Genomic DNA, 60,619 nt, shown 5'->3' with positions numbered 1-60,619 from the left:
GATCTGAACCGTTCATCTTCTTCTCCATATTAATATCTGCTTGGTGACCAAATTTTACAATTTTCTGAATTTTTTTACTATTTATTAAGCCACTTTGAAAATCGCTAATCCAACGGTTTTACTGTTTTATGCAGCCACCGTTGGATCAACAATTTTGTAAAATACTTAATAAATAGTAAAAAAATTTAGAAAAATGTAAAATTTGGTCTCCAAGCAGATATTAATATGGAGAAGAAGATGAACGGTTCGGATTGACCGTTTGGATTTTGAAATTTCAAATTTAGACCGTGTGTATTTCGGCCCATATGCTACCAAAAGCATATTAGCCTATCTCTCTATATATATAGAGATATATATATATATATATATATATATATAGAGAGAGAGATGGACTTGGGTGAGACGCGGAGTATACGCGTTTGGTGCTCCATGGTACAGTTTAGCTATTTTGAAAATTCAAACAACCGATCCGAACCGCTCAACGCGATCTCCATATTGAAATGTGCTTGGAGACCAAATTTTACATTTTTTGAAATTTTTTTACTATTTATTAAGCCACTTTGAAAATCGCTGATCCGGTGGTTCAGAAATTTTTACTATTTTTTACTGTTCACCCGGATTTTCAGACTTTCAAAAATGCTTAATAAATAGTAAAAAATTTCCAAAAAATATAAAATTTAGTTTCCAAGCTCATTTCAATATGGATTAAACATCTAACGGTTCGGATCGGTCGTTTGGACTTTCAAAATGAAAATACGGCGTGAAGTATAAACGCGTATACACCGCGTCTCACCCAAGTCCATTTCTCTCTCTCTCTCTCTCTCTATATATATATATATATATATATATATATATGAGTTAGGCTAGGGTGCTATGGATAGCATAGAGGCCTCTATGCTACGGCTCAATATTCGAGTTTTCAAAATTCAAACGGTCGATCCGAACCGTTCATCTTATTCTCCATATTAATATCTGCTTGGAGACCAAATTTTACATTTTTCTGAATTTTTTTACTATTTATTAAGTATTTTACAAAATTGTTGATCCAACGGTGGCTGCACAAAACAGTAAAACCGTTGGATTAGCTATTTTCAAAGTGGCTTAATAAATAGTAAAAAAATTCAGAAAATTATAAAATTTGGTCTCCAAGCAGATATTAATATGGAGAATAAGATGAACGGTTCGGATCGACCGTTTGGATTTTGAAAACTTGAATATTGAGCCGTAGCACGGGAGGCCACTATGCTATCCATAGCACCCCAGCCTAACTCTATATATATATCCTCTATATATATCCTCTATATATATACATAGAAGGGATCGGATGACACCCTTTTTTGGTGACATCGAATAACATCGTGCATTTTCAAAGTTTTCTAAGTCCAAAAAGTCTATCCAAACCGTTCAACATAATAGATATGTTAAAATGTGCTTGCAGGTCAAATTTTATATTTTTTGGAATTTTTTTACCATTTATTAAGTATTTAACAAAATCGCTATATTCAGACCATTGAATTATTGTACCCATCTTAATAAATAGTAAAAAAATTCAGAAAAATGTAAAATTTGATCTGCAAGCACATTTTAACATATCCATCAAGTTGAATGGTTTGGATCGACTGTTTGGACTTTGAAAATGCACGGTGTCATCCGATGTCACCAAAAAATGGTGTCATCCGATCCCTCCTCATATATATATATATATATATAGGGTCCGGCTAATTTGCTGCTGGCAGCATTTTAGCCGGAGGTGCTGCCGCCCTTTTTTATTTTTGTGATGTCCAAACAACAAATCCAAACCATTAGATATTTAATCTATATTATAATCTACTTGGAGACCAAATTTTATATTTTTTGGAATTTTTTTACTATTTATTAAGCTGGCTTGAAAACTGTTGATTTCAGTAAATTTCTGCAGCATTGAAATCAGCGGTTTTCAAACAAGCTTAATAAATAGTAAAAAAAATTCAAAAAAATGTAAAATTTGGTCTCCAAGTAGATTATAGTATAGATTAAACATCTAACGGTTTGGATTTGTTGTTTGGACATCACAAAATAAATAAAAAAGTGGCAGCACTGCCGGCAGAAATGTTGCCGACAGCAAATTAGCCAAAACCTATATATATATAGAGAGAGATGGGCTATGGTGCATTGCAATGCATGGAGGGGTTTGTGCATTGGACCATAAATCTAAAATTCAAAATCCAAATGGCCGATCCAAACCATTCATCTTGTTCTCCATATTAATATGTGCTTGGAGACCAAATTTTACATTTTTATGAATTTTTTTACTGTTTATTAAGTATTTTACAAAATTGTTGATCCAACAGTGGCTTAACAAAACAGTAAAATCAGCAGCTACCGTTGGATCAATAATTTTGTAAAATACTTAATAAATAGTAAAAAAAATTCATAAAAATGTAAAATTTGGTCTCCAAACACATATTAATATGGAGAACAAGATGAACGGTTTTGGATCGGCTATTTGGATTTTGAATTTTAGATTTATGGTCCAATGCACAAACCCCTCCATGCATTGCAATGCACCATAGCCCATCTCTCTCTCTCTCTATATATATATATACATACATACATACGTACATACGTACATACATACATACATACATACATACATACATACATACATACATACATACATACATACATACATACATACATACATACATACATACATACATACATACATACATACATACATACATACATACATACATACATACATACATACATACATACATACATACATACATACATACATACATACATACATACATATATATATAGGGATGGACTATGGTACATTGCAATGCATATGTATTTTTGTGCATTGGACCATAAATCACCGATTCAAAGTCCAAATGATCGATTCAAACTGTTCATCTTGTTTTCCATATTAATATGTACTTGGAGACAAATTTTACATTTTTTGAATTTTTTTTACTATTTATTAAGCTACTTTGAAAATCGCTGATCCAATGGTAACAGTAAAATCAAAAGGCACCATTGGATCAGCGATTTTCAAAGTGGCTTAATAAATAGTAAAACAAATTTCAAAAAATGTAAAATTTGGTCTCCAAGCACATATTAGTATGGAGAACAAGATGAACGGTTTGGATCGGTCATTTAGACTTTGAATTGAGTGATTTATGGTCCAATGCAAATCCCCCACAGACTCCCCCACGATTCCTCTCTCACCTGCTGAGGCGTGGGTCCCTTTCTCTTGCAAATCCTCACCCATGTTCTACTACTAGGGGTGAAAACGGGTCGGATATTATCCGACCGAATTCGGATTCGTATTCGAATTTTTCGAATTCGGATTCGTATTCGAATTTTTCGGATAGTCGGATACGGATAATTTGCGGATACGAATACGGATACGGATAATTTGCGGATACGAATACGGATACGGATATGATTTATCCGGATACGGATACGAATTTGGTTTTAATTTTGGAAGCGAATACGGATTCGGATAATTATCCGAATCCGGATACGTTGATTTTTCGGATATCCGAATTTTTCATTTTTCGGATATCCGAATTTTTCATTTTTCGGATAATCGGATAATTTTTCGGATATTCGGATACAGGTGGGGTTCGCCTGTAATAAAAATAGAGAGAGGAGAATTAAGAGGTGGGATCTATGTGGCCATCCGTGAGTGTGAAGTCCTGCCATGAGACCCCGTCGTCATTCAAACAACATCTTGAATTTTTATTTATCTCATTAAGTTAAATCTTAGGTTTAAAAATCCATAATAAATTTTCAAAAATACTAATAATTATTTTTTTAATTATTTTCTCATTTAATTAATTGAGTTTTGATGTAATTTATTGTTTATGATGGGTCATTTTATTTTTATTAAATAACACATTAGTTAATTAGTTTTGTTCTGATTTCAAATGTGGATACTTGTTGTTTTACAATTAAAAATTTTAATTCACTCCACTGATGTTATACAATCTTGTTGTAATATATATATATCCGAATTAGAAATTTGATTTATATCCGTATTCGTATTTGTATTCGACTAATATTCGATTCGTATTCGTATTCGATTTAAATCCGATCCGTATTCGTATCCGATTCGTATCCGTATCCGGAAAATCAAAACAGATACGAATATGGTTTTATCACTATCCGATCCGTATTCGATCCGTTCTCACCCCTATCTACTACCTCCTCCCTCTCATCTCATTCCGCGGCCTCCCTTTCTCTCTGCCTCTCTCTCATCCAGGAGTCCAGATCGCTATCTGGAGGTATTTCTCTCATCTCCGACACAGTAAGCCTTTTACCTAAATTTTTCTCAATACAGAGTAGTTGTTGATCTAGCTATTTTTTTCTTCAAAATTCTTATATACTGAAAACTAAGTGATAGGGGCATTTTTTATGCGGATATAGCTGATGTTGTCCCTGTTTAGGTGTTGTTAATTGCTGGGTTTTAGATTGATTCTAAGCAAAGCCATTTTGTTGCTCAGCTGTAATTAGATTGATGCATGTATTAATTGTTCATATTGCATAACTGTTTCGCAAGAGGGGAAGTTTTTTGCATGTTGCTAGGTGCATTGTTTTCCATCCTTAAAAAGGGTGGGAGAACAATGGAATATGAGCAAAGACTCATATTTTTTTCCTCAAAAAAAAAGGGTGGGAGAAAGTAAGCACAATATTCTGTTGAAACATTAGAAACCTCTCTACTATATATATATATATAGAGATGGGCTATGGTGCATTGCAATGCATAGGCCATGGTGTGCATTGGACCATAAATCACCGATTCAAAGTTCAAATGACCGATCCAAACCGTTTATCTTGTTCTTCATATTAATATGTGCTTGGAGACCAAATTTTACATTTTTTGGAATTTTTTTACTATTTATTAAGCCACTTTGAAAATCGCTGATCCAACGGTGAATGTTTGGAACAGTAAAATCAGAAGTCACCGTTGGATCAGCGATTTTCAAAGTGGCTTAATAAATAGTAAAAAAATTCCAAAAAATGTAAAATTTGATCTCCAAGCACATATTAATATGGAGAACAAGATGAACGGTTTGGATCGGTCATTTAGACTTTGAATCGGTGATTTATGGTCCAATGCACACCATGGCCTATGCATTGCAATGCACTATAGCCCATCTCTATATATATATATAGAGAGAGAGAGAAAGGCTACCATGTTTTGCAAATTAAAGTTGATATTTTAATTTGTGCTCATATCTTTGGTTTAAAAGTTCAAATGGTCAATCCGAATTTCTCAACATGTTCTTCGTATTAAAATGTGCTTACCGACCAAATTTTACATTTTTTGAAATTTTTTTACTATTTTTAAGAATATTTCAAAATGAGTGTTTTTCATCAGAAAAATACTGATTTTGAAAATTTCTAAAAAAATGTAAAATTTGGTCGGTAAGCACATTTTAATATGAAGAACATGTTGAGAAATTCGGATTGACCATTTGAACTTTTAAACTAGATATATGAGTGCAAATTAAAACACTCACTTTAATTTGCAAAGCATGGTAGCCTTATTATATATATGAGGAGGGTTCAAATGCCTCCATTTTTTTAAACTTTAATAACTCAAAATTTCAAACTTAAAAGTCAAAATAAAACGTTGAATATGATCTACGTCATTTTATTTATGCACGTGTACAAAATTATGACATTTCAATTTTCTTTTGATTGTCATCAAGAGCTTGTAAAAAAATGCATTAATGTGGATGATTTCTAGACGTTGGTTTTTGAACTTATTGATTCACATAAAAACAAAATTGAAATGTCATAATTTTTTATGCGCACATAGAGAAAATAACATAGATCACATCTAACGGTTTTATTTTGATTTTTAAGTTTTAAATTTTGAGTTATTAAAGTTTTAAAAAATGAAGGCATAGTGGAGGCACAAAAAATGGAGGCATTTGAACCCTCCTCTATATATATATATATGAGATGGACTATGGTGAGCTATGGAGTAAAATGAGTTGGTGCTTCATAGCACTATATTTTTATTTTGAAAATCCAAACGACTGATCCAAACCGCTCAACATGATCTCCATATTGAAATGTGGTTGGAGACCAAATTTTATATTTTTTGGAATTTTTTTACTATTTATAAAGCAATTTTGAAAATCGCTGATACGATAGTCCAGAAATTTTTACTGTTCACAGCAAAACAACAATTTTCAAAATTGCTTAATAAATAGTAAAAAAAATGTAAAATTTGGTCTCCAACCACATTTCAATATGGAGATCACATCTAATGGTTCAGATCGGTCGTTTGGACTTTCAAAATGAAAATACGACGTGGAATACAAACGCGTTTTACTCCATGGCTTACCGTAGCTCATCTCATATATATATATATATATATATAGAAAGAGAGAGAGAGAGAGCGCAATACTGCAATAGATAGTTTCTTTCAGTACATGTTTATATATATAGCACGTTATTTCTGAATTTTTTAACAACATAATTGAATTTCTTATCTGTTATATACCGTTTGTCATACCTTTTACTTTGTTGCTTGTTTTTAAATAAAATCATTGTTATATAATACGAATCTTGTGTAGATTTTAAATAGAAATCAACAGTGAGGATGCATTCGAAGGGAACGGCATATATATATGCATGCACTTCATTGCACTAGGCAAATGTGCACAGACAATATATATTACTTTGTAACTGGAGAGGAAAAATGCATTATAACGTTACTTTTACGGCCACTTATATCTTTGTAATTAAATCTAATTTGTGATAATAATTCTTCATTTTTTTCTTCTAAATATTAGTTATAATTTAAATTTCTGACCCACGACACTAAGTTCAGCATTAAATTGAACATAGAACTTTCAGGTATTTGGACTATATATAACAAATCATGCATATACTACATCTTTTCGGATTTTTTTTTTTTGGGCTTTAATGTATTTCCTAAAATAGAAGTGAGTGTATCATGTAAACATATTAGTTGATAATACTATTTTAAATTATGGTTGCTTGGGCCGTATATACTTGTGCCGTGCAAGAATCGTATGCATAAAATATATATTGTGCATTCAATAACATTAATGTTTCAAAATTGTCAGCTTATGAAACATATAAAATTGATGATATAACATGTATTATTTACTAAATGTAAAGTTATGCTAGCATTTTATTCTATTTATTATTATTTTACTAAAATTCTCTTAAGAATTTTATTTAGGCTGCAATTTTCTTTTCAGAATTCATGTAGACTACTACATATGTATCCACATATCATATGCATAAAAATATATACTATATGCATTCAATAATTTTAATTTTCAACTTATTAAACATGTCAATTGATTATATGACATTTTTATTTAATAAATCTAAAGTTAGATACTAGCATTTTATTTTATTTATTATTATTTTACTAAAATTCTCTTAAAATTTTAATTTAGTTTGTAATTTTCTTTTCAGAATTCATGTAGCCTACTACATATGTATCCACATATCGTATGCATAAAAATATGTACTATGCATTCAATAATTTTCATTTTGAAAATTTTCAACTTATTAAACATGTAAATTGATTATGTGGCATTTTTAATTAATAAATCTAAAGTTAAAAACTAGCATTTTAGTGTACTTATTATTATTTTACTAAAATCCTCTTAAGAATTTTATTGAGTTTGCAAATTAAAATTTTTTCCAATTCATGTAGCTTAATATGTATCCACATAACGTCCTATATGTTATGCCCTTGTTAATCTCACGCATATCGAAAACCGCATTTTAAAACATTTCAAAAGTGAAAATTGTCGGTTGTAAAAAAATATATATATATTGGTGAAGTATAGCCTTCCCGATGAAATTAGAACATCTAAATTAGCTTGCATACTATCATATTTAAAGCATCATTCACAATTCCCACCGCCTCTTCCCAATTCTCAACTACTGTCATTGATAGTTGCGACAAATAAACCTATTATCCTCCTGTTCGAGAACCACCTAAAAATTTAGGATTAAAAATTATAGACAAAAAGATCATTAAAAGGAAGGAAATTCCCAACTCATCTACCACCCAATCTACCAACAGCTCTAAAAAAACCACCAAATTCTTACTCCAGTTCTCATAAATTGATCAAATTGGAATATGGTGAGAATTTTTTAAGCTTACTTCCGATGGTTGTCATTCTCACCATAATTTCTCTCCTTCCCATTTTTTTTTTTTTAAATCGGGCAGAGGCTGCCAGATATGTATTCATAGAGTTGCCAATTAATACAGACATCCTTAGCTAATTAGAGATAAGTCTCTGACCCAGAGAAGCTTATCCCCCACCACCGTTTAAACAGATATGTTTGGATGTAGCGAGAATAGCGAGAATAGCGAGAACAGCGCTATTCTCATCCATCCAAACGTACTCCCCGGAACAGCGAGAATAGCGCTGTTCTCGCTGTTCTTGCTATTCCTATAAAAACATGGAATAGCTAGCAAACTACTCTCTCAAATGTTCAATCGTTGTTCTCGCTATTCTAAAATGTTCAATCCAAACAACTTCCGAATAGCTTTGAGTTAGCGCTATTCTTAAATAGTAGTTGTTCTCGCTGTTCTTAATCTACTATTCTCACCATCTATCCCTATTCTGTATTGCATTCTATTCAATCCATTCTTATTCAATTCAATTCAATTCGGTCCGTACCTCCGCCCTCTCTTCCAATTGGCTTAATTTATGGAAATCGACACCCCTCTAAAGAATAGAGCTATTCTTGGGTTAGCTCCACTATTCTCAAATCTTGGTGATCCAAACACAAATTTGCAAATAGGATTAGCTCAAGAATAGCTCTATTCTACTAATCCAAAGAAATGGTGGGTTAGCAAGAATAGCTCTAGTGGGGTTAGTGATATTAATAAAATATTTGATTCCTCTCAATTAAAGTATGTTTAAATATTAAATTAGTACTAAATATAATATAATATAATATTAGATCAGTATTAAATAAAATATTTGTGTAAATATTAAATATAATATAATATCAATTTAAAATAAAGATTAGTATTAAATAAATATAATATTAAATAAAATATTAGATTAAATATCATATCGTAGTCATTTAAATAATAAATATAATATAATATTAGTTTAAATATTATATTAATATTAAATAAATATAATACCATATTAGATTAGTATTAAATAAAATATTAGATTAAATATAATATAATATTAGTTTAAATATTAAATGTAATACAGTATTAGTTTAAATGTTAAATGTAATATAATATTAGTTTAAATATTAAATGTAATATAATATTAATTTAAATATTAGATAAATAATTAAATAACTATAATATCAAATTAGATTAATATTAAATAAAATATTAATTTAAATATTATATTAGTATTAAATAAATATAATATAATATTTTTTTGAATATTAAATAAATATAATATAATATTTTTTTGAATATTAAATAAATATAATATAATATTTTTTGAATATTAAATGTAATATAATATTACTTTAAATATTAGATTGGTATTAAACTAAATATTAAATTAAATATTAAATTAAAAATAAAATAATATTAGTTTAAATATTAGATTAGTATTAAATTTAATATTAAATTAAATATTAATTTAAAAATAAAATAATATTAGTTTAAATATTAATATAATATAATATTAATTTAAATATTAGATTGAAGTATTATTGAAAAATATGATGCTTTATATATATTTAACAAGTCATTATAAATATAAAAGTTAGTTGAAAAAATAAAAAATAAAAAATCATTATTATATTTCTTCCCTCCATTTGCTATTCCTAACATACAATCCAAACAACATTTCTACTAATTCGGAATAGCCAAAGTTAGTGCTATTTTTGAATCCCTTGGGTTAGCACTATTCTCAATCACTAACCCAAAAATCGCTATTCTTGAGCTATTCCTTGCACGATCCAAACATACCACACTGATGGTTAGCTCCACACAACCATCTCTACCATTCTCTTGGTCCACAAGTGGCCTATAGAGTATTTTCGCATGTCGTGTTTTGATCACGGTGAAAAATATTAAGCACCTCAACATTTTCTTCTACAAATCATGGCAAAAAAATATCAAAGCAATACATCGTCAATTCAAAACCAAATGAAAACTTTGACAAAAAGAGAGCATATCAGCTCCCTTCCTCCTTCCTCCAATGTCAGACTTTGACAAATTTGAAATTATTTTGTTGTAGCTTCCCCAAAACTATCAGTCAAACATCCATCTATCCAAACCTCAAGGAGATAGTTTTCATATGCACGTTTTTAAATGATATTTTTATGGAATGTCTCTTTTTTTTCTTCCTCAAACTCGGAGAAATTAAACATGCTTTGTTGTTGTGATCCTAAGAGAATTCAAGTCGGTCTCCCAAGCTCCGCCAAATAGTGATAACATATGTTGATAATTTTCCACTAGTTTTGTGCCCGTGCATTGCAACGGGGACTGCAATTTCATTTATCCTTTTACATAGTCATGTTTGATGCATATATTTGTATATTTAAGAGAGGGTTTGAAGTTAATCCCAAATATAACAGATGCATCCAAAGGCATATAGAACAAAGTGGTGACAATAGTGGGTTTCCACTGGTACCAAAGTTACCTAATATCATACCGGTCTATTGATTTCCAGTAACTCAGTAACAACATGAGAGCACCGCAATTGATACTAAAAATTCTTGAGCCATGCAAATTGTTGGCAAAATTACCCATTTATATGTCACTTTAAAACAGAAATAACCTAGAAATTACAAGTAAATTAAAATCAAATTATGTACAATTTCCCATCACTAACACTGATTGAAACACTCTAGTTGGTGGAGTTGAATTGATTTCAAATCAATGGTATTATTCAATAGAAATGATTGTCAATTGAATGTTGTTGATCAGAATAAAAATAAAAAAGAATTGAATTCATTTCTATTTTTTTATTGGAAAGTCTATATAATAGAAGGAAATAATTTCACTCAAATGAAAATGACACTTTTCTCCTTTTTCTTGCTTGAGTGTTTTTACTTAGTAGACCTGGTGATTTACAGTAGATGATACTGCAACTGGTACCCTATCTTCTTGCTCGGCTCCTCTGTGACATCTTCTTGTGCTGAGATTATAAAATAAATTAGACAGAGAACTATAACAGGAGATATATCCAAATTGAGTTGCATGTCAATACCGATGAATTGTTAAAACTTAAAATAAGAAAATTAACCAAAATTAAGAATGTCAGGATGTAAATTTTTGTTAAGAACATATTCATTACAGTTCGGACTTAGAGATTAAGGCTGATTGATAAAGGGTAAAAAATTTCAAAATCTAATATTATGCCTTCAGCATTACACCTATATACCCCTAATTCTTTGTTCCTGAAACGTGAGAGAGAAAGAATTGTAGAATTGAATCTTTATTCATTTTCATGAATTGGAATTGTACAATGCTTGAATATATATATAGCCCCTTTACATCTCAACTCATGTCTGTATATTACAACTCATCTAACCTCTAACTGTCTAACAGTAACAGTTCTAAACCGCTAACAGCATAACTGTCTAACTAACTTAGTCTTGGTCAGCAGTAGTAGACTGATCTCCTTTAGCCCCCCCGCAAGCTGGACCTACTGTCAGCTTGGATGTGAGATGGATGAACCGAGGTGAACCAAGTGGCTTTGTGAAAATATCCGCAAGTTGATCCTTTGAGGAGATGAATCGGATGAGAAGGGACTTGTTAGCAACACGCTCACGGACGAAGTGGAAATCGATTTCAACATGTTTGGTGCGTGCGTGAAACATAGGGTTCGAGGCTAGGTATGTGGCGCCGATGTTGTCACACCACAAAGTAGGTGGAGTTGCCAAGTGCACATGAAGTTCGGCTAGCAAAAACTGAAGCCAAATGAGCTCGGAACAAGTGACAGCCAATGCTTTGTACTCGGCTTCCGTGCTAGAGCGGGCAACCGTAGGTTGCTTCTTGGCCCCCCATGAGATGATGTTGGCACCAAGATAGATACAAAACCCCGAAGTGGACTTTCGATCGTCTAGTGAGCCCGCCCAATCGGCGTCACTATAGGCATGAAGAGCAAAAGAGGAGACCGGTTTGAGGGATATGCCATGAGACATCGTACCTTTGAGGTAGCGAAGAATCCGCTTAACCGCTGCCCAGTGGGATGTTGTGGGAGATTGCATGAATTGTGATACTTTATTGACCGCAAAGGCAATATCGGGACGAGTGAGGGTGGCATATTGTAGTGCACCAACAATGGAGCGGTAAAGATGAGGGTCTTGAACCGGATCTCCATCAAAGCGAGAGAGCGCAATCTTGGGAACCATAGGAGAAGGATAGGAATTAGAATTCAGCATGTTGGCCCGAGTAAGGATATCATTAATGTACTTGGTTTGAGATAGATGAAGCTCATTAGCCATTGAATGAACCTCAATGCCAAGAAAGAAATGAAGAGGCCCGAGATCTTTGAGTGCAAATTTCTGTTGGAGAGAGCTAATAAAGGCTTGAATGAGAGAAAAGCTAGAACCCGTGACGATGATATCATCAACGTACACAAGAACAATGAGAGTGCCGGTTTGAGAAGAGAGAATGAAGAGTGAAGGATCGTAAGTTGAAGCCTGGAACCCTTGGGTGAGAAGAGCGGAGCTAAGGGCATGAAACCACGCTCTTGGGCTCTGTTTTAGACCGTAAATGGCTTTGGTCAGCAAGCATACGTGATCTGGTTTAGAGCTATCGACAAACCCCGGCGGTTGCTGCATGTGCACGGTCTCTTGGAGATCACCGTGCAAGAAGGCATTCGAAACATCAAGTTGGCGGAGTGGCCAGCCGTAGGAGAGAGCGAGCGTGAGAATAACCCGAATAGTAGTAGGACGAATGACCGGGCTATAAGTTTCGAAGAAATCAATGCCCTCTTCTTGGTGGAACCCTTTTGCTACTAGGCGAGCTTTGTATCTTTCTAACGAACCATCCGCACGGCGCTTAATCTTATAGACCCATTTGCAGCCGACGACATTCTGATCAGGATTAGGCGGGACGAGGATCCAAGTTTTGTTTGTACGAAGAGCATCAAACTCTTTATTCATGGCATCAACCCAATCGGAATTTAATTTGGCTTGGTTGTAAGTCCTGGGCTCATCCAGTAGAGAGGTGTCGGCTGTTAAAGCAGTAGGGGCAGAGGTATTAATTTTAGCACGGCTACGGGTGATCATGAAGTGATTAGAAGGAAGCCGGGTAGAAGAAATAGGAACTGGGGGCTCTCTGGAAGAAGTGGCGCGCATGGGAGGTGATTTAAATTGGTTCGGATTCGCTGCAGAAGCAGAAGGACCCGTGGATACCTTGGGGCGGCGGGAGTAAGTCAAAAGAGGACTTGGATCTGCTGCAATGGGTGGAGGAGCCGCACCAGGTTGTGATGCATCCAGAGATGAGGGTGGCTGATCCGCTACAATAGCAGAAGGACCCGTACTAGTGAGGACTGGAGCTGATTGGGGGAGTGGGAAGAAGGATTGTACAGGATGTTCTGTGGCCGAATCCGTGGGAGAGACAGGTAGTAACCCCAACCAATTCTCTGATGGAACCGGATCCAAACAAAATGAAGGTGCAGAGGGTTGCTTGGTGAAAGGAAAGTGCTGCTCATCAAAAATAACATGCCGTGAGATAATCATTTTATTAGAAGCAATGTGATAACACTTATACCCTTTTTGTGACAAGGCATAGCCAAGGAAAACACACGGCATGGAACGAGCTTGGAGCTTGTGTTTATTATAAGGCCGAGTGTATGGAAAACAAGAACACCCTAGCACCCGCAAAAAGGAGTAATCAGGAGACTTATGAAAAATTTTAAAGAATGGAGAGGAGTCGGCATTTGAGGGAGGTTGCCGATTAATTAAGTACACCACGCTAGCAAAGATGTCATCCCAAAACCGGGTAGGAATAGAAGCATGGGTCATAACGGCTAAGGCAAGCTCAACGATATGGCGGTGTTTACGTTCCGACACCCCGTTTTGTTGAGGGGTGTAGGGACACGTGGTTTGGTGGATGAGAGAAGGGAAGGCACGTGCGATAGGTTTGTATTCGGTACCTCCATCCGTACGTAGCACCTTAATAGATTGTTGTAACATGTTTTCGACTTGTGCTTTGAAGGAAGCAAAAACATGAAAGACTTCATCTTTAGACCTCAAAAAATAGATCCACGAATATTTAGAAAAATCATCCACAAAAACAATATAGTAACGAAATCCATTATTTGAAAGTAAAGGTGCGGGACCCCAAACGTCCGAGTACACGATCTCTAATGGTGAAGTAGAAGAAGAAAAACTAGAAAGGAAAGGTAATCTATGTGCCTTAGCCAAAACACAATGGTGGCATAAAGACATCTTATTTTTATTACAAGGCAAAGAATGAGAATGTAAAATTTTATGTGTAGTGGTAGATGAAGGATGCCCAAGTCTAGCATGCCATGTGTCAATTGAGACTCGTTCACCAAAGTAAACTTGAGGATTGAGCTTCAAAGGTAGAGAGAGAGGGTAGAGTCCTCTAACGAGTTTGGCTTGAAGTAGCGTCCTCAAGGTGTGGCGGTCCTTTATGACACAAATGGTAGAGGAAAATTCAATGAGTAAGGAGTTGTCATGTAAAAGTTGAGACAAGCTCACAAGGTTTTTGGTAAATGTAGGAACAAACAAAACATTATGTAAATAGATGGTGTACTCGGAAAAACGTAAAGAGGTAGAACCGATATGAGTAATATTCATACCCGCACCATTACCCACATGGAGCTTGTCACATCCTTCATACGGCAAAAATGAGGAGAGGTTGCTTAGATCATTCGTCACGTGATGAGTGGCCCCCGAGTCCAAATACCACTCCGAACCAGCTGCTTGCGGTACTGTCTGGACATTGTTGGCTTGAAAAGGAGCATTCTGAACCAAATGAGCTTGAAAAACCGGTGCTGACTGTTCTGGGTAATTCACCAAGTTAGTTCTATACCAACAGGTCCGGGCTTGATGGCCTCTTTTAAAACAGATCTGACAGATTGTGTTTCTGTCTTGGCCCTGAAATCCAGCTTCAGTAGAGATGGGCCGAGCAGTAGGAGAATTGGGCCTGGGAACATAGTTTGGTTTGAGCTGCGGATTGGGTAAAAGAGGGCCCCTGTTTTGATTTTGGTGATAGTTGCCCTTCTGGCCAAATTTCCCTCTGCCGGGTTTGGATCTGTAATTCGGCTGACCCGAATGGGAAGATGCATAGAAGGCAGCGGGATTGTGAGAAGAAGGAAGAGATGTCGAATTAGCACCCGATTGAGCTTGAAGGAGATTCTCATGGCTCTGAAGCATCGCCTGGACTTCATTGAAAGAGAGATTATCTTTCGTGTTGGCGGCGACAACAAACGAGTTGAAGTCCGATCCAAGACCGCCAAGCACCTGAAGAACTAGATCTTCGTCGGAAACTGGATGACCAACGAAAGCAAGCTCATCGGCAATAGAACGCAATTTCTGACAGTAATCGGAGCAACTCAAACCTTCTTTGGTGGTTGTCTGAAAAGAGCGACGGAGCTCAGACAGTCGAGCGCGAGAGGTAGCAGAGAATGACTGTTCAAATGATTTCCAGAGTGCGGCAGAGGAATCGCATGAAACAACCTGACCTAGAATCGTGTCAGATAGGGAAGAACGTAACCAGCTGAGGATAAGCTGATCTTGTCGATGCCAATGAGAGAAACGGGGATTGTCTTGAACCGATCCATTATTCGTTGCCTTCTTAGGTGGAGGATCATCAGTGAGAAACCGGTACAGACCATGACCGTGAAGAGCAGGAGTAATCTGAGATTTCCAGGCCAAGAAATTGGTGCGATTGAGTTTTGTAGAGATAGGGACATTCAGTACTACAATCGGATCAAGAGATACTTCAGTAGACATTATTGAATTGAATTCAGGTTGAGGAGTATTAGTGGGAGAGGAAGAAAGAGACATGGCTCTGATACCATGAAACGTGAGAGAGAAAGAATTGTAGAATTGAATCTTTATTCATTTTCATGAATTGGAATTGTACAATGCTTGAATATATATATATAGCCCCTTTACATCTCAACTCATGTCTGTATATTACAACTCATCTAACCTCTAACTGTCTAACAGTAACAGTTCTAAACCGCTAACAGCATAACTGTCTAACTAACTTAGTCTTGGTCAGCAGTAGTAGACTGATCTCCTTTAGTTCCAAATCTCACAGATGCTGAGTGATAGTTGGAAAGTGGAAACAAATGTTGAATACACATTTGAGTAAAACATTTATACATAATTTACAATAATCTTATCATGATTTATTGCCCCTTGCATGATCAGTAGAAAACTTTTTGAATCTTTGATCGTTGTCATTTCAATAAATAAACACAGTAGATGCTTAAACATCAAGATGAGGCACATCTATAAAAGACACATGCACATAAAAATAATATAAATAAAAAAAGAATACTGAAAACTTCCACATAACTATACTGGCACACCATACTGACAAACCATACTGAAAATATATGTATATGCTCAAAAATTAAAAGCACCACTTTGACACACTGTACCTGCAGGGCCAACAGGATCAGCAGGCTTGGTATGCACTTTACACAAGAAGCTCCTCAGCGTCTTCTCCAACCTAAAATAATGTACCACATGGACATTATATTGTGAGAAACTTTTAAAATATGAACCTTCAAAGCACACAAATACAAAAAAATATTAACAGAAGAATGAAATTAAACCAGTATACTTGACAATTTAAATAATATTTGTGCTTGAAGGAGAAGTTGTATCTGGAGACAAAGCAACTCGAATTCCTAATCGCTGGAGGCAGAGAGGCGGCAGTTTATCTTGATAAGGCAAACCAATAATGATTTGACTGTGTCAACTCATGCATTCTGGAAATCACAAAATTCAGGATGAAATTGACAAATGCAATGGTGTCAAAAGAAATAATGATCAAAAGAGAAAAAAGTTTTATACTCTCCATTGAGAACCTGCTCCAATGCATCATCATCTGTCAAACCATTTCTAAGCATGTCACTTGTCTAGGGTTTGCTTGAGGAACAGAGGGGGGATGGCCTATAAGTCTGACCCGTCAGTAGCAAATTTGAACTTGCTCAACCGAGTGCAGCAGGGAGAGGAAGGGGCGGACTGTTGGCACAGGGGCTTCTTCCAGCAATGTACTTATGTTGGGCTAGAACCTACTAAATAAGAATCCTAATCCTCTTCCTGTTACAAGCCATCAAATCATAGTCCTACAAGGATTTCATAACAATTAAAACCTGACAGGCCCACCAGCCAGTGACTTGTAACAGGAAATGTGCAGATTGCTTGTATCAGAGAACCTTGACTTTTTAAGTAGCCAGATAACCACATTTCATGCAACAAAATACACTGATTAGTTTCCAAATACACCCGATAAAGCAATAACAATAAGAAAACCCAATTTATTTAATTATCAACGTCATATCCATTTGGCAAAAGCTTTTGAGCCAAAATCTCAGCATTTCTAACCTCATATTAGATTGTTACCAGATAAATTGGCTGTCTTAAATTTATGAAAATTGAAGCATATTTTAAAAAAGAAATCATAACGAAGTATAGTTGAAGATGATGTGGACTGAAACTTACTTGATTACTGATATTTCTTAGTGTTTTTATATCGCTTTTGGTTATGTATTGGTAAACTGTGTATTTTGTGCAGCTTTTGAACTGATATGCTGATATTTTGTAATTCTAACTGATATATCGTCGGCTGAGTTATAAGTTTATGCTTTAGAATTTTATACTTGATCGATCTTGGATTGTATGCTAGCGCTTTATTTTGGACAATGTTGTATAAACTCTTTTGTTTCGTAATGAAACCGGTGGTAAAATACCACTTTTGTCAAAAAAAAAAAAATACTTAATCGATCTAATTTCTAATAAAAAATTGGTGGATTTAATTCTACTACTTTTAGAAAAAAAAAATTGAATGTATTGTTATATTCTTTTTGTTAGTTATAAAAAAAGAGAAGAGGCCTCTTTTGTGCAACTTCGCCAATATTAATGACAACTGGAAGGCAGACAGATTCAACCAATCTTTATTAAAATTTGCATAAATGACTTCAAAAATTGTGTAAATCAAGTGCACTTGAATCTTAGATGCAAATTAAAGGGAACTGCAGATTTAATTTGATTTAATGCTCATCGGTCTGAAAACCCTTGGCCCCGTTTGGCAACATGGATTAACATGGATTAAGGTGTTGAGCTAAGGAGGAGATTTAATCTTGCAAAAGGAGTTGTTGTTCGGAAAGATTAACATGGATTAAGAGCTAAAGGAACTTAAAGGAGCCTTAATCTTGTCTAGCCGAACAGCACCCTTGTGATTAGAGGTATATGACGATTTTAATGAGAAACGCGGTTCGAATCCTAACTGGAGAAATAAAGTTATTTTGACTTGTCACCTCAATGGTCAACGCTCAGAAAACTTTTGACTTGTAATAAAAATCTGCAAGCCCACACGGAATTCTCCCATGGTATGAGCCACCTAATGGGCTGGTCTTTTATTAACTGGGTCTAGATTCTGTTTCAGTCACTTTGTCTTCATATTTTCCGGCCGAGAAAAACCATGGCCCCAAAAGAAAACAACGACCGGAATCAAAATTAGATCCCAATTGGATCTGACTGCATATGGTCTGAGAGACTAAGACTCCGAGCATTATTAAATATAATAATTATAACATATTCACGCGCGAATTCCTTGAATTAAACCGTTGAGGCTGTGACTCGATCGGTGTATATATACACAACCCAAGTAGCTCTCGCTCCAAACCAAAAAAATCACACAATAACCCATCTGAAGTTCTTAACCAGAAGTCCAGAACCCAATACGTAAGCTCTTTTTGCAACACTACCAACACAACACAAGATGAGTGTTGAAATCTTAGATGCTTCCACCATCTGCAATTTCCTCAATGATTCCGACTTCTTTACCAAATCTGTTGAAGAGCGTTTCACGGCCATCGATTCAAATCACGACGGCCTCCTTTCCTACACAGAGTTGGCGAGCGAGTTAAAGAAACTTAGGGTGATCGAGACACACTTTGGCATAGACGATGCTGTGCTAAGCAATGACGAGCTCGGGCAGCTATATGAGGGTTTGTTCGCTCAGTTTGACCATGATGGAAACGGGTTAGTGGATCTGGAAGAGTATAAATCTGAGATTCGTGAGTTGATGCTTGCCATAGCGAATGGAATGGGGTTTATGCCGGTGCAAATGGTGCTCGAAGAAGGGAGCTTCCTTAAGCTAGCCGTCGAGTGGGAGCTGACAACTATAGTCTGTGTCTAATTAATTAATTGGATGATTTTAAGTTCTTCTTCCAATATATATGTTTTTTTTTTTTTTTTAGTGACAGTTTTATTGTTGTATACGTGATGACTTAGAGAAGAAATAAATTTTGTTTTTACAAAATTATGTATTTTAGAATTTGATAACGAAAATTTAGTTTATGCTGATAAAATCAGTCTTACAAGTTCAAAAGCAGAGAAAAAACACAGTATATATGACTTTGATAAGAATCTTTCAAATATCAAATGATTCCCATGACATTTTTTTTTCACTGCTGGCTGCATAGCATACTTACCATTTTATGCATGACATACGACCACAAACATTTTGAATCAGATTAGTATGATTTAATAGAATTACTTCAACGTAACATACAAAGACGGATTTACTATATAATAATGAGGTAAATTTATCATTAGTTCTTTTTTCAAAATTTTAAAAATATGTATTGCAATTCTTTTAAGTAAAAAAATGCAAAAAAAAAAAATACAATGTAATTCATACAAAAATTACTTATTTGTACACCACATTTATAAAAAAGGAGGGATCAAATTACAATAATTTTTGAGTTACAACAAGTTACCACAATCATTTTCTACATTTTCAAAGTCCAAATCATCGATCCAAACCGTTAGATGTGATCTCTACAATAAAATGTTCTTGGAGACCAAATTTTATATTTTTTGAAATTTTTTTTACTATTTATTAAGATGAGTACAAAATTCAATGGTCTGAATTTGACTAGTTTTTGTACCTATCTTAATAAATAGTAAAAAAAATTCAAAAAATGTAAAATTTGGTCTCCAAACACATTTTATTCTAGAGATCACATCTAATAGTTTGGATCGACGATTTGGACTTTGAAAATATAGAAAATGATTGTGGTAACTTGTTGTAACTCAAAAATTGTTATAACTTGATCCCTCCTCTTTATAAAATTAATAACTGAAATAAAAGTTATAATTTACAATCTACAAAATATGAAATATGTATTGTGATTTTCATTGAAAGTTTTTTTTTTTTTTTGTCTCCGCTCCTGATTATCTGATACATTAGAGGTAGAACTAGAAACAGAGACATAATTAAAAAAGAAAATGAAGCAAAGATCCGGAACAGAAACCAGTCAAATAACCGAACTCGAAGAGGCACAGACCTCACCAGGGACCACAGAAATCTTCTTTGACTGTGGGTCCAAAGTGACAATAGAAATTGACCAACCTGCAGCTGTCGGTGAGAAAATATCCGTTCTCATATAAAAATAAATAAATAAATAAATAAAATAACCGTTCCACTAGGTAGGTAGCCTCGGCCTCGGCCTCAGTAGTCAGTAGTCAGAACCATGTTTAATCGGTGTCTTGGTCATGGTCCTCTACTCCTCTAGTACCTTGTATCGTCGGTCAAAAACGGGGAAAATAGATAGTGGAAACCGAATAAAAGCCTCAAGCGGCCGGCCGGCCCGGGGCCCAGCCCCAAAACGGAGTTCAGATCCAATTCGTAAAATGTCTCAGTTGGATCCTCCCCCGTTTTAAGCTGATAGGTATTTTAAAGCGGTTTCTCTATAATATAGCATGAAATACCAACACGTCCTAAATAATTCAAAGTGTAAAGTATGAATACAAGCGAGATGTGATAAAACAAGTAAAAGAGAATTTGGTGGATCCGGAGTCCGGACCATCCTTTTAACTTTACCCGAACTCAAAGCACAAATAATACTGCTCCTGCGCTTAGGGATGGCAATGGGCTGAGCCCACGGGTATTTTGCCTAGTCCAGGCCTGGTTTGCCCATTAAAAATCAATGGCCCACCTGCCTGGCCCAAACTAACGGGCTTGAAAATTTAGGCCCGGCCTGCCCATGGGTCTTTCCTCCAAGCCCAGGCCTGCCCATACCTGCCTGTCTGTGCCCATGGGCTGCCTTACCCGGCCCGGCCCTACCATGCCCAACCAACTAACAATATTTTTTTTTATATAATCAACAGTTCAGCACAAGCATAAATTAATAGTAAGCATATACTAAAAAATATATATCCAAGGTGAGATGGCAGCACAGCCCTAAGCATAAATTAATACTACGCAAAACAGCACAGCAACAAAAGTTCCAATACACAGCAAAACAACACAACAACAAAAGTTCCAGCACAGCAAAACAACAACACAACAAAGTATAATTTAATACTAAGGTAAAAATAAAAATTTAACAGTTACACATTATTTAGCACCTAAGCAACAAGCACTCTTCACCTAATTATTCTCTTGCTCCAACCTGCTAGGAATACCAATATCATGATATAGTACAAAATGCTAATTCATTTACTGTTTTACAAATTATAGTTTTAGTAGTTCATAAAAAAAGAGTTACCTCAACACCTCAACATCATTAGTAATTACAAAGCACTACTCTTCCTCTTCTTCTATTGCTCTGATCTGCATAATTAATTCAATTATATTGTTTAATAAAAATAAATTTGTATAAACTAGTTTAATTTCATCTATAAACTATTTAATGGCAGCAGTCATCAAACAAAAGCAACCAGTACCAACAAGGAGCACATCTCAAGAATACCTGAAGACCCCTTTTACAAACAAATGGCAGCAGAATTTAGTGATATGGATCCAAGCAAATTTAGAAAACAGTTCCAAAGTAAAAATAGAATGATTGCTCTAATTACCTCACATATTTGAATATTTGCATCGCCTCTGAATTTATCCAGAAAAGGAAAGCTCCAAGATTCTATCATTCTCTGTCAACAGAGACATGAAGACTATTAAAATTACTAAAATTTAAAAGATCCAAGATTTCAATAATCTTTACAAAATTGTGCTAATAGTATACAGCCAACAAGTATTTTGAATTAGTAGTTCATTTACAATCTATTGATTAGACTTGTCACTTGTCTTCCTTTTCATTTTCACAACTTGTAATCTCTAATTTCATGATATTAGACTTGGAAATCTCATAACTTCTAAAACTGCACAGTTCTTTAAATTTGCATGTGAAAAATGATATAAATGAAAACAGCTTGCATTAGTAATTTCATGATATATTAGACTTAGAAAAAATGATAAAAAAAGAGTTACCTTGACATCATTAGTAATAACAAAGTATTGAACCTAATGCTTGTCCTCTGTTGGCATAGTAGACTGAAAAGGAAAAAAGAACCTAATGCTTAACTTTCTGAAAAACAGTTTATATACAAATATGAGGTGCTTGTCATCATACATAATGCTTAACTTTCACAAGAAAAAAGGAAAAAGAAGAATTTTTTTATAAACAATTTATTTGAGTGTACCGTGTTATTTGTGTGATTCACTCAAAAAGGAAAAGGAAAATGAAAATGACGAAGTGTTTCCTCTCTTTTAAACAAAAAAGCCCTCTGGTTTTTCTTTACACAAAATCACTAAAAAAATACATAAATGATTGCCAATCTGAAAATATAAAGGAAAATCCGGACCATTTAAAAAAAAAAAACGTTTTCCTCCTACTAAAACGAAGTTTCAGTCCTCTGATTTAACCCATTTCTCCACTTCTGATTCAATTGGTAATGGCGTGTTGCCGACAACCCTACAATCAATTTATATAACTTCGAAGAAATAAAGGGTCTACCGTCACGAGTGGCTGCGGAGGTGGGGATCTACTACTGGCGGCGATTTGGCGGAGCGAGTGGCTGCGGAGCGGCATCGATCTGGCGGAGCGAGTGGCTACAGAGCGGCATCGATCTGGGGGAGCGAGTGGCTGAGATCTGGTGACTAAAATTCACTAAAATTCACCAACATAACTATAATTCGAATCAAAATATACCAACACAAAAGATATTATCTCTAAACATATATAATTCTAAAATAAAAAGTGACAGTTTAATAATATTTTGTTAACACATCAATCGCTATTATCATCTCCATCTTCTTCTTATGTTTCCTCTATAGAATAAAAAATTGATGCTGCACAATTTAAAATTAAAATAATAATTGAAATTAATATTTGATTTTCAAAATAATTGAATTAGAAATATATCATTTAAAAAATTGTATTAAGAAAAAATGGTTTGAATAAGATATACAAAATTGTTAAAATTTATATTCTGACTTTTCTATTAATATGAAAAAGGTTAGTTAATTAACTTTATTTCAACTATATACATGACTAAATGTTAGTTAATTCCTGGCTGTTTTAGAACTATATATGTTGAATCTGCTTAAATATGATGAATCTGCTAAAATAGAGATGCAAAATAAAATAACAAAGGCTTGAGAGTTGACACATTAAATTGACTCATATGCACCTGTGATCATTAGAGAAGGTGCAGCAGCTGCCATATTTTTTTTTTTGAAAGTCTTAATTAGTCTCAATTGTGTGTGAAATAAGAAGAGGGGAGAATGAGGCTTCTATATATTAATTTGTCTTATTTTGACAAAAAGTATTATTAATTATTTTTTTTAGATTAAAAAGATATTATGCATAGAAGGGAGACAAAGTGGCAGGAAATTAAAAAAAAAAGGCAATTTGCGACAGTGATAATCAATATAGCTTCCGCCCCAAATCCCAATGAAATAAGAAAGTTGAACCGTTGTGGATAAAAGAGAATTTGAAAGGTTTGATTTTGGAAAAAATATTTACCGGGTCAATACACAGATATCCGTTTAATTAAAAGTTGGATATTATTCGTATCCGCAAAAAATTGGATCCGGATACGGACGGATAATATCCGATCCATTAGCTAGCTGAGATCAACAAATCAAAAGGAACTGATTCCTTCGGTTTTGCATTGTGATTCATGGTAAAGCGGACAGCCGGACACGTATGATTCCTTCGGTTTTGGAGCGAAATTTACCTTAAAATTCAATAACCATTCAAATAAATAGATGAGTAAGGCTATGTTGCTATGGGTTGCATAAAGGGTTACGTTGCTACGGTTCAATATTTTAGTTTTCAAAATTCTAATGGTCGATTCAAACTGTTGATCTTGTTCTTCATATTAATATGTGTTTGGAGACCAAATTTTATATTTTTTGAAATTTTTTTTACTATTTTTTTAGATAGATAGAAAATTACTTGATCTAAAAAATTATGTATCATTCAGATATTTGATTTTTTACCTATCTAAAAAAAAGTAAAAAATTTCTAAAAAATGTAAAATTTGATCTCCAAATACATATTAATATGGAGAACAAGATCAACGGTTCGGATCGACCGTTAGGATTTTGAAAACTCGAATATTGAGCCGTAGCACCGTAGCCTCACTCTAGATAAATTATGTGTATGACTCACTGCACAATACACAAGTCACGCAAGAGTACACATAGGCAGACCTAAGACTTAATCAAAGGTGATTAAGTCGCTCTTATGATTTCAAAATTTTAATTATACGTATAAAAATTTAATTAAATTTTATCTTTTTTTTAAACCATTTATATATTATAACCACTCTCAATAAATGATAAATATTTAGTTGTAGTCTAATAATTAGGGAAAATTAGTTATTTGCCACTTCAAAACCTTCAAATTAGAAAAATGCCATCTCAAACTTTGAAATTGTAAAACTGTCACTCTAAACTTCATTAATTCATAATTTTGTCACTCTAAATAATTAATGACTAAAATATCCCTCCCCGTCTCCAAATAATTTGCCTCTTGTCAAACAAATACCTGAGATCTTTTTCATGCTAGTGTTTGAACTGCTTTTTGAAGATTTGATTTGTTATCAAAAGCTTTATAAATGACCGGGTTGACGAGCACTATTTCTTCTCCTTCACCCGGTTCACCAGCCGAATTAAAAACCATTAGCTGTACATTAAGCCCGACTTGAGGAGCTGCTAAACCTACCCCATCAGTCCTGAATTTATAATAACAAATAAATTACAAATAAAAAAGTAATTAAGTTCTTTCATAGAAGAGGAATGCTGTATATCTGGTCTATTGCATCTCAAATTAAATTGAATTTGGTTCGTTTCTATTTAAGTAATAGAATCTCCACAAAAAATGACTCTGGAAGAAAGATAACTACTCACTTGTACATTATATCAAACATCTCTTGAACAAGCTTCTTAAGATTATCATCAAAAGTCTTAATGCGTTTGTTCTTGGCTCTTAAAATCGGATCAGGATACTCCACTATCTTCAATGGAGACTCAAACCTTAAATCTTCCTCTACAAAACAATCCCCAGAAAATGCCAGAATTTAATCTAGAACCTTACAGAGTCCAAGAATTAGCAAAAGGAGCTTTACCAGAAGCAAATTCAGACTCTTTAAGAGAAAAAGGAAGGTCGTCGTGGCGAGCACGAGTGGAGAGGGACACAGTAGAGGAGGCGAGGGAAAGGCTTTCGCGAGAAGAGAAGCGTCGAGAATTGAGAGAGATTGACGAGATGGAGCGGCGAGAGAGGCGAGGAAGGAGCGAGGAAAGGCAAGCGCTTGAGGCTTGGTGAAGCCTCCCTGCCATTGTTTCTTTGCTGTTGCTCAGTGTGTACTGTGGCAAAAACCATTGCAGAGATGGGAAAAAGAGATGGAGAGGGGTATTTTAGTCATTAATTATTTAGAGTGGCAAAATTAGGAATTAATGAAGTTTTGAGTGGCATTTTTACAATTTCAAAGTTTGAAATGGCATTTTTCCAATTTGAAGGTTTTCGAGTGACAAATAACCAATTTTCCCTAATAATTAACGTTTTACTTTATGGTTGAAAGATTTTGAATTCAAATTCTAATCACTACAATTATATATTTAATTTTCAGTTACTTTTATCAAAATTTTCTAGTCCCGTCTCTGCAAAAGTGCATCTCACTCTACTCCCTGAGTCCCTGGATCCGAATTCACTGAACGCGCCACATTAAATCCGAACGCCTGAGTAGCACAGTCCCCACTCCGCACTTCCGCAGTGCGCTGTGCGGAATCCTTCAAAACTTCAGGAGAGGAAAATTTTTCATAAACCATAATTAAAAAAATAATTTTTAGGGAACCAATAAGATTACTTTTTTTTTCAAAAACCATAAGAACCGTGGGAACGCCACGGTCTGTGTTTTTTTTTTTTCCAGACCGTGTGGTTCTCACGGTCTTGGGAATTTTTTTTTTTTTTTTTTTTTTTATTTCTTCACACTTGCACGAAAATTGTCACAGAAGATCCGCAATTTTTTTTTTTTGATTTCCAGACCGTGTGGTTCCCACGGTATACCCAAATTGAAATCAAGACCGTGGGAACGGTCCGGTCTTGATGAATATATCTCAAGACCGTGGGAACCCCACGGTCCGGTCCCTATTTGTTTCCTTGGCACGATTACCTCCTGCTTCTTCCTTGTCGAGTCAGTGCATCTCTTCCCCATTTTTTTCATCTTCTCTCTTTTTTCTTTCTTCCTTCCTTCAGTTAAATTTTTTTTTTGTACTCTCATAATTAGTGTGTTTATTTTTTTTAATTACATAAGTTTGTATATTTTTGAAAGAGGAACAAAAAGAGCTTCAGATCTACAAATTTTGTTAGGTATGTATTTTATTCTTTTATTTTTGATAAATAATCTGCAATTATGAATAAATGAGTAGAATAAATTGTTTATGTAGTATAAATGGTTTATGTATAATTTTTTCTTTTTTGTAGTATAAATAGTTTATGTGTATTTTTTTTATTAGTATAAATGGTTTATGTTGTAATTGTAGTATAAAAAAATAGTTTATATAGTAATTTATTTGCATGTAGGTTTCTTTAGTGTAATTGTAGTAATTGTTGGATGATTTATTTATTTGCATGTTTTATGTAGATGCATGGTTTATGTGCATGTAGTTTTTTTTAGTGTATATGCATGTAGTTTTTTTTAGTGTAGATGAATGTAGTAATTTTTGGATTATTTATTTATGATTTATGTAGTAATTGTAGTATAAATAAATGGTTTATGTATAATTTTTTCTTTTTGTAGTATAAGTAATTGTAGTAAGTTTATTTTTTCAATGACGATCATATTTTAGATTGTAAAATTGAAAATGATATCGATTATTGATTATGAATTTTTTTTGTTCAGATAATGTCTCAAGTGATAATAAATTTTTATTATGGACGCGAAATTTCAGACGCACCGACCTGCACATTTCCTGTTACTAATTCAACCAGTCTTCATGAGCTAAGAAAACATATATATGTTAGCATTCATTTGCTCCCTAGTCAATTCGATCTGACAATCAAGGCTCGTTTGAACACGGCACCACCTGGCTCAGCAGAAAAATATCAGTTATTTAGCGTAGACGAGGAAACGATATGGCACATGATACTTGAATATGCCACTCCGGTACTGAATTTTAAACTTCTTGATTTAGTGGTTGAGTCAGTACCAGTTGATAGTCATACCAATTATGACCCATATCCGGGTAGTGTACCTGGAAGTAGTAGAGACACAACGGTGTCTAATTCACCCATATATTGTGATGACCCACCCGAAATACCGATAGTGCATGATCAGGCTGGAACAATAATTTTAATGCAAAAAAAGTTTAACCAAAAATTAAATTTCAATTCAAGAATTTAATAAGTAAATTTAAATCCAAACCGATATTGAACAAACACCTTTACAGATGCCGCATGTGATTGATGTTGTGCATGAGGCAACTGCAATAAAGATTCTTCACTTCTTTGCATTTCTCACTGCAATATAAATAAATACATACCAACAAAAATTAACATTCAATATTGACATGCATAACATGCAAACCCAATCAAATATTCACATTCATTCTATTACTTTACATTATTTATACTACATAAACCACTTATACTACTTAAAAAACAAAATAAACATAAACCATTTATTTATACTACATGCAAATAAATCATGCATGTACATTAACTATGGAAATAAATAAATCATTCAACAATTAGTACATGCAAATAAAAAAATCACCCAACAGTTACTACATGCATACTAAAAAAAACCTACATGCAAATAAATTACTACATAAACAATTTATTTATACTATAATTACTACATAAACCACAAATAAATAATCCAAAAATTACTACATTCATCTACACTAAAAAAAACTACATGCATCTACACTAAAAAAAATTACATGCACATAAAACATGCAAATAAATAAATCATCCAACAATTACTACATGCATACTAAAAAAACCTACATGCAAATAAATTACTACATAAACAATTTATTTATACTATAATTACTACATAAATCACAAATAAATAATCCAAAAATTACTACATTCATCTACACTAAAAAAAACTACATGCATCATGCATCTACACTAAAAAAAATTACATGCACATAAACCATGCATCTACATAAAACATGCAAATAAATAAATCATCCAACAATTACTACATGCATACTAAAAAAACCTACATGCAAATAAATTACTGCATAAACCATTTATTTATACTATAATTACTACATAAACCACAAATAAATAATCCAAAAATTACTACATTCATCTACACTAAAAAAAACTACATGCATCTACACTAAAATTATACTTAAACCATTTATTTATAATACAATTACTACATAAACCATTTATACTACATAAACAATCTATTCTACTTATTTATTCATAATTGCGGATTATTTATCAAAAATAAAAGAATTAAACACATACCTAACGAAATTTGTAGATCTGAAGCTCTTTTTGTTCCTCTCTCAAAAATATATAAACTTGTGTAATTAAAATAAAAATTACTCTAATTATGAGAGTACAAAAAAAAAATAGCTGATGGAAAGGAGGAAGAAAGAAGAGGGAAGAAAAAAAATGGAGAAGTGGCGTGGGGAAGAAAGCTCTCTGTCTCGGGTGGGGAAAACACAAATTGAAGGCCGGACCGTGGGATGCACACGGTCTTGAGAATGCAATTTGCCAAGACCGTTGGATGCACACGGTCTTGAATTCAATTTCAGATTTTTTGTGGCAATTTTCGTGCAAGCGTGGAGAAATAAAAAAAAAATAAAAAAATAAATTTGCAAGACCGTGAGAACCACACGGTCTGGAAAAAAAAATGATAGACAGTGGGATTCTCATGGTTCTTATGGTTTTTGAAAAAAAAATGTTAATCATATTGGTTCGCTAAGAATCTTTTTTTTAATTATGGTTTATGAAAAAATTTCTCAGGAGAGCTACCGGCTACGTATTGATTAAAAAAAAAGCTACGCGGCAGTACACCACGACCGTCCCAAGCTATCTTCATACGTGTCAGCCAAACACTCTCTTCCGTTACAGGCTGACAGCACAAAAATTTATTCAAATAGACCTGTCTCACATTATTATATCAACATACGTGTGGCTCCCACGTGTTCAACCCCCGTCTCAGTGAGGTGAACCTTGTGCACCGCTCTTGGTTTGCACATACTCCTGTAAGTCTTATTTGATTCTTGTGTGTCATTTCATGCAGAGATCCATATAAACTCCGGGGCCCACTATTCTCCGAACGGAAATCTCTTTTGTGGGACCAATGATTAGTGACTTGCTTACTTACAGTTATAAATAAAACACCACATAAAACCTCTGTTTTGTGAAATTGTCCACTAGTGTTCCCCGCCAAAATTAGCTTCCGCAAAAATCTCCCAGAAAATAAATTGAAAACCTCTTATTAAAACCCAGGAAGTGAGAGAGAAAAGGATAAACCCAAATGTCACTTATCCGATTCGTTCTTAAATCGCGAGTTTGAATCGTTGTTTCCTGCTCACAGCGATGGATTATCTTAAACTTATCGACGAATTCTCGAATTTTACGGGGCGGAGCACGGTGGTGTCGATCTCGATTTTCGCGGCGGTGCTTTGCTTTTGCATACTCATCGGACACTTGTTCGAGGAGCACAGATGGGTTAATGAATCTATCACTGCCATTCTTATAGTAAGCTCCCAGTTCTTTTCCTCCCTGATTATTTTTTTTTTCTCAAGAAACCTTCTCGTCTAGGATTTGACGACTTGATCCTCTGATTGAATGATAATTCTTTTTCCTAAATAAGTACCCTCAAATCGGCGATTCCTGTTTCTATCACTTGATAATCGAAACGGTACCTCAGTTCTCGTTGTCAATTTGAAGTGAGAGCAAGGAAATAGGCTGTGATGGGGTTCACAATAAACGATATGGAAATGATATTGTTCTCTAATTTAGTAAGAGGAAGGTATAAATCATTTAACAACTATTTTTAAGCTAACAAAGTGATGCTATGCTTAGCTGAATTCTGAAAATTGGATCTGAATTTATACAATAAGCTATAGAATTTTCTTTCGTGATGCTATGCTTAGCTCAATAAAGTGATGCTATGCTTAGCTAATAAATTGATGCTATGCTTAGCTCAATAAAGAAAGTTATATCAATAATTCAAACCTAAAGAAGATTATGGACAGTTTATTCTGGTATATGGTGCCAGCACTATCACAAATTCAGAACACAAAGGTCCACAGTAGAAAGCACAAAATTAACAAATAAAACACAGTTGGATAAACTAGGTTTCAATTGAAGCTATGATGTTAGAGGAAATGAGACAAATTGCACAAGCATCACTTGATTCCCATTTTTAGCGCAAAAAGTTTCGAAGTTTTCAGTTCTAAGTTTAAACTTTCAAATTTTCAATTGTAGACTTGGGGTTTGGTTTTCCTTCAATAAAATGCAAATTTGGAGTCCATATGCATACCAATAACTTGTTGTATACTTTCCCTGAATAAATTAGCATAAAAGCAGCACTCAGGAAGTTTTTGTAAAGTAGTTTGTTCGAAAGGTTGTTCAAAACCAAAACAACACTGATTATAATGTCAGGATCAGAATTGGAGAATTAATCTTTTCAGGACTAATATTGATGGTTGCAATTTTTGCATCCCCTTAAATGGTATATACAAATTCGGTTCAACCATGGTAAGAAATTGAATTGTGATAGTATGCTAATTTAGCCTTTTGTATGTCCATGTTACCCTTTCTATTTGCTATGGGAGAGATGAAATATGAAAAGAGGAATAGTGAATGCAAAGCATTAAGAAAGTGAAAAATCTGACTTTCTTGGTGTACATGAAGTATGACTGAATTCTTTTTGCCAGCAAATGAATTATTAGCTCTTTTTTTTTTTCCTTTTTAATTTAGGGAGGCATTGTTGGGGCAATCATATTGTTTACAAGCAAAGGTATGACTTCGCACATACTGAGGTTTGACGAGGAACTTTTCTTCATATATTTACTGCCACCGATTATTTTTAATGCTGGGTAGGTTTTTTAATTTGTCAATCAAACTTTTGAGTCATTTCATTCAATATTCAGAGGAAACAGATATTTCTTCTATTGAATGAAAATATATTTTTTCCTTGCAGGTTCCAAGTTAAGAAAAAGCAGTTCTTCCATAACTTTCTCACGATAATGTCATTTGGGGTGCTCGGGGTGTTCATATCATTTTCCATCATTTCAGTAGGTGATGTTACTCATTATATGATGCTCTCCTCCAACCTTTACACTTAATTATTTACTTCTGAATCTTCTAACTGGGAGTGCGAGCTGGCAGGGTAAATTTTTGAGTTCTTTAATTTCGTTGTTATTATCAAGTAATATAAGTAGATATAGATATTAAAAATTTTGTATCTTAATGAATACAGGATGGTCAATAATTTTTTCAATTCTAATGAGAAATCTGCATTCATCTAAAGCACTTTATAGGTCAGAGAAGTCAAACTTGTGCTAAATTTAGGAGCAAGTTGAGAATAAAGGACAAACAAAAAATTTAATTTGATCGCAATGACCAGTTCTCATGTCAGGCTACAACATTACTAATTGTTCTTCTCACATTATTAATAGGTTGCTGTTGGCTTTACCCAAAGGTTGGCTTTAGCGGGCTCACTCTACAGGATTATCTAGGTACATTACAACTTCAACCATGTTATCTTAGTTTTTGAACAAGTTGAAAAGCGTTGTTCCTACAGCACAATTCACAGAAAAATATGATTCAGATAATATGTTGCTTTTGTTTTCTTAGCTCTTGATCTCTATTTTAGCAACTTGTGTCATGTAAATAAAACTTATTATAGTTCTCTATCTTTTACTGCTTTTCCTGTTCGTGTAATAGATTTGTTATATTTGTATTTTCTTCCAGCCCTGGGAACAATTTTTTCTTCTACAGACACCGTTTGCACACTACAGGTAACTGGACATTTAATTTTGCAAATTCTCATGACCTCAAAAAAGATCTTGAGAAAATCAGTTCCATTGGGGTTTTAATTTTGCAAATTCTACATGGACTGCTTTCTTTGACACTGTACAAACCAAATATTTGAGAATGCTTAAGCCACTAACAAATTATATTTTTGGAAATAACTGATTGCACAATTTTAGGTGCTTAGCCAAGAAGAAATACCAAGGCTTTATAGCTTGGTATTTGGTGAAGGGGTTGTTAATGATGCTACATCAGTCGTGCTTTTTAATGCAATTAAGAAAATTGATGTTTCTAGTTTAGAAGGCCGAACAGCTCTCAAGGTTCTTGGGGATTTTCTCTACCTATTTACCACTAGCACCCTTTTAGGAGTTGCAGTAAGCTTTTATTTATTTTAAATTTCTTTCCCTGTACTAACCTGTGATGCTACTGAAATTGATATTTATTCAATTAAATATTCTTTCTTATTTGTGTTGCAGACTGGGCTTCTGACTTCTTATGGTCTTAAAGCTTTATATTTTGGCAGGTTGGCTGCCAGAATCGCCAATATGTTATTCATCACAGCTTAAATTTTCTTAATTATAGTTTTTAAACTAGTCTGAAAATTTATAGGCAAACTGATCATAAAATTTTGGAATTTTGTAGGCATTCCACAGATCGAGAAATTGCTCTTATGGCCCTAATGGCATATCTTTCTTACATGCTTGCTGAGGTCAATATATTATCATTATGACAAATCACCTTTTAGTTCAAATTGCGAAGGCAATAATATGCATTGCTTTACTATAAACAGCTGACGTATGATAATTCTATTGTACAGCTGCTCCAATTAAGTGGTATATTGACAGTGTTTTTCTGTGGTATTGTGATGTCACACTATGCTTGGCATAATGTGGCTGAGAGCTCAAGGATCACAACAAGGTACATGAGTCTCGTAGGTGTGATAACTCTTCTTTATATTCCAGTTATTAGGTCTGTAAATTGTGACAAAACAATCTTTTTGTAGGCATATATTTGCTGCAATGTCCTTCATGGCTGAAACTATCATTTTTCTTTATGTGGGAATGGATGCTCTTGACATTGATAAATGGAAAAAAAGTGAAACAAGGTATAAATATCATTTGAGTTCATTTATGTTATAACCTAACACAATCTCTAATTTCATCTTGAATTCTGTACTTTCTGAGTAATTTATATGATTTATGTGATTATCCACGAGAGTATGTTCTTATCGTCATATGGATGTACTCTTCATCATATTCATAACCGTCATCTTTTCATTCAACAAATGTGTTTTCCTATGTTGATAGATCTAGGACAGTGTTTGGCATATATGGTGTGACGCTATTTCTAATACTGGTTGGGCGTGCTGCTTTTGTGTTTCCATTATCTGTCATGTCAAATTACTTCAGTTCTCCTTCTGAGAGGCAACTCATTACATTCAAACACCAGGTTTTCTTCCATAGCATTTGTCTTCAATTCTAACACAGCTATATTTTCTTTCAATTTTCTCCAGATTGTGAATGTGAGACATTAATTGTATCAGTTGGGCACCCTGGATTTATACAGATACAACCAATCAATATATCAGTGAACTTGTCTCTTTCAAATTTTAATGCCTCTCTCTATTTAAATTTTCTTGCTGATTCAAGGTGGTCATGTGGTGGGCAGGTCTAATGAGAGGAGCTGTATCCATTGCTCTTGCTTATAATCAGGTATACATTTAAAATTTTCAACTGATGTACTGCTTGAGAAGCTCAAATTGATAATGAAGATTTTTAATATTTTTCTTACTTATTAATAAGCTAAGATTGCCAATTGATTTAAAGCGTAAGCTGATTGAGGAAATATAATTTGTTCATTTGTAGACTATTAGACTTGTCATATGCAATAATGTTATGATGATATTAATTGATAATGATAGAGGCATGATAGAGTTTGAACTGCTAGAACCTTTGGCTTGATGCCAAAATTTGTTTAAATTGGTTGGGCAATACAGCTTCATTTTTGCAAATACAGTTCACTTATTCAGGAGTAACACACGACCCCATTCATGCAACAATTGTCACCAGCACAATAGTTGTTGTTCTCTTCTCCACACTGGTATGATAATATATTTTTGCCCAAGTAATACTCTTGATTTATATACACGTATTAAACAAAAGGATATCTGAAGCAACCAACAGTACATGCATATCATAAAGAGTAATTATTTGCTTTGCTGATTTAATTATCACTATACATAATTCTTGACTATTAGAGAAACAAATTACTTGATTGATAAATTTAGGGGAAAAAAAGTATCCATTAGGTCAGTGCATCATCACGTATGGTTCTTCTAGTTTCATTTGTAATAGTACCAATTAGGGTTAACGGATCTTTCCATCTGACCTGATAAGCCAACTAACTTATAACCAAAATCTGAACTGGGTCGTGACAAACAAGCCTTGAGGGGTAAATCAAAGATATCATGTTTTATGTTGTTTTCTTGTATCAATATTCCTACAATGCATTTATGTTATTTATGACAGGTGTTTGGGTCTCTCACGAGGCCACTAATTACTATGATGTTGCCACATCGCCATCAGTCCGAGACGGGTAGCCATCATGGCAGCGACAATGGAAGTCCATCCAAAGATGATATGATTTTCCCATTTTTAACCCTGGATGATGATCCATCCTCTAGTGGCCTCCTCCAAGCGAAACAGAGTCTATCAATGCTGCTTGAGAGGCCGGTTCATACTATACATGTCCATTGGAGAAAGTTTGATGACGCTTATATGAGGCCCATATTTGGTGGGCCCGGGCTGAGGATTGAAGAAGGGTGATGATTATAAAAGAATACTGAGAGTTTGAGGCATTGTATAAAGCTTTTGAAAGTGGGCTTAGGCCGTGAACAGGGACGGTTTATGACGATGCATTTATTTTCCTTTCCTCGCTATTTTTTTAGTATAATAAAAAAAGCCTAAGAGCTTTATGTTCTGAAGATCTTGAGAGCATTGAGCAATTTGTTGCAATGGTTGTCACATAAAATAGAGAATTTTAAGTTTGTTCCTGGTATAATGAAAATGGTTTGAATGGTATGCCAAGCGAAGTAGAAATTCCAGAAAGGAATGTATTGGATTGACAAGAAGGAAATTTGTAGCTTGTGACTTGCTTGAGATTGACTCGAAAAAAGTTTGTAATTATCTCATTCAATTTTGACATAGCTCATTATGAGTTCAAGCTTGACTTAGTTCAGTTCGTGGTGGTTGGGTTAATTGTTCGGCTCAGTGTAAGAAGATGAAGTTTTTTCCAGCTCTTTCACTATCTCAGTTTTTTGTCCGTCATAAGAAAAAACTTGTTACAAGAAGAATGTGAAATTCCTTTTGTTTGTGCCCAATTCATAGTACAAATGAGTTGTTAACGGAATGACTCGTTTTGGTTCGTGATTGGCTCGATTAAAGGCATGCCCAGTTTGGCTTGACTCGTTCTAGTCAAGTTTAGACATAACCTAAGCCGACTCTGCTGAGCTCTTTTTACAGTCTAGTCCAGACTAACTAGGTTCTTAACAGGTCGCATTTTGGTAATGAGTTTAACCTCACCTGGGTCATCAGGCGTGGCTGTGGCTAAAATATCCCTTGGAGGGTTAACCGGTTAGGTGCAGACTTGTAAATTATCAACATATTAGTTTCTAGTGGTAAACTCTTCCCTTCCCTCCATATTGGGCCGGGCCAGGCCAGCAAAGATGATTAACAAAGAAATTAACAGTCTACGGATCTGACCATGAGGCTGTGACGGACCCAATTAAAAAGTTTTGAATGAGTTCATTGATTGCAAGTTTGCAATTTGCTCCGGCCTTCTTTCTTGTTTCATATTAAGGTTAATCTTTATTCGCAGTTTACAAGTTCCGTCCAAAACAAAGCTCTCAAAGAAGCCTCTTGATATTACTAGACGATAATTGCCGTACCAGGCTGTTACCAATTTAATCCACTTGTCTGTAATACTGGCATGCTTTAAAATTACTTGCAAGACTCTGGGGCAAGCAGCAAATTTTGTTCTTTCTTTGTATTACTATATCTGACTTTATAAAGAATCGTATATTTGTCAAAATACAGAATGCTGTATCCAGAATACCTATGGAACAAGACTCTAAAATGAGGTTCTATTCTCCACAGCAGACTGGATTTTGGCGATGAAATCATCTACAGTCATGGTACCAATATCGCCACCACTGAAGCGGGATCGGATGGTGAGGGTTCCAGTCTCAACTTCCTTGGGTCCCACAACAGCCATCAGTGGAATTTTCTGCTTTTCAGCATTTCTTATGAGCTTCGGAAGCCGCTCCCCTTGGCAAATCTCGGCACGAATTCCATTGGATTTCAATCTTGCAACAACCTCACTGCAATACTTAACCTGAAATTGCATTCAAAGATGCAGCAAAATACATATAAGATGGTGATTGCCATAAGATTCTGTGGTGATGACTGATGACCAGCACAATTGCTTTATTACATACATATTTCGGAACATTAATCACCAAAACAAGGATGAATACTCTTTTTTGCTGGCCTTTTTTTTTTCTTTTTTTTTTTTTCCTTCTAATTGCACAAGTAGGGTAACACAGAGTCCAAAGTTGCAAAGTTATCGGTAACAGGACTAAATTGAGATTACTTGCATGGTATGGATTTATAAAAGAAAAGAACAATAAAATGGGGAGGGGATAAGGAGAGTGTTGAACCAACCTCTGAATCTGTGACAGGCAAAACGCGAGCTTGAATAGGGGAGATCCAAAGAGGGAAATCACCAGCATAATGCTCAATTAGGACTCCAAAAAAGCGTTCTAAAGATCCCAAAACTGCTCGGTGGATCATGATTGGCCGTCTTTTTTCTCCATTTGCATCCATATAAGTTATATTGAACCTCTCTGGCAGATTAAAATCGACCTGCAATATGACAAATTCAATACAAAGGTATGTTGCAATTACATCCTTTTTTTCTTCTGCAAAGTTTATTTGGTAATTTTGACTCTCGGTCTGTTTTGCTTGAGACAATCAATGACACTCATTTTCTGAAAACCAAGGCTGTCAGATTTTTATATCGTACCAGTGTGGCCTTGCCCCAGCAATATCAGTCCACTGACCTGTTTACTTAGGTACTAAAAATTATCCTTTATAAAAAGTTAAAAATATATACTCTCAAGCGGTATAGTCCAGCCATAGCATTATGCTTGTACTGCTGGATGGCTCGTTGGTAAAAATGAAGAATAATTAGGTTCTGTATATTTTAGCTCTATCCTCAAAAGTCAAGAAGAGAATTCTTAGAAAAAAGAAACCAGTAGATAATTTGTGAAGGAAACTTCTGCAAAGCAACCCTCTAAAATTCAACCAATTACCTGCACAGTAGAACACTGCCATTTCCTACCAAGTGCATCCTCAATTTTCAGATCAATTTTGGGGCCATAAAAGGCACCTCCCCCATCATCAATTTTGTAACTCCATCCCTTATCATCCAATGCTTCTCTCAAGGCAGTTGTTGCCTTCTCCCATATGTCATCACTGCCTACTGATTTCTCTGGTCGGGTTGAGAGGTTCACCTCATACCTGTCAAACCCGAATTGGCGCAGTGTTTCTTCAGTCAGATCAAGCACACCCCTGATCTCGCCCTTTATCTGGTCTTCTAAGCAAAATATGTGGGCATCATCCTGAAATATAGGAACTAAGATATGTAAATCACCCAGCTCAATTCTATATGCATTTCCCAAGGATCATGTGCAAACTGTGTTATCAACTTCATGATGTTCCATTCATGAAGCAAGATGGTATCCTTCCCTCCCTCGCTCTCAGCCACATGCACACACAGACACATGTGTGCACACTCGAGCAGGAAAACACCTAGAATGGACTGCTGATTGTGATATATGGTAAGAACATTTGTGAATATATGATGACAGCATATACTGGTACAGCAGGTCTAGTACCTGAGTAAATCCTCTGACACGAAAGAGACCATGGAGACTTCCAGACAGCTCATACCGGTAAACAGTTCCAAGCTCTGCAACCCTAATTGGGAAATCTTTGTAAGAATGCAATTTCCTCTTGAAAAGAAGGATGTGGTATGGGCAGTTCATGGGGCGGAGCTGATACAACTCATTCTCCACATCAATCTGGTCATACATGCTCTCTCGGTAGAAGTCAATATGGCCGCTTATTTTCCAGAGCTCAGCCTTTGCGACATGTGGCGTGTAGAGGAGTTCATAGCCACGTTGTAGGTGAATTTTTTTCCAGGAGTCTTCAATTATGTGTCTGATGATTGCACCCTTTGGGTGCCAGAATACCAACCCACCTCCTGCATCTTCCTGAAAAATATGATGCAAATGGTGAGAAACTTGTATGCACCAGCAGGTAAAAGGCTAGTACTGTTTTTAGTGACTACTTCCGAGCCCCATTTTTTGTACTGTTTTTGCTGTTTATTCTTGGAATTTTTGGTGAGGATATTGAAGGTAAAAAAAAAACGAATGAAATTGTAATTGCACAAACTGAACCTCAGTGGAGGCCAAGACTCAAAATGTGGGGACGATGAACCTTAATAGGCTAATAAGTGCTTAAGATAAATACTTGGGGAAAAGGATCTACCTTGTACCAGTTGATCACCTGTAAGTCTTTTTCTATCTTTTTAAACTGCACTTCACTGACTTAAAATATTTCCTTGCGACTATACAGTATAGAGAGAATTGAGGTTCATTGGGTACAATTGGAGGCACAATTAAGATCTTAAGAGTTAATTAGGGCTCAAATTGGGTCAACCAAAAACAACTTGTCCGGTTGTGGGTCAATTTAGGCAAAATCAATCTGCTCTCAATGTTCTACCAAAAGAGAATTAAAGATCAACTTTTGGACCCCTCTTGGATGCTATATTTAAATTGAGTGCGCATCGTCTACATGAACTCAAAAAAGCATCTTTTGAGTTAATACGTATCGGCCGTCCAATTGTAAACGGAGCTCAACCGGCCCCGTCTAAAACATAGTAGGGTCTTTAATATTAGTGTGAATTTAATTCTCACGAATCTTGAAGCTGATCGGACGGTCCAGATGCGTTAACTCAAAAGATTCCTTTTTGAGTTAATGCAGAGGATACGAATTCATGTGTTCATAGAAGCTTACAAAGCTCCCCAAGTTTGCTGGAACATTACTAAACTACCTTCTACAAATGACTCTAAAAACACACTTAAAATGAAAATTTTGGTGAAGTATGAATTAGAGAAACCTGTATTGAGAAGAGATCAAGGTCTTGACCAAGACGTCGGTGGTCCCGCCTCTTCGCCTCCTCCTTAAAGAAAATATATGCTTTTAACTGCTCTTCACTCTCCCAAGCAGTCCCATAAATTCTCTGTAGCATAGCATTTTTCTCATCTCCTCTCCAGTATGCCCCTGCCACAGACTCCAGCCCAATTGCCTTCTTGTCTATCTGTCCTGTCGTCTCCACATGGGGCCCAGCACACAGGTCCCACCATTCATTCCCTTCGTTAAATAAAAGGAACTAATCACCAAACAAGGTAACAAAAATATAGTGAAATTTGCTAGCCATGTTGGACAAAGGTAAATTTTTTTATTAGTTACATTTAGGAAGAAATCAATCAAAAGTTGTATTGGGTCTTCTTGAAATCAAGTTTTCATTCTGTTCTTTTGTTTGTAACCACCCATTATGGAATATTTTGTGGGGACAAATACCATAGATCATTGAGTTATTCATGTAAGTTTAAGGATAAATAATATAACCTTTTACAAAAAAAAGTAACTTTTTTCATTCTGTTAAACTAAACTAAGGCTCAAATAAGAAATAAATATTATCCTTTACTAATTAAAAAAAAAAGTTCCCTAAAAGCTAGCACTAAAACAAGTAAACAACTGTCTTAAAAAAATGAAGCAAAAGCACACCTATATGATAAATGGTTATGGGTTCTTCCTTGATGCTTTGTAGAATCTCCAACTTATAAGGTTCACTGAGAGCCTCTATCCTCTTCTGAGCCTCTTCTCTTGAGACCTCCTCCCTAATCAATGGGAGATTTCGGTTTATGATACGATCCTACAGATGATGATGCAAGATGTAAATTTCCTTCCCTGAAACAATTAAGCGAATGAATAAACCTCATAACTAACCTGCTTTTGAATATAGCCATTTATCTATTAGATGAACAAGGGTTACACTAACAAATTTTGGTACCATAAGAATCGCATCTGGAATTAGTTAAACTAGCAGATAGCAATTTAAAAGCATGGTAATTGTATTGCTTTTTAATTTTGACTAAAACTTCTTTTCTCAACTTTCCTGGTTACTATTTGGCATATATATAGGCATATCTGGTTATAATTACAGTAAAGTCCAAATAAGTAGATAATAACATCAGTTTCATTGAGGCTGGGGTGTACTTAGATCAAACGGCTAGATTAACAGCTTTGAAATGTGTTAAACATAAGAAGAAGATTAATTAGGCCAAATTGGGGCTTTACAAAAATATAAGGAGGATAATTTTAATCTGGTTAGGCCTGGTACAGTATTTAGAGGTCAGAAATGTAATTGTTGGTCCATACTTCAAAATTTCGAGGGAATTCATACCATCTCCTTTTTAATTTTCTTCAGGTCCTTATCGGTAAGAGGCTCCATATCAAAGTCATAGTAAAAACCATTATCAATCCATGGTCCAATAGTAACTTTAGAATTGGGGAAGAGCTTTTGCACAGCCATGGCCATTACATGAGCACACTGACATAAACAAAAACAAAAGAAGTTAAATAAGAAAATGATAAAAAACATGGATTATAATGTAAAACAATAAAAAAAACATTCTAACGAAAATTTCTCACTGGTGCGAATCATTCACTTAAGCATCACGAGAACAAATAAAATGAAAATGAAACAATAAAGTCAAACTGTGACTGGTATGACCGTAAAAGGCACATTTGCTGGTAGTTTCAACTTAATTCCACCAAATTGAACGCAGCATTTAATTCGAACTCTCAATAGAAAAAAAAATATATATATAATTTTGTCAAAGGATTATCCAGTTACGGTGTGGCGAATGCGAAGTAACTTCTCAGACGATTCATTGGTGGGAAGAACGACCCTTTGTTCCTTAGAAGCTTCTTTTCCGGTGATGGAACTCTCTTCCTCGGTCTGAGACGCCGGACTCGTCGCAACAGCAAGGGGAGAGATGCGGTACCGTCGTCCGGACAAGCTCGCCGGATCCCTAGATGCATCGAAGGTAACGGGTCTCCGGCGTGTCGAGAGGAGAGGGGTTTTACTTAGGGTTTGAGAGGGGAACAGGCGGAGAAGAGGAGGCGAGAGCGTCGCCATTGTTTGAAAAGAGGCGAAGCTTGTGGTGCTTCTGTAAGGAAGCGTGGCGGGTGACTGTGGTGAGATCACGACTTTGGATAAAATTCGCTCTAGGCGAAATTTCAGAAGTACCCTCAGAAAATTCAGATATAATTTGATTGACAGAAAATAAAATAAAAAAACACAAGAAAGAAAATAGCACAAAATTTTGAGCAAAACTAGGATGTGATAGGGATTGGTGAGCACACCTCCAAAACACTATTGGATTGACTTTGAACTATGAATTCAAATCGTTGAAATTCAAGTACTCCGTGTGTAATGCATGTACATGCAAAAAATTTAAAGTTTTGAATTTATGTAGTACATTGTTAAGGGGTCAAAAAATTAATAAATAAAACAATTATAAAATAAATTATAAAATGTTCATTATTTTGACCGCGTGATCATGTGCTAAATAGATTCAAAACTTTAAGAATTTTGGACTCACGAAGTATATGAATTTCAACGGTTTGACATTTGTAGTTAGAAGTCAATCTGATAGTCTTTTGAAAGTATGCTCACCAACCCCTCTTGATGAGTATATCACACTCTAGTTTTGCTCCAAAACTTTTGCTTTATGATTGAATTCAAGAGTTGAAGGTAATTTTTCTTTTTCTATTAGGAGTTAGAATAATCAGAAGTATGTTTAGTCGTACACGATAAAATTGAGAATGTCAACTTAAAATTTCTTAACTGAGATGAGGATTGACAATTATTTATTTGGATAATTTTTAAAAACAAAGTGTAGACTTCAATTCCAGTATTGTATATATACGATATGTATGCATTATGTCTATATAAAAATGATGAGTTTAGTTTATGTTTATTCTTTTAGAGTTAGTGACTTTAAATGTTTACTAATAATTTTATTGATAAAAAAATATATATATTACAACAAGTTAAATGATTTTCCTTACTAGAGCTAAACTTATTTATTCTCGTAAAATAAGGTAAACTACACTTCTAACATGTTTAATATTAACTATCACTGATAGAACATCAAATGATACTCAAATTATATAAATTTGATTGTTAGGCTATCTTAATTTAATAATAAACTTGTGAATTTATTATTCAATTTTTAACATTGTTTACTTTAATTGAAGAAAAATATTGTCAAGATAGTCATTATTAAATGATTCCTCTTTACCTGATCTTATTCTCTAATTTTTATTTTTTTTATTTTTGAGACGAAATACACCTCCATATTTCCTATACAGCTGATCTAAATTAACAATTTGTTTGTGCAGTACGATGATAATTCGGACGAGAAAGATTAATTTTGACTTATTCAAAAGCAATAATTTTCCGTAGTTCATTTTCTACGTACGTAACTAAAATGTTTTGAGAAGCAATGTCCAATGTAAAGACAAAAAGTTGAAATTAGAATCCAACATCGTTAGTGGCGAGCGTTATCTTGTTTTCACATTTAAAGCAGGCTCGTCCATTAATCTCATGACATTACGTATGAGGCATTTTATAGTCAATATAAATTTTCATAATTGTGAATTGTACATAATTTCCTATGAAGATTCAAGGATAACATGGTATAAATACAATTAATTTCACGATGAAATGGATCCGAAAGGACAAGTTACAGGCTTCATACATAATTTAGTTATACAACAAAGAGAAATTCAAAGAAGCAATTTGGATAAAAAGAGCACAGTTTATTAGTGAAGATACAAAGCAACCTGCCAACGAACTCTGATGATTCCTCCCTGAAGGCGTGAAATTGGTAGGCGCGTGATTCGGATTGGACGGTTTGAATTTTCGATATGGCGGCAAAGTATATCTTTTATGTATTACAAGAAGAACAGTTTTGTTGAGATTTGAGATGCAAATTTGAGGAGATAAGTTTTTTTGAATTTTTTTTTTCTGTTATTTTTTACAAGAGAGAGGGCTTGACCCTTTTATACATACTCAATTCTATTTTACCGTTGGTACTCAAAATTGGTAGCTAACGGTACAATCATTTAATTATTCTAATTATACTTTAACCCTTTTTCCTTATTTTACATCTCTACCCTTCTATTTTCAATTATTCTCAACACTCCCCCCTCAAGCTAGGATTATAGATGTCGAGTAATCCTAGCTTGTTTGTGATTTATTCAAACGGTTTTAGATCCAATCCTTTCGTGAACACATCTGCGAGTTGATCTCCACTTCGAACAAACGGTGTTTCTATTTCCTTGGCTTGGACATTCTCTCTAATAAAATGACAATCAACTTCTAGGTGTTTGGTTCATTCGTGAAATACGGCATTTTGAGCAATGTGACGTGCGGAGTAATCCATTTTCAAGATATCCTTCACCAATCTTCGTCCCAGTTTTCCAATCCTGAAATACAATATTTTTGCAAGAAAAAATTACATCACAATTTAATTCTTGCGTTAATTTTTGTACCGAAAGTAGGTTTATAGGGAAAGTTTCCAAATATAGTACATCAAGTATTTTTTTATTACAAAATATAGTTTCACCTATTCCGTTTATTTTAGTCTTCATAACATTGGCTGCCAAGACAAATTGGTCATTTTTGGTCAAGTCTAAATTTCTTAGAAGTGTTTAGTTGCCAAACATATGGTCCATAGCCCCACTGTCAATGATAATTTTATCTAACAAATTAAAAAAAAATTAATATGAAGAAATACCAGAGAAAGAAGCATTTTGTTTGGCTAGCAGCACAGACATCTGCTGAAAAAGTGACTGCAATTGATCTGTGGAGACTCCTGACCCGTTTCCACCCAGATCTGACCTGCCAACGAAAAAACCAGCGCCAGTCCCACTTGGACCCATGATGAAGCCCCCATGAGGTTCGGTTGGACCCATAGCAGATGGTTCGATCTGTGTAATGAAGCCCCCACGTGAGTCGCTGTTCCCACGCGAAACAAAACCCCCACGTGAAACAAAACCCCCACGCAAAACAGAACTCCCACGCGAGTCTGTCTTCTTCCCTTCGTTCCAATCCCCTCTTCCTTTGCCTTTTTTTCCTTTCCAAATTTTTGATTTTAGATGGAGATGGAGAAACCAGCACTTCTCTCTTGTATGCCCCTCTCTTTTACTATTCGTGCACCTCTCAATTTCTCCCTGATTTGAGTAATTTTGAGAACTAGGGTTTTGGCTGAAATTGTGAAAATTGGATTTTTTTTTTTTTGGCAGCGATGAAGCCGTGGGTCTTGTGTCCTTCGTCAGTAATGACTTGTGGACCGCCCATAGCCTCTCTTCTACTCTCCTCTTGTTGAATCATATTTTTGATTTGAGAGTAGGAAGGGAGAGGGATTGTATTCATGATTTGGGCTCGTACGGCCTCATAGCTCAGGTTTAATCCCACAAGGTACTCGAAGATATCATCTTCTTCTTCTCTTTTTTCTGATTATGGCAAGGTCGGTAGTTTGTGGTCGGTATGACCGGAGCTCGTCTTTTTTCTAGGGTTGAAAATATGTTGGATATTATCCGACCGTATCCGACTCCGTATCCAAAAATTTAATACGGATATCCGATATCTGAATATCCGTGCGGATACAGATACGGATATGGTTTTGAATTTTAATTATCCGTATCTGAATAATAGATATATATTATATAATTTAATATGAATTATGAAAAAAATTATGTTATTCACTATTATAAAAAACGGATATCTGTATCCATATCCGATTAATATCCGATCTGTATCCGTATCCGTCTAATATCCGATTCGTATTCGTATCCGAAAAATAAAAACGGATACGGATATGGTTTCACCACTATCTGATCCGTTTGCACCCCTACTTTTTTCTTTTGAAGAGCACCAAGGTACTCTACATGCTTTCTCTCGCCTTGTTTTTCTTGTTGAATTTCTAGTTTGAGTTGATAGATGCGAGAATTAATAGTTATTTTCTTGGCTACTCATGGCCTTCATGGCTTGCCATAGCTCGAAGGTTGTGTTGGGGTGGAGGAATAGTTTAGGAATTGATGGCTCTATAGAATTCTTGAGCCAAGTTATAATTTTATCGTTTTGAGTTCGCCATTTTCGCATTGCCTTTTTTTCCACTTCGGCCAGCGAAAGCGGGTTTGCAATTTTGGGTTCTTTATTGTCTCCCGTGATATATTCTTGCATCTCTCGACCGATGAGTGCTCTCGCTGCAGCATTTGCCCAAGTGAGATAATTTCTCCCATTGAGCAGGGTATATGTAAGCTTGGAGGCATTGTGGGTAGCTTTGTGTTGCCTCTCTTGAGCCATTTGCTCTTTGCTGATTTTTTCTGTTTATGGATTTTGTTTCTATTGAGGATACCAGTTCCCTGGTACGTAATGAATTTTTTCGATCACAGAACTTAGTGCTCTGATACCATGTTGAGATTTGAGATGCAAATTTGAGGAGACAAGTTTTTTGGAATTTTTTTCTGTTATTTTTTACAAGAGAGAGGGCTTGACTCTTTTATACATACTCAATTCTATTTTACTATTGGTACTCAAAATTGGTACCTAACGATACAGTCATTTAATTCTTCTAATTATACTTTAACCCTTTTTCCTTATTTTACAACTCTACCCTTTTATTTTCAATTATTCTCAACAATTTTTTTTAACGTTAATACTTCAAATTTAAATCTTGAACAACAAATGTTATTATTCTATATTAAAAAGCAGAAGTTTATTTTTGTAAATATTGAACACAATTTCAAAATTGGAAGGACAAAAAATAGACGCACGAACTTGTTTAGAATATATGATTGTGAGCACGTTGAATTTTAAACGACCTGATTCTGTTTAAAACGGACTTGAATTTTTTTTAACTTTGAGCACTTGCTGTTGGGTCCCGACTTACTAGCATAGTAACAAATGAATTATTCGGGTTCGGTTCGGCGAAATCAAAAATTCGTGATTCGGGTATAATTCGAGAATAATACAGATCAAAACTAAGTTCTAAATCTGAGAATTTTTTTAATTTTAACATTAAATAACAACTTGAATACAAACTTTTATATACAAAAACGAACACAAAAGATCAAGTCTACACTTTAAAATAAGAAATATCTATCTTAAAGTTACCCTTCTATTTTTCAAATTTGATTGAATGGTTTTAATAAAATCTACACCATTAATTTCAGATTCAACCGTTAAGATCTTTACTAAGCATGCAATGAACTCTTTCCAAATTGGAGAGGATCCCAACAGAATACAAAATATTTGGGCTTCACGTGGTCCAGCAGCCCTAGAGGCCTATACTCCTAGAAAAACGCGTAAAGCAAAGGAATTCAAAATTTATTCAGATTTCAAGCTAAAGGCGTGGATATTTTTTTGCGAATTCAACACGAATAAAACGTAAAATTCGTTAAATTCGTAAATAATTCGTGAATAATTCGTTTAATTCGCATATTAACGTTTTAATTGCGGATTAATTCGCAGAGTACTCAAATCCGAATTATTCGCGAACCTTGTTACTGTGCTTACTAGAGCCTAGACGTTGATAAGTTGTCGTTTTACAATTTGATATGCCTGTCTTTTTTGAAATTTTGATAAGACCGTACAATAAAACTACAAAAAGGCCGACATTATTCAGGAACAACTACAAAACTTTTATATTTTTAATAAAAGAGTAAATAAGTATTTTATAAATTTAAATAAATTTTAATAGAAAAGATAATAAAATGAATAAAATTGTGAGTATTGGAAGTTGAGAGAGAGAATATGTAATTTTAAAGTTTAGAGAAGTAAATACATAATTTTAAATTTTTTGACGAGTATACATGAAATTCCCCTTCATTATTTTATTGCTAATTAGAAAATTAGAGCTAACATCGTACGAAAAAATAATTGGCCAGAACAAGCGCATCTGGTGTAGTGGTATCATAGTACCCTCCCACGGTACTGACCAGGGTTCGATTCCCTGGATGCGCAAATATTACTTTTTTTTTACTTTAAAAAAAAAAAAAGTTGCTCAAATAGGTATTAAAATTGGCAAATGCTTCAGTGCATACAAGGATCTATTTGTAAAATGAACATATTTTTATTTTCAAAGTTCAAACAGTCGATCCGAACCGTTCAACTTGTTCTCCATATTAATATGTGCTTGGAGACCAAATTTTACATTTTTCTGAATTTTTTTACTATTTATTAAGATGGGTACAAAATTCAATGGTCTGAATTTGATATTTTTTGTACTCATCTTAATAAATAGTAAAAAATTTCAGAAAAATGTAAAATTTGATCTCCAAGCACATATTAATATGGAGAACAAGATGAACGGTTCGGATCGACTGTTTGAACTTTGAAAATAAAAATATGTTCATTTTACAAATAGATCCTTGTATGCACAGAAGCATCACTCCTCTCACATAATAATGCCAGGAGAATCTCCACAGATCAACCCTCGAAAGAATGCCAGGAGAATCTCCCATAGTAGTAAAATGTACTTATTCATTAACAAAATCAAATCAGGTCCAGAAGTCTAAAATATTCTTCGGACAAAGGAAAGAAAAGAAAATTCTCAAATTCATAAAATATCCAATAAATATCCGACTATCTAATACCATAACGATAGCAAAATTGCGCGCCAATGTGCTCAAGGCTTCAAGCGAGGGGCACAGCACTCTCACATAATAATGCCAGGAGAATCTCCACAGATCAACCCTCGAAAGAATGCCAGGAGAATCTCCCATAGTAGTAAAATGTACTTATTCATTAACAAAATCAAATCATCATAAGCTATCATCATCATTGCCATTGTAACGGGAATGCCTCACAGATCAACCCTCGAAAGAATGCCGGGAGAATCTCCCATAATAGTAAAACGTACTTATTTATTAACAAAATTAAATCATCATAAGCTATCATCATCATCATTGCTGTTGTAACGGGAATGCCTCAGCTTAGGCACTGCCAGAGCCGTACTTCTTACCTAAGAAGAGGACCTGGAGCTTGTCATAGCCAGCAAGCACACCGGCACCGGCAACGGCACGAAGGATGTTAGCACCTGCACCCTTGAAGAGGGATTTGGCACCCTCGTTTTTCAAGATTTGAGCAAGGCAATCCATAGAGCCATTGTACTTCACCTTCTCACCAGACGTCATCATCATGCGTCTACGCACGGTATCAAGCGGATATGAGGCGAGACCAGCCCCGTTGGTGATTAGCCAAGCCAACCCAAAGCTAGCAAAGAAGCTATCCTGCAGAAACATAGATGCAAACAAAATATGTCAAATGGGTAAATAATTAATTTAGTTTGGGGCAGAGAGATTACAGATTCATTTCCATGTAAAAAAAAAAAAAAGAGTGAGACTATGGTACTATGCATAGCACAGATTGGTCTGTACTACGGATCAATATCTCCATTTTCAAAGTTCAAAATGGAGATATTGATCCGTAGTACGGACCAATCTGCGCTATGCATAGTACCATGGCCTCACTCTAAAAAAGGGTTGAAAATGCTGACCTGAAGAGGTCCGACTAGAAGAACTGGCTTGAGTGAATCATACATGCCGAAGTAGAGACCACGATACACAATGATACCAACACAGGAGACGTTGAACCCACGGTAGAGACCACGGATGCCATCAGAGGAATAGGTCTTGCGATAAACGTCAACTAATCCATTGAATTGGCGCTCACCTCCCTTCTTGGCAGCCTTGGAATCATTGGCCAGACGGGTCCTAGCATAGTCTAGGGAATAGACAAAGAAGAGAGAGGTGGCACCAGCCAAACCACCTGACGCGAGATTTCCTGCGAACCATGGCCAGTAGCCATCTACGTCCTTCTTCTTGTTGAACATCCTCTTGAATTTATCCTTGAAGGCAAAGTTAAGGGCCTAGAACCAATAGGAAAATAAATCATGATCAACCAGTGCACATCCTTTCCAAGTCTTATATAAGATACTAATTGTTGATTATTCCAATCTAACTTATAGTTCACCACTCAACCGAATGGTTCAATTAGCCTAAAATGGTTGAGACTAGATACCATGACAGCTGCCAACTATCAATTTGTATTCCAGAACTGATAAAACTGCTAGGATTCTCTACTACAAACTGAACTTCTCTTTAGCTTAGGTATTAAATGTCATGTTACCTACCTGTGTGGGGAAGTAACGGAGGACATTGGCAGTATTGCCTCTCCAGAGAGACAATGCCCCCTCTTCTTTCATGGTACGTGCAAAGCAATCACCAATGCCCTTATAAGGCTCAGAGAGCCGGCCGGCCTTGATCATCTCATCCTGATTCTGGATCAGCAGTTTGACACGCTCAATTGGTGCCGCCGCAGTCTTAGACACGGCAGCTGAGACGCCTCCCATGAGGAAATCAACAAGGAATCCTCCCTTCGGCTTCTCAGATGGAGCCTCTGCAAAGACAGGAGAAGAGTATGGGAGAGTGGAGCGGCAGAATGCCGGTGCAGAGTAGCTGTTTTGGGTGCGAATGGTCTGAAGGAGGTTTGAATGGAGGGGGAATTGACATCCGGCCTTATCGAGCACATTGGGGTAGTTGATTCTGTCAGCCATGGTTACAGCTCAGTTTCTGCATTGATGAAATCACAAAAGTTGAGTTACTGATATCGGAGAGCCAAATTGAAATCCTGTTGCTTTTAGATAATTTTTAGAAAGATAATTTACTAAGATTTGTGCAAAGAAAATTATCATGCCTAATTACCAATCACAAATTACCACTGGTCAAACTTTGACCAACAAAAGAAACATCTTATTTTATTGAGGGAAGATTCAGTAGTCCTCAAACTTCTTTAGATAAAAGTCAAATTGGTCCTTAAGTTCCATTTACACTAACTTAGTCCTTAAATTTCAAAAAGAGACCAAATTAGTCTATTTTCAGAAGGGACTAATTTAGTCCTTCCAACAACATTTTTTTTTGCTTATGTGGATTAACTTGACATGTAGAATCAAATTCACATCAAATTTATATTTTTGGCCTCAAGTCGAGATCACTAAAATTTTCTCTAAATCCTACTTTATGTTTTTTTTTCCCCTCAAAGCTGGGTTTGAAAAGTACCCTGATTTAAACTTTTTTTCCCCTTGGTTCAAATTCAAGTGACAAACCAGAGAGGTCCGGGTGATAAATAGAACAATCTATGTCAGTAAAAATTTGCTAGAAGAACTAACTTAATCCCATTTACAAAATAAAGATAAAAATTTTAATTCTTTTTATAATTTTCAAGGACCAATATAGTGCAAATAAAAATATATGACCGACTTGATTTTTCAAAAAATGTGTTGAGCATTAAAATCTGAACTTTCCCTTTTTCCTTTCCTAAAACAGAGAGAGAAGTCTATTATTTAGACAAATAAAAAGAAATGATATTTCTCCAACAACTCTGTGATGTGAACTTCCAGCCAATGAAAGTGTTTCAACGCAGTTACGAAGACCTTTCTTTCAACTGATAAATAATTTAAACAGATCCGACTCGTGATCGTAGCATACTGCAGATAGATGCCTCTGAAAGAGGACCAGAAAAGTGGACCCAGTTGGCAGGGACAAAGGTATTGGACCATACCCTCTAATCAAGGTGCAAACAAAGTTCTCTCTCGAACAGATGAAAGAATTAAATGAGTGAATCTCTTAAAAATTAAAAAGTGGTGAAAGCATCATGTCTCCATCAATTGAGATCCCACTATGTAAAGATTCACACCGGACATGATGATATTAGACTAAGAGTTCATCACATGACTCGCTTAATCAACCGGAACGCATAAGTCGAAGTATTAACAATAAATCAGATATATATAAACGATAATTAATGCTAAAACACAGTCTTGAAATGAATTCGAAGAAGGAAAAAGGAAACCTGAAAACTTCAAAACTCGCCTTTTGGAAACCTGAAAACTTCAAAAAAAATGGAAGAAGGAAAAAAAGGATATTACAAGAAATTAATTGAGAATAGTATGAAGATAGAGGAACCAAGGGAGCTTAAATAGACATGGATCTATCTATATCAAAGAATCATCCGATGAAAGGGGAGAAAACACAAACTAAAATAAGAAACCAATCAAACGATCATTCGATACAAGGTCGAGCGATCACAGACTAACAAGCACTATACTAATTTGAGAAAAGTAATTTGTGCAAAGTGAAATGGAAATGTAAAACAAAGGATTCATACCTTTCAAATTTCAAAATTCTGGCCGAGAGAAGCGGAGATTGAGGCGAGAGCGAGAGCGAGAGCGAGAGATACTTGGAAAGAGCGACAATCGCCTTTTTTGACCTTTCATTCCCTTTCTAACCTTCTTATATAGCTGGAGTTTGAAACCTATCACCTCATAGAAGTTTTATGGCCACCACACGATCTTGCTTCTATTAAATTTTAACGGACGGGATCAGAGTTAGCTTATGATCTGATTTAACTACAACGATTCTGGGAAATAAATCTGCTGTTATTGCAAGGGAATAACAGGGTCCTGTTATCTAGATCCCAACCGTTGATCTTTGTTGAATGCGCGCATTGAAAACTTTGAACGGTTGGATTCTGAATAACAGCTGATTTAATTCCTTCTATCTGATGGGATTCGAAAGCTCGATAGGGGTTCTGCTGGAGTTATAAAACTGGAGATCAATTTTTCTTTGGTCGAAGTTTTTAAGAGACACGTTTCTCATGGCGCCGGAACTTGTGCCTTTACTTTTTTGAAAAGACCATAAGGGCTGTGGAGGAGAACACCAAACAGCGAGGTCGTCCAATGGGTGTTGGTATCGTTGTTGATCTGATGAGCTCACAGTTGGCCCGTCAGAATGGGCGGCTGTTGAGAATGTAAGGAGGCAAGGAGCCAGTATGATTTTTCTGAGTCCGCATTTTCTGCATTAACTCAAAAGGGCATCTTTTTTAGTTTAAAGCGTATTTTCTCTTCCCGGTCAAAACATCCGTCCAAGGTTCTTGGGGCTGTTTATTTTTTTTATTTTTTTATTTTTCATCCGTAGCATATTTGGAAAAAAAATTCAGTTGTGACCATTAATTTTTTTTTTTTTAATAAAAACTATAGTTAGCGTTTCGAATCTAGCGAAATGCTATGACGACATTTCGTCATAATAAAATTTATGAATATTCATTCAGTGTTTTATAAACAAGGCATTACTAGTTAGGAACGGAATTAAAAAATAAATAAATTGGAGATTAAAACTTAAAATATACAATGTATGATTTGGAATTTTAATTTAAGTCACCATAACCACAATTACAATTGTACTAATTTACAAGAACACATTTGACATTTAGGAGGAGAGTTGAACTATATAATTTTTTTTTTAAATCAATTAAATTTTAATGTATATGATTAAAAAAAATATAGGGGTGAAACACTCCTTAATTTGGCTTTCGATCTGCCTCTATTGTTAGTGAGTTCAGATTCAAGCAGGTAACTGATTTAGTAGAATGAGATCTAAACTGTTTATTTTATCCTTACACAAATCTCAATGACCCTCGTATATCTAAGACAAACTCGAATTGCTCGGTTGGGATTAATTGAGGTGTGTGGTACTTGACAGGGTACCCATTCGTTGATAGTGCTTCGTCGGGTCTAAAATACTAGAATATGTTTGGTTGGGTTGAGAATAGGTTATTTTTGGAGTTAGACTATTCGGAATAGTCTATTTGGTATTTGATTGGAATTAAATAGTTATAATAGAGAATCCAAACTTTTTTTCTTACTAAAATGAATTATTTCTAAAAATTTTGAGAGTTGACTTTTCTCATGAGAAAAACATGAACTATTTTTTATTTAGTGTTTTGTCTTGTTTTGCCTCCTTCTAAAATACTATTATTGTTGCAAACAAAAATATTTTTTTATTAATGACATAACTATTTTTTTTAATGTTACATATAAAAAAATCTTGTCTTGAAGTCCGTATTTATTCCATAAGAAGAAGTGTACTTTATGATCTACTGATCTAAATAAACTGACCGTATATTATAGTTTATTTTGTATAATTAAATTCATTTGTTATAGATTGGACGGTCTTATATTATTGTCCGTTGATAACAGTGTTCCAGATCATACTTAAAAATAAAAACAAAATTAATATTTAATAAGAACCCCAATTCTCACTTGTCCTTCACCGACAAACAACCTCGCTGAATTTGAGAAAATAACACCAAAAAAAGGATTGACCAAACGGCCGTTGATGATGGGGCCCGCTGCGAAGCCTTCTTTGTTCGTTCAATCTTGTTTTCTTATCTAGATTAGCTTGGAGGTTAATTGTATTTTATTTTGCTGGTTTGACAAGGCTTGAGTGCATTTTTTAATTGAGTAAAGATGTTGTCCCCCTTGAATCTGTTCCCTATCTGTCCCCCTAACAACTTTCTTTTTTTGTTCTCTCACGTGGTCAAAACCCACCCTCTTCAATCTTCAATCTTTTCACGTGACGAGGAGAGCGTGGTGCACCATCGAGATCCGGTGAGGAGAGCGTGGTGCACCGTCGAGATCCGGCGAGGAGAGCGTGGTGCACCGTCGAGATCTGACGAGGAGAGCATGGTGCACCGTCAAGATTCGGCGGAGAGAGCGTGGTGCACCATTGGAGGGGGTCCATGCTAGCCCAGCGAAGGTTGTCACAATGCAACATATGAATACTTCATTAGTTAGATATGAATACTTCAGTTGTTAGATGTGCGTACTTCATGTTACATATGAATACTTCTTGGAAGAGGTGGGATGAGAGAGATGAATCTGACTTTGAATTTTGAATTGTATAAATTATTTCGAAGATGTATGAATACTTCGTAATCGTCAGTATGAATAATTCTTTAGTTAGATATGAATACTTCATTGTTTTAGATATGCATACTAGTCTGTTGAGAATATTTCTTGGTCCCAATCTGGGCAGGTGTGAATATTATTAGTGTCAGATGCGAATATTGTTAGTGTCATGTGTGAATACTTTATTAGTTAGATATGAATAGTTATATATATGAATATTTCATTTGTTATATATTGAGTACTTCATTAGTTAGATATGAATACTTCATTTGTTAGATATGCATACTTCATGTTAGATATGAATACTTCTTGGAAGAGGTGGGTGAGAGAGATGAATTTGATAATGAATTTTGAATTGTATAAATTATTTTGAACATGTATGAATACTTCGTAATCGTCAGTATGAATACTTCTTGGAAGAGGTGGGGTGAGAGATGAATCTGACTTTGAATTTGAATTGTATAAATTATTTCAAACATGTATGAATACTTCATTTGTTTAGATATGAATACTTCTTTATTTAGATATGAATAATATATAGTTTCGCTGTAGTGGTCCCCAATCTTGGCAAATGTCGCTTTCAGACGATTGCGGTCCCCAATCCAGGCTGTCACAAGACGTCAGCGGTCCCCCTGGTTGTTACTGGTCCCCTCCAGCTTGTGTTTACATATGACAAATGTTTATGATAATAAGTATGAATACTATAAATTCGTAAGTATGAATACTATATGTTTTGACTATTAATAAAATAGCATTAATCTTGCTCTTTGGTGGTAGTTAGCACGTTTTAACTATTTTTTTTGTCTTTTAGTGCGGGGGACAGATAGGAGACTGAAATAGGGGGATTGTTAGTCGATCCCTTTTTAATTTGTCCTTATTGTAAGGAACACAATTTTATTTTGTATTGTCCAACAAACTAGAAAAATTGTCAGCTTTATACTAAGATATTTTTTATAATTTAGAAAAAAGAAAATATTTCTGTTGAAAGGAAAGGGCGGGGTGAAATTTCGAAAAATAGTATAGAGCAGAAAGTAACCTGGCACAACAGCTACACGGGTCAAAAAAATGCTCACGTCTGACTAACGGTGTGAGTCCACTTTTCTAACCCACACCCGCATCAATAATGAAGTAGAATTGCGGCGGAACTAAAAAAATTTAAATTGAGTAGGGAGAATTAAAACTTAAAATACGTAGTTATTAAATTTGAACTCGAAACTTCATACTAACAAAATATATTTTGTTCTAACTATTATTAGACTACTACATGTACAAAATCTAATATTTTATGAGAGAATTGAATAATATAAAAAATAAAAAATTCAATTAAATTTCAATATATATTATTAAAAATCAAAATCATGAAGTGGCTTAAATTAAACTTCTGGGGTAGAGTACTTTTTTTAAATTAAACTTTGTTCTTCTATTTCCAGCAGGAAAGGGTTTCCTTTTTTCTAAATAAGAAAATAATCTTATTCTAATTGGAGCTGTTTGTCAACCCTTTATTCTAGCACCATTCAGACATTTCACGTTGAAGGGGCTGTTAAATGCAAATTTACTATTTAGTATTTGTTAGAATATTATTGTTTTTCTATTTCAAGGAAAAGTTAAGAGTAGATAAAAAGAGGACTGGTAATTTATTTTTTGCTTTTAAACACACACTGTTTAAGACAGTATTCTTCTATCATTTTTTGCAACTAACATGTTCTTACAATTTCACCATATTCTTTCAACTACTATTATCGGAGTACTAATCAATAATTTACCAAATGCGTGCATCTATTATAAGTTTATAACTAGTATCACGCCCGTGCATTGTAACGAAAACATATTATATGAGAAAAAAAAATCATAATAAGTTGATATATTTTTATAGAAAAAAAAGGAAAAAAAGGAACATATTAATCTCAACTGTCTAAATTATATTGCCAAAATAGAAAAAGTTATTGAAAAACATACAAATAACAACTACTTAATTTAAAGCATTCATAACTTCTAATTTAAAATAGAAAAGACATCTACCAACCCGCCTTTTGCAAGCAGGTAAATAGAAAAAGGCAATGGGCCTATTCGTGACTTTCTCCCTTTTGTCCTAACAGCTCCTTCTCCTTTTACTGACAAATATGGTAATGCTCTAGAAATTGAATTAAAATTATAGCAAAGGAATGGCAATGTAAAAGCTAACTAAACCGCAATTAAGATCCTAATTAAGCTACTGAGGAAGTAAAAAGTAGCCTGAAATAATTGATAAATAAAAAGTAGCCTAAAACAATTGATAAATAAAAAGTAGCCTGAAATAATTGTTTTTCTCTAGATTGCTGGTGCAACAGTAGCCTGAGACAATTGATAAATAAATAAAAAGTTTAGAAATAAGTAGAAACCTTCTAATTTTAGAGCCGAAACAATATAATGAAGAACGTGTTATCCCATCAATTCTTACATCTTTCAACAAATAAGAAATTTTCAGTTTAACAGTTCAAGTAAAGTGCCATTGGAATTTTAACATACCTTCAAAGTACCATTTATTGGAAAAGGTCCTCTGTTGTTTGTTCTAGAAGCACAGAAAGAATGGACACCTAAATCAAAACAGCCAAAAAAATATTTATATTCTAATAAGGCTAGATGATCATCAACACAAGCGAATCCCTTTATTAACTTTCTTATTAATTTTCAGAAATTGAGATTGATTGGCATATTCTAATTAATTAATTAAAAGAAAAATAATATATCTACTCTAAATGCAAATGCTTATTGATTTTTAACATGTCATAGCAATTCTAGAAGAATATGAGAAGGATGTTAAGAATAATAAACATGTTATCTAAATGGATTATTTGGACTGGTGCAAGACATGAAAGACTGGTACAGTACTATTTTCAAACTGGTATAAGACCAAGAAGGTTGGTAAATAAGATTTGTACGCTACTGTTTTTATTTTATTTTTTATTTTTTTTAACATTTCATATATATTTAGAAGCATGAAATTGAGATCAAAACTTAGAACCCTATTCTTTCATTATTTGAAAATAAGAATGCTATATGTATACGACAAAATCTCTTGAATCTATGTGTACTGTATAGATTATTCAACATCAAATTTTTGGAAGACAATCGCAGGATACCTAAAAGTTAAGTATTTTTAGTTTTTAACAACTCCTTACACATAGCTCCATTGTTCTTATTTATTTACATTTCTTTTTACTATGATTTATAACAATAAGCTTGTTTATTTTAGAATCACTAAATGCTATGCATGAGATCAACTTGTGCTGGTCATTGCACTTTCATATTTTATGTTTTGCCTATTTATATATGCATTCTTCAAATGATTTTTTTTTTTAAAATGCACCTATTGATTTGTAACAATAATTAGTGCATATAATTTTATATAAATCTACATCTCATGAACACCATCTATCCAAAAATCTAGATTCATATTTACAAAAAAAATGAGAATATCTAATTCTTTACAAATACTATAACAATCAGATTATCTCATCCTTTACACACAAGCCACAAGTAACACCCTATTAAACATGTACCGGTACCAGTTATTATCAAAATCATATGAAAAAATGGGTCATGAGAAAAACTTTGCTTATGACAAATTTATCTTGCAAGCCGTTTTGTGGAGGTGGGCTGCCACTGCTGGGGCCTAATTGCCAAATGCTAGAGAGTATTTTTTTTTTTTTTTGTATGATTATAAGATACCGATACCATGAGGAACGGTAACAGATACACATGGTACCAATGTTTAGTTTGCTTTTGTTGGTAATATATATCTCAAATTGGTTGTTGTATATCCTATGGATATAATATGAAATTGGTGCCTCTAACAAGCAATTTTCACAAAGAGAAATAAAATACTTTATTTAAAGAAACAAAGTTTGCAGTGTCACACCATTAATTAAGTCCAATCTGTCAATAGATGCAAATCTGAATTTAAGCTCCAAAATGATAACACAATTTCACAAAATATCCCTAGAGTGAAACAACTAATTGCAGTAAATAGAACAAAAAATTAGACAAAATCTTTAACATTTCAGAGAGAATAGCTACAGTGCCTCCGGGGATTATTTTAATAATCCAATTTGTAAGCTCCTATTCCTTTAGTTGGAGGGATAGAGAGAGAGAGAGAGAGATGGGGCACGGTATAATATAGAAACAAAAAAAGAGAAATAAGGAAATAAAAAAAAATCGATTTTCAATCAACATAGAAACGAAGAAGGAAACAAAGAAATAAAAAAACTGAAGGTAGAGTCTGCTCAATTGAAAAGGGAGAAATAAAGAAACAAAGAAATAAGAAAACAAGAAATATATGGCTAAATTTCGGAGTTTGCTCAATTTTAATTGTAATGTATCGTGTGGCAGTACGTGTGGCGAGCATGTTTTTAACAAAATTAAGCTTCTACACATAAAATATATGTATTTAATCAAAATAAGACAGATTATGTGATTAAAGAGTTGATTTTAAATTTGAAATTTTATCTTTCAATCGTAACCGTTGGCGGATTGGATACGCTTAATAGTATAATGGAGATACAGGATCACAATTGCACAGCCAATAAGGCAACAAAATTTACGGACAACACACATGAAACCTGGTCTATGATTTATTTTTTCTTTTGAAAATTAATAAAAAAAAAAAATTTGTATGATTGTTTTTTTTTTTTAAATATACTTAATATGATAGAATTCGCAGCACTGCTACATGTTTTTTAGCTTAGATATTTTGTAAAAACAAATCGAAATGAATGTCAGAAAAATTCAAATGAACCGTAGTAATTGCTTCTTTCATATCATGTATAAAGGAAGACAATTATACTTGTAACGGAAATATATGTTAGTTATCAAAAATAAAAAGAATATTTTATGGATGACTTGTCCTGTAAATTTGTGTATAAGAAACTATTAGTATTTGCATTAAGAGAAATGAGAAAATAGAAAGCCAATTTTGGTTGAATTTTAACACATATACTACAAAATCTCGGAGGAACTTTGATCTTTCTGATAACACAAAATGAACAATATTCAAAAATAGTATGCGGTTGTAAGATAGTGATTTTCTCTGCGTTTGGAAAAGAGCAAAGGTAATATTAATTACTCATCAAATATTAATTTTACTTCTATCATCTTGAATCAGTTAAGATTTGAATTCATTTTATTCTTCTGTTAACATTATAAATTTAACGAGAAGATAATTAAGTTTGCACTTTTATTGTAAGTTGTAAAATATTCCCATTAAAACTAAAAATACAAGTTACATGCATGAGCTAAAAAGGAGAGTCAAAAAAAGAAAAACAAAAAACAAAAACTCAAAAACACAAAATTACATAGAAATAACGAATTCCTTATATAATATTTTCTTACAAATAGTAAGTCTAGAAGTACACTATTTAATTATTTTATATAATAATTTTGGAGAGACCAGTCTTTCTTCTAGTGATAAAAACAATGTTATGTGTGAAGAAAGTCGCATATTTCAAATTAAAAAAAAAAAATACTCATCTGCTATTGAGCACACATTATTATCTGAGAAGAAAAAGATTGGATCCTAGGAATTGAGGATGGAGTGAGGTTGCATTTGGACTCTTCTCTTTTGCATGAATGTTGGCATAAAATTAGCGTTATGGCGGTATTTTCTTTGATATTTGGACCGATCTGATGTTCTGTTAGAGTTGCTCGATTCACATTAAAATTCATGCGAATTTCATTATCATAAATTTGAAAATTATCTGCATGAATTATGATACGAATCATAAACCAAATTTGATTTGATGCTCATTAAGCCACCACGCTTTTTTTTCTTTGACAACATGCCAGAATGTAGCACCTATCACTAGCAGTGGCGGATCATAGTTGATGCTGGAGATTGCTAAGCCACTTCAAGATTTTCAATTTTTTTAACCAAGTACATAGAAACTCTTACTGATTTTTATCTTTTACATGTGTTAGCACCCCCCATAATATTATAACAACTTAAAAGGACTTGGATGTAAACTTTAATACTCAAAATCATGGACTGGATTTCCTTTGTCTATTTGGGCGCTTTGATTTTCGTGTGTGCACAGTGAAAAGGAAAAAAAATAAAATTTTCAATTTGGAATGGTCAATACTTGAAAGTTGAAAGGAAGAAAATAGTGCCGGA

General features: G+C 34.3%; 3 protein-coding genes, 1 non-coding gene and 1 pseudogene across 7 annotated transcripts; 2 read left to right on the top strand and 3 right to left on the bottom strand.

Annotated features, from left to right (window-relative positions):
• Nucleotides 1-5,875: 5,875 nt before the first annotated feature.
• Nucleotides 5,876-52,037, bottom strand: LOC144560472 (ADP,ATP carrier protein 1, mitochondrial-like). 2 transcript variants are annotated; one of them, XM_078309681.1, is made up of 4 exons: nucleotides 51,894-52,037; nucleotides 49,861-50,299; nucleotides 49,199-49,596; nucleotides 5,876-5,945 (listed from the first exon to the last, which is right to left on the bottom strand). In XM_078309681.1, exons 2-4 carry the CDS (start codon nucleotides 50,281-50,283, stop codon nucleotides 5,891-5,893), a joined length of 876 nt encoding a protein of 291 aa, XP_078165807.1. In that variant the 5' UTR covers nucleotides 50,284-50,299; nucleotides 51,894-52,037; the 3' UTR covers nucleotides 5,876-5,890. The 2 variants fall into 2 exon arrangements, with proteins under 2 accessions (XP_078165807.1, XP_078165806.1); XM_078309680.1 differs by lacking the exon at nucleotides 5,876-5,945 and adding an exon at nucleotides 48,190-48,958 and having other exon boundaries at nucleotides 49,225-49,596; nucleotides 51,894-52,027.
• Nucleotides 25,008-25,818, bottom strand: LOC144560814 (peptide deformylase 1B, chloroplastic/mitochondrial pseudogene; annotated as a pseudogene). The gene is made up of 3 exons (XR_013513488.1): nucleotides 25,576-25,818; nucleotides 25,358-25,496; nucleotides 25,008-25,182 (listed from the first exon to the last, which is right to left on the bottom strand). The product of XR_013513488.1 is annotated as a peptide deformylase 1B, chloroplastic/mitochondrial pseudogene (transcript).
• On the top strand, nucleotides 29,880-35,522 carry NHX3 (Na+/H+ (sodium hydrogen) exchanger 3). Of its 2 annotated transcripts, none has more exons than XM_078309678.1 (14): nucleotides 29,880-30,179; nucleotides 31,407-31,525; nucleotides 31,630-31,727; nucleotides 32,108-32,167; nucleotides 32,403-32,449; nucleotides 32,642-32,836; nucleotides 32,939-32,985; nucleotides 33,105-33,171; nucleotides 33,280-33,380; nucleotides 33,466-33,567; nucleotides 33,770-33,911; nucleotides 34,112-34,174; nucleotides 34,479-34,562; nucleotides 34,991-35,522. In XM_078309678.1, exons 1-14 carry the CDS (start codon nucleotides 30,018-30,020, stop codon nucleotides 35,285-35,287), a joined length of 1,584 nt encoding a protein of 527 aa, XP_078165804.1. In that variant the 5' UTR covers nucleotides 29,880-30,017; the 3' UTR covers nucleotides 35,288-35,522. The 2 variants fall into 2 exon arrangements, with proteins under 2 accessions (XP_078165804.1, XP_078165805.1); XM_078309679.1 differs by lacking the exon at nucleotides 29,880-30,179 and adding an exon at nucleotides 30,298-30,453.
• On the bottom strand, nucleotides 36,492-41,858 carry EMB2761 (threonyl-tRNA synthetase, putative / threonine-tRNA ligase). The gene is made up of 8 exons (XM_078309677.1): nucleotides 41,508-41,858; nucleotides 41,055-41,201; nucleotides 40,376-40,523; nucleotides 39,705-39,958; nucleotides 38,419-38,796; nucleotides 37,834-38,142; nucleotides 37,184-37,384; nucleotides 36,492-36,854 (listed from the first exon to the last, which is right to left on the bottom strand). Exons 1-8 carry the CDS (start codon nucleotides 41,790-41,792, stop codon nucleotides 36,591-36,593), a joined length of 1,986 nt encoding a protein of 661 aa, XP_078165803.1. The 5' UTR covers nucleotides 41,793-41,858; the 3' UTR covers nucleotides 36,492-36,590.
• On the top strand, nucleotides 47,620-47,690 carry TRNAG-CCC (transfer RNA glycine (anticodon CCC)). Its single transcript has one exon. It is a non-coding gene; the product is annotated as a tRNA-Gly (tRNA).
• Nucleotides 52,038-60,619: the final 8,582 nt, after the last annotated feature.

The sequence above is a fragment of the Carex rostrata genome, chromosome 10 (assembly GCF_964058835.1).
Source record: "Carex rostrata chromosome 10, lpCarRost1.2, whole genome shotgun sequence".
NCBI classification, from domain to species: Eukaryota; Viridiplantae; Streptophyta; class Magnoliopsida; order Poales; family Cyperaceae; genus Carex; species Carex rostrata.
Note: the sequence above shows the minus strand (reverse complement) of the source record. Positions and strands in the feature narration are given on the sequence as shown.

Coding starts and splice junctions, on each gene's coding strand:
- NHX3 (XM_078309678.1), top strand. CDS start 30,018: ATGGATTATCTTAAACTTATCGACGAATTCTCGAATTTTACGGGGCGG. Junction 33,381..33,465: donor AGCTCAAGGATCACAACAAG/GTACATGAGTCT, acceptor ATCTTTTTGTAG/GCATATATTTGCTGCAATGT. Junction 33,568..33,769: donor TGGAAAAAAAGTGAAACAAG/GTATAAATATCA, acceptor CTATGTTGATAG/ATCTAGGACAGTGTTTGGCA.
- EMB2761 (XM_078309677.1), bottom strand. CDS start 41,792: ATGGCGACGCTCTCGCCTCCTCTTCTCCGCCTGTTCCCCTCTCAAACC. Junction 41,202..41,507: donor TACTTCGCATTCGCCACACC/GTAACTGGATAA, acceptor TGTTTATGTCAG/TGTGCTCATGTAATGGCCAT. Junction 40,524..41,054: donor AGAAAATTAAAAAGGAGATG/GTATGAATTCCC, acceptor CATCATCTGTAG/GATCGTATCATAAACCGAAA.
- LOC144560472 (XM_078309680.1), bottom strand. CDS start 50,283: ATGGCTGACAGAATCAACTACCCCAATGTGCTCGATAAGGCCGGATGT. Junction 49,597..49,860: donor TCCGTTACTTCCCCACACAG/GTAGGTAACATG, acceptor TATTGGTTCTAG/GCCCTTAACTTTGCCTTCAA. Junction 48,959..49,224: donor TTCTAGTCGGACCTCTTCAG/GTCAGCATTTTC, acceptor ATGTTTCTGCAG/GATAGCTTCTTTGCTAGCTT.